This window comes from Benincasa hispida, chromosome 12 (assembly GCF_009727055.1).
Source record: "Benincasa hispida cultivar B227 chromosome 12, ASM972705v1, whole genome shotgun sequence".
NCBI lineage: Eukaryota > Viridiplantae > Streptophyta > Magnoliopsida > Cucurbitales > Cucurbitaceae > Benincasa > Benincasa hispida.
In genome coordinates this window covers 12,396,671-12,468,759 of record NC_052360.1, presented here as the reverse complement: position 1 = coordinate 12,468,759, position 72,089 = coordinate 12,396,671, and the positions used below count along the sequence as shown (strand labels likewise).

The 72,089-nt window shown below is 33.6% G+C and overlaps 1 protein-coding gene across 3 annotated transcripts; it reads right to left on the bottom strand.

Annotated features, from left to right (window-relative positions):
• Positions 1–34,195: 34,195 nt before the first annotated feature.
• LOC120067030 (primary amine oxidase-like) lies at positions 34,196–40,106 on the bottom strand. 3 transcript variants are annotated; one of them, XM_039018401.1, is made up of 6 exons: positions 39,797–40,106; positions 37,718–39,096; positions 36,571–36,693; positions 35,815–36,258; positions 34,703–34,800; positions 34,196–34,608 (listed from the first exon to the last, which is right to left on the bottom strand). In XM_039018401.1, the coding sequence occupies exons 2-6, from the start codon at positions 38,960–38,962 to the stop codon at positions 34,392–34,394; spliced, it is 2,127 nt and encodes a 708-aa protein (XP_038874329.1). In that variant the 5' UTR covers positions 38,963–39,096; positions 39,797–40,106; the 3' UTR covers positions 34,196–34,391. The 3 variants fall into 3 exon arrangements, with proteins under 3 accessions (XP_038874329.1, XP_038874330.1, XP_038874331.1); XM_039018402.1 differs by lacking the exon at positions 39,797–40,106 and having other exon boundaries at positions 37,718–39,110; XM_039018403.1 differs by lacking the exons at positions 37,718–39,096; positions 39,797–40,106 and adding an exon at positions 36,778–36,844.
• Positions 40,107–72,089: the final 31,983 nt, after the last annotated feature.

The window sequence follows — 72,089 nt, the reverse complement described above, 5'->3', positions numbered from 1 at the left end:
AAATTATGGATTAATCCACTCAAAATCCAATTTTGGGATAAATCCACTTTGAAAAATTAAAACTCTTTTTAAATTCTCATTTATCATTTTGAAATCAAATTTAATTTAAAACTAAATTAAATCTAATTTAAATTCAATTTCTAAAATTGAATGTCTTCTTTTTTAAAAATGAAATTAATTTAATTAATTAAACAAATTTAATTGAATAATAATATTTTAATATCAAATATTAAAATAATAAAACACCTAATTTAAACATGAAACCTATTCATGTAATCAATATTTAAGTATTTTGAACTTTCCAATTATGTTTAATTACATCAAAATTAAACGTTAATTATATCGAATATAATTATCCAAACCCTAAATTGAAATTGAACATTTCATATTCAAACCCTAAATATAAATTTGAATACTTCAAATTCACTCAATCTTCTAATCCAAGGTTTAATATTTTACGAGCTAGTAGATGAACCTTATGGACCTACAGATCATGAGCTCCAACGATTAAAGATTAATCGATTAAACTCTTTAATCCAAAATAATCAATATTCATTAAGTACCGAGACATACCACTATAGCTCGATAGTTGCACTTTCCTCACTATAGATATATTTATGTTCACTTCATTTAACCATAATCAGTAAGTCGATCCTTCATTGGTCGTTCATATTTACAACTAGGTCAAAATTATCATTTTACCCCTGTAAATACATCTTGCTCCTTAAGTCACTACTGATCCTCTATTGAATAATTGGTTTATAGTCCAACTAATAAACCATGTCCCTCTCTACCATGAGAGGGCAAGACCTTTTTGTTCAAGACTAGGAACCAGTACTTAAGAGAACAACCTATCTGCTAACCTTAAATTGGGTAAGAGTGAATTCCTTGTTTCAGGACTATGTCCCCAACTATCTTTCCGGTTTTATCCCCAAAATGGGAGGCTTATTGAGCCGTTCTGTTGAACTGCTCTCACCTATGTAGATCAAAGGCTAATCCTGAATGAAAAGAAGTTCATAATTAGCTCAGGATTAAGATCGAGTTACCCTAGGTCATCGAATTTGAAATAGTCAGTTTTAACAGTAAATGGTCTTTATAAAGAAAAATGACTATTTCGTGGTCTGATCTTATGCAAATATCTTTTACATAGGATGCCTCCACTCGCATGTCTCCAAATGAAAAATTTTGGGATCACATGATTCGTATTAGTATATAAAGTGGGTCGCATCCATAGTGTCCTAGGATGAGGTATCCAATCTCGTCCATATACTTATAGACCTTTTAGGCCATATACTATAACGTGATCCTCTTTTATGTATCTACATGAAGTTAAAGTATTTATACTATAGCCATGGGTTCATTTATTGGATTCTATAACATAATGCATGAAAAATAGAATATGTTTCATATATTACGAATTGCGAGTTTTAGGACATTCCTAACACCCCTACCATGCGTCTGACAACACCCCTGACCATTGAACCCCTAGCCACCATCTTTCCTATCGAGGCAGTCTCTCCTTCTACCGCATCCACTTCAACTTTGCCACATACACCCTCTGATCCTCACCCTGTTACACCGACATCACCAGCTGATCCACTAAGGCCCAACAGTTCTACATTTGCACTTGCTGGGCGTCCTAAAGAGTTTTAGCCTTGTCCTAGTGAATTGGCTTGAAGAGACTAGCAAGAGGTTTTTGGAAACATTTTAGCCAGCCTCGATCAGAGACAAGAGTTTCAAAATGTGGATCAGCCGGTGCGTTAAGATGTTGAAGTTGCATCGGTTGCAAAATGAGAAAGTAGGCGAAAGGAATGGAGGAGCGTCAGCCCTAGTAGAGGAAGAATTAGATGATGTTGATCGTTATGCGCTTGAGTTGGAAGCAGAGATGGCTCCTGAAGATAATGAAGAAGTGTCGTAAGGGTCTAACCCTATAGTAGTTGACCCTGATGCATCCCTATCACGACAATCAGATGCGAATGAGGGGTCTATAGCGCAGCCTTTAAAGAGAATAAGAATACTGATAGAAGAAGAAGAAGAAAAAGAAGAAGAAAAGATGGATGAAGAAATTGCAACTGGTCCTGTGGTTGTAACGCATAAAGAAAGCTCGATTGATTCAAGTGAGTTCCAGCCTAGGCTTAAGGAATATAGGCCTGTGAGACATGGACAGAAAAATTGAGCCCTCTAGAGAGAGTTAGAGAAGAAGGAGAGAACGTTGGCTCGAGAGGTTGAAAGATACAAAAAGAAGAAGGAAAAGAAGCAAAAAAATAAAGGAAAAAGGGTGGCACGTGTGTCATCAAAGCAAACAAGGAAAGGAAACGTTAGTTTATTGACATCCTTGTAGAGAAGGGATTCTTCCCAGAGCGCAGTCCCTTGCCAGAATATATCATAGACATCATTGACGTAATAGGTTGGCGTCAGTTATGTGTTAACCCATCAAGAATTTTGCCCCACCTCGTCCCTACGTTTTACAACAGTAAATTTGATGAAGTAAGGAATGTGGCGTTGGTGGAATACTGCCTCATATGTTTCTCTGCCAAAATTATTAATGAAATGCTTGACGCATGGGACAACCCTGAAGCTAAGAGTAACTGCATCATTGAGCAGCCAACTACAAGTCAATTGGAAGATATGGTAAGAGTAGTGGCCAAGCTCGAGAGTAAATGACAAACTACGCTCATGACCATGTCACCCAGAAATCTTTCACTCGATGCAAACTTGTGGTTATACCTGATCAAGAATTGTATCATGCCCACCACGCATGATGATCAAGGGAGAGAGTTTGGGCCACCTATTGTATCGTGCAAAGCATACCTCTTGATATGGGCTAACTCATTGTTGATCAGATCAAGAGTGTTAAAGGGAAGCCATGCGGGCAACTGTATTTTTTGTGGCTTATTTGTGTGTTGTGTGAGCGCGCTGGCATCCTAATGGATTTCAAGGAAGTTGATGGGCTGATGGATATTAATCTCATCAGGCATTTACTAAGAGGATTGCCCAATCAACCCAACCTACCTCCCAAGCCAATAATGTCTAGGCCCCAGCCATCACAGTGTAGAAAGAAGCGAGCACACGTCGACACTTCTAAAGATGAGCCAAGTAATGAAGCCTCGCCTAATGAACACGAGTCTAAGGCTAAGATTTCATTATTAGACTAAGTGGACTCCAATTTTATGGACCTCAACTACCTCTTTTTCTTTCAAGCCCCTCAATCCAACTAGTCTAAAGCATCATGATGAAATGCACACAGACCCGATTGATGAAAGAGAGCCCTAGGCGTTCTCTTCACCACTATCCCTTGCCTCCTATCTTTGACCTTCCAACATTCATCTATAAAGCAACTGGATTAGGAACAAGCAACGCTCACATGTCTAACAATCCAGCTGGTGAGATGCTTGAACCACAACAGCTTTTCCTTGGCTCCCAATCCAAAGCACCCATACCTTTTGCCACACCTGTTAACATGGATGAGCTCAAATAGTTCATCTAAGCCCAGTTCTAACCCCTGGTTGCATCCATGGAAGCTCTTCATTTGCAACAGGCAACTCTACAATGCCAAAATGTTATCTTGAGGGATTATCTACGTCAACAAACATAAAGAAATCATAACCAATTTGACTTCATGATGCAATATATTAATCAAGTCTTGATAGGAATGTTTGCCCTGCCTCAACTGCTGTAGCACTTGATAGAATCCCTCAGATTCATGGACGAAGACCCTGCTCCTGAACACAGGGACGATGTGTCGACCTCATGATTAAATATAAGGGAGTTGGCTTCTTGATTGTATTATTTTGTTAATTTTTGTATGCGTTTATCCAGTTCAAATTTCACGTACTTATCTTCATCATGAATATAATATACATCATTTTTTTCCTTGTGTTTGTCTTAAATATTCCCTCCATTTTGCCTTAATTCATTTGTCCTACGTCGTGTTTTGATACCTCGATGTTCAAATGTTTGATAACTCAAAAAGTATTTAGGATAGGCGTTAGAAATCTAAGTTTAAAAACTTCACTAAATGAAACATATCTTTGATTTCCCATGCTTGTAAGCCTCACCTTAAACCTCCTTTTGAGATTTTCTAAGGCATTCTTGTAGTTCTTTTTCACCAATGAGAACCTTGTTGGCCTCCAAAATTTGTTGGGGAGGGGGAGAGTTCGAGTTAATGCATTCTCTCTTTTATAAAAACCTTCACAATTTTCACTCATTTCAAACACACAAAAAAAAGAGAGAGAATTTTCTAAAATAATAAAAAACTCCACTGTCAATGCAAAGGAAACCTCAACCTAATATGAGTTTAGTTGGAAATGGATTTTACTCGTAGTTGGATGTTGGCATGACACCCTTAAAAACTTGGTGAAGGAAATATAATTCTTGTGATATGATTTAGTATGCGACGATGGTCATACACTGATCATACGTAGATAAGAAGAATATGTGGTAATGGTATATGCGATGATCACACGATTATCTAAAGGATATGTTGTATGCGTTAATCGCTTATGCAATGACCATGCGTTCCTGCCACAAATTTTCTTGCTCTCTGTTGATAATTTTTAAGGAACGACTTTGTTTTATTTTATTTATTAAGGACGAATGGGTTTGTACATGAATTCATTCGTTAGACATGGCTCATGCGTCTGAGGTCATGCGTCAGAATGAAGATGTGCTAATCTAGTATGCAATAACCACGCGTTCCTATCACAAGTTTTCTTACACTCGCGCCAAGTATAACACGCAAATGCAAGTTTCTCAGGTAATCTGAGGTCGAACACAGGGACTTGTCACTCAATAATTCTTGTGAAGCAATGCGTTTGAAGCGATGAAAAGAAAAATAAAAAGAAGTTTAATAGATGTACAAACTATTCCTACTCCTAACTAAACAGATTGAGCAATAGAAGATTTGCAATGAGAATAAGTAGAGATGCAACAACCATTAACGCATAGTAATGTTTATTATCTTAAATTGCCCGAGTAATCCCAGCTCATTGCACTAACGCGTCGCACACCTCTCGGTGGTCAGCCGCATGACTATATCTCTATAGTGCATGGTTGCGTCGAGTATAAGATTGTGCCTATCTCTAGGAACAATGCGAAGTTTGCTTTAGTGCGTTCCATCTCTTACCTTCTCAGGCAGTTAGATGTGGCTATTGAACTTATAGACAAGCAATGCAACATCCCATAGATAGGCATTGCTATAGCCTTTCACCACGCAAAGAGGATTAACTCACTATACTCACACAATGCACACCTCTCGGTGGGTTGCTTCATGCATCCTATCTCTAGGCTACACGATTAAGCATGCTATTGTCTTTGATAAATAACGCTGAAGATAAACTATGATAGAGATGAAGATGATGAAGAATACGGCAATGAAGGAGTTAAGATTTGCATTGATCACAAAATATCTTAATAACTTAAGCTAAAATGTAATACAACACAGAGATTAGAAGAGAAAGGAAGGACTCTGCGTCAAGGCTACTGGTGGTACCATGGTTGAATGGTAGAGATGTCTCTCTCGAGCTCTATCTCCGGCGAATGCTCCGATCGTCACTCGGTCTGGGTTGTGGAGATGAAGAATTCTCACTAAAAATATCTTTCAAGCTCCCATCTGTGATCACAAACTTCTACCTTGAGGCAGAAATTTGGATGTCTTAAAATGAAGGTCCCAAGGGCTATTTATAGAGTTTGGATGCCGACAGCTATAATGATGACAGTATGGCTCACTGCTACTTTTTTCGCAATATGGGCATTGTCACATCGCCGTATCTTGTTGATACTCCCAAGGTATGTGTATGAGCTTAATTTAGCTAAAGTTATCAACGTGTTCTACCCATCTTGCGATCTTCTATTATGGCTATCACTCCGTGGCCGCAATCTCCATTTGGTCACCGCAATTCCTATGTGTTGGACGCATATGATTACCGTAACTTCCATGCGTTGGACGCATGTGATTATCGCAACTTCCATGTGTTGGATGCATATGATTACTGCAACTTCCATGCGTTGGACGCATATGATCACCGCAACTTCCATGTGTTGGACACATACGATCATTGCAACTTCCATGCGTTGGACACATACGATCCAACTTTCAGCGCATGCGTTTGTCTTTGCGATCTCTTGGCTTCAGCGCATGCGTTTAGCTAGGATTTCTTATTTCAATTGCATGCGTTTGATTCCTGCTATAGCTACAAAAATAGTCATTTTGGCATGGAGTAACGTATAATATTGGGGTCAATGAGGATTTAGGTGCTAATTAACACAAAACTCAATTTTTCGCATATTCTAAGTATTATCACCGCATTTTCTACTTATTAGCCCTCATGATTCTAAATAAAAGGCTTATAATAACTGGCATTTCTGCCAGTTATCACTCTCTCGCCAAGTATAACGAGAACGCAAGTTTCTCGAGATGATCTGAGGTTGAACACGAGGACTTACAACTAAGTGATTCTTGTAAAGTAATGTGTTTGAGGCGGTGAATAAAAAAAAAAGAAAAAAAAAGAAAGAAGTTAATTAGCTATGCATTACTCCTAGCTAAATAGACTAAGAAATTGAAGTTTGACTATGAGAATCGGTAGAGATGCAGCAACTTTTAACGCGTAATGGGATGCATGGAGAAGTAGGGTTAGGGGAGAAATTTCACTAAGTCATTAAGTTTGGTCGCAAGGGTAATCCCAGCTCGCAATGCATCACACACCTCTCGGTGGTAAGCCACATGCTTATGTCTCTATAATGCATGGTTGCGTTGAGAATAAGATCATTCCTCTCGGTGGTTTGCTACCTACGTCAAATCTCTATGTTGCATGATTGATTATGCAATAACTCTTGCAATCTTCACTTTACTCATTGTGATGAAAGTAAAAGATGATATAAATTAAAAGATGATGGAAATAGTGTTGAATGAACTAGAGAGATACATTGATTACAAAATGTATTAATGCCTTAAGCCAAAATGTAATACAATATAGAGGTAAGAAGAGGGGTAGAGGGCTAGATGTGGGCAAACTCTTACTTCTTCCACCAAAACATCTGTCGATGTTGCCATGAATGAGTGGTGGAGTAGTCTTTCTCGAGCTCTATCTCTGGCGAAGCTTCGGTCGCCAATCGGAAAGGGTTGAGGGAATGAAGAACTCTCAGAGTCTATTTACTCATGCTCTCGTCTCTGATCACAAGAATCTGCCTAAGGTAGAGACTTGAATGCTTTAAATTTGGGCTCTAAGGCTCTATTTATAAAGCTCAAACGCTGACAACATTAGTAATCCCACTTTGAATCACTGTCATTCTTTTCGCGGTAGTTGAAATGCCATTAGGACCTTATCTCCTTGATACTCCCAAGGTCTGTTCATGATTGTTTCTTCTGAAGCATCCTGCCCATTTTGTGATCATTCTCTATCACTACTATCACTCTATAGTTGCAGCATTCCATACGACGAACTTGTCTTCATGAAAATCAATGCATGCGATTGATTCCTGCGATAACTACAAAAATAGACATTTTGATGCAAGATAACACATGATATAGGGTTAGCGTGAAATTTTAGCATTGATCGACACAAGCTAATTTTTTCACATGAATTCTTATCATTATCAAAGCATATTTTGTTCATCAACCATCATAATTCTAAGTAAAAGGCTACAATAGCTTGTATTTCTATAAGCTATCAACACCTGTAAGGGCAAGCCAAAATGAAGGTAGGTAACAAGGACTGATGCAATGTACAAAAAGCACCCCAACTCCACTATCTATGCCTAAGAAAAAAAGAAAACATAAAGCTTACATAAGAATTTAGTCGTGATGGGTATTTGCTCATAGTTGGATGTTTGCATGACACCCGTGGGGGGCAAGCCAAAACGAAGGTGAGTTACTTGAATCAACACATGGATGATCATTAAGAAGTAATAAGAACTTACACTGAAAAAGAGTTTTTAGAAGGAGCAAATCAATTAGCGCCTTCCTCAGCTTGAAAGGTGAGAATGTTTTGGAAAGCAAAAGGACTTTTAAGGGATGTGCTTGTTGCATAAGAGATCAAGAATATATTTTTCTAGGAAGGGAGCAAACTTACACTTCTAGATGTTAATCTCAGACACTCTTAAGTTAAAAGACATAATGAAAGGTTGAGCTAGTTGGGTTGAGGCTATGTGATGAATTATTTTGGGAATGCTTGAGGACAAGCATTGTTCAAAATTTAGGATGTGATAACTTGTACAAATCAAGTTATGTTCTCTCAAACTTGGAATGGTTAGGATTAAAATGAAGTAAACACATTCATAATAGAAGAAAACCGCATGGAATTGCATATATGTGCTAAACTCATGCAAAAGTACTCTTTTTAGTAGAAATTGCATCACTAATGACATTTAATGTAGGAATCAAGAGAATTTATAAGTGTTGTAGAAAAAGCCAATGTAAGGAGCATGTGTCCAGCTAATTTAACACATGGTAAATACATTAGGCTCATGCAATTAACGTCAAATCAGAACTTGCAAGCATGGGCAACTAACAGGAGCGTCTAAACAAGAAAAAATTGCTGACGGCTAACTTAGAGTATGGAATTTAATGTAGTCATATCATCAGGTGGCTGAGCCGATTACCTATATAAGGAGAAGTTGCTTACAGAAGTGAGAGTTAAACACTTAGAAATTCTAGAGCTTAGAAAATCTATAAACTCTTCATCTTTACTAATTGCAAGAAAGAAAAATGAGGAACGATTTCCACTTCCCACTGCTGGTAACAAAGTGCTACTGGAGAAAAGCTCGAGAGAGATCTCCTTCATCCCTTCTACGTAGTTATCAACAACTAGCATAAAAACGAGCCAAAGGGAACAAGAGATTGAACCCTGCGGCTTAACTCTTCTCCCTTACTTAGCATTTTCATTCATTGTCTTACTTGATTGAACTGGGATTCTATGTAACAAAACATATTTCTTTAGTTCAATCTCTATTTTAACCATTTCCGCATTTCCATCTGTTGAATTACTAAGTTATTTGTGTGTGTCAAGTTTATGAAGGGATGAAATCCCAGTGGAAGCGCGTGATCGCCTTGAAATTTTGCGATTTTACATAAACAAAATACGGTATAAATATAATAACATAATAGATAAACAATCAAGATTATCATGCATGTAAGAGAAGAAAAGAGAGAAGAGCTAAACCTTACCTTTGTAGATTCCCAAATTCTTCATAACTTCCTCTGTGTCTTCTCCGGAACATCTCTTCAATGATCAAGGGACATCACCGTAAGTGAAACCTTGTTATTCTCTAAGATCCCAAGAATTGAATGTGTGGTCTCCAAGACTTGAAAGAGGAAGAAGAAGTAGTAGATAAAAGAAGAGAGATTTTGAGAGTAGTAAGAGACTAGGATTCAGAATTTTCAATTCAACTGTGTCAGAAATATGGGCCATGAAGACCTATTTATAGAGAGAAGGGGTGACCCCCTTCTTCTAGTCTTTCCTATTCTTACTCTAGTTTTAATTTAGTTAAATATTTTTTATTTAATTAATTAGTAATAATTAATAACCATATATATTAAATCCAATTTAATATATATAATTAATTAATAAATAAACATCACATGTTTATTTATCTCTACTTCTAAAAAATAATTAATTAACTATTAATTAATCAATTAAACAACTATATTAAATCATAGTTAATATAGAATTAATTAACACATAATTATCACATATTTATATGTATACATCTCTTTAATATTTGAATCTTACTCAAATATTTTTCTTTCTTAATTATAGATCACATCTATAATTAACCATATTATATTAATCTCATCAATATGCAATTGATTTGAACAATTCAAACCATTCCTCTTATATATCCTTTAGTGAGCAAACAAGGGGACCTTATGGAAAACTATATAAACCATTCCCCTTACAGATTAGAAGCTTCAATGATATATGATTAATTAATTAAACACTTTAATTAAATTAATCAATTTTCATTAACTATCGATTACTCCATTAAAGACCGATAGCTGCACTCTTCGCATTTTAGATTTATTTCTGTGTCAATGGATATAACAAATCAATAGGGAGTCGACCCTTCACAAATTGCTCATAACTATAGCTTGGTCAAGATATCGTTTTACCCCTATAGTTACATCTAACTCCTTAAATACCATTGATATCTCTAATGAACAAATAGTTTATAGTCCAACTATGAACTAACACCTCTCGAGCCAATGAGAGGTTCCATCAATGTTCAAGACCCAACATCAGCTATTAAGGGAGCAGTTTATCTACTTCCCTAAGGTCGGGAAATGAGTGAATTACATCTTGTGTAGTTGTGTTCCAAGCTCCCTTCTCAGACAAGTCCCCAAAATGGTAAGCTTGTTGAGCCGACTAACAAGGTCACTCTCACTCGTACAAATCAAATGATTTCCCTCATAGATAGGAGTTCACAACTCACTTAGGATTAGGTCAAGTCACCTATGGTCATCCTAGTGAAATGTAAGTCTCTTCTAGCAATGGTGTTATATAGAAAGACTATTCATTTCACGGTCCAATCTTATACAAACTCTTCGTATAGAATACCCCCACTCGCATGTCTCCACATGAACGATTAGGATCAGATCATTTGTAGCACTTTACAACAATTGTAACATTTACAAAGCAGGTCATACTCATAGTATCACCAGGATAAGGTACCTAGCCTAATCCATCTACTACAGACCGTTTAGGTTACCACTTAAACATGATCCACCTGTATGTTTCCACATACATGCTTAAGTTTCATAAAATAACCTTAGATCTTATTTCATTGAATTGATTTAATACAGTCTAAACATTAATAAAATACCTCTTATTTTATTAGATATATAATTTTTCTTTACAAATTACAAGATTTACTCGATTTAGGACATTAACTCCAACAATTTACTTGCTTGATATTTGCATAAAGTACATTGCTTGAATCCACCTGATTAATCGATTGAAGTAAAAGCACTTAGTTATTCGAGAGAGTAAGTATTTGTGGAAGTCATCAAGTTGGGGCTTTGAGTAATTTTAGAGATAAAGTTATTCATCTCATTTGTCTGTTGATTTTGATTAGTGCATGTATCTTAGAGATAAGATAAATGTGGCATTTACATCGAGAGGTGTTGAGCATAAACTAAAGAACAAACTCTAAATGCATCACGCACATACACTTACATTATAGCAAGCATCTTTACCATCCCCACCTCATTTTCAACGTCCTTACATAGGCCTGTTGTTATAACTAAGTAATCAATGCATACCATCTAACGCTTGATCCATTCATCCATGTATTCTCTTCTCTTTTATCCGAACTCCTACTACCTTTCGCAAGCATGCTAAGTTAGTTTAGTGTCATAAGCAATACATACATTTAATTAGTAAATCACTGCAAACAAATCAATAGACCATCTTGTGTTAGCCTACACTAGATTGCTTGCGTTCAACCTTAGCGTTACTAGGACACTTAAGTTAGATTTATAGCTGTGTCTAGCTTAAGAAAACTTGTATGCAACAAGCAAAGTGTGATTGAACATTAATTTATTAGTTGTCTAACGTATACCATTATCTTCACACCATGAAATAGATCATTCATTTTTCCACAATCATTTTCTAGATCAATCATCTTCAAAAGCATACACAACATAAACACATGGGAAATATCCACTTGTCAATTAATGATTATTTTGTTTACATAAGATCATTAATATTTGTTCAAAGTCATACATTACGATAACTCTTATCAAACCTTATATTCAAAGATCTAATTGTTTAATTCATTTCTTAAATAAACATATACAATTTTGCAAACTCTTTACAATTGATTTTTGAAATTTGAACTCCATTGTCAGTTTATGTAGACGCATCCATTAAATTATTTCATAAAAGAATCTAAACATTTCATTTTACATATCTCATATGCAATAATGAATTAATGCATAAAGACTCTACTATGAAAATGAGTGAGAAAATTAACGAACGGTCCAATTTCTTTCAGTAGGTTTCACTTTAAGCCACGAGTCTTATTTTGAAGATCTACTTCTCATCTACTCATTGATGTCTCTTTTGTAGATCTATTCATATTCTATGGGTTTTATCCCATCAAGAAAGTCTACAAAACCATACTGAGATGAAGTACATAGACTTTATCTCGAGTTCATGCATATCTCATATGCAATAATGAATTAATGCATAAAGACTCCACTATGGAAATGAAAGAGAAAATTCATGCATGGTTTAATTTCTCTCAATAGGTTTCACCCTTAGCCACGAGTCTTATTGTGAAGATTTTCTTCTTATCTACAAATTAGACTGAGATGAAGTAAAAACTTTATCTCGAGTTCATGACTTTGACCGAAAAATTCTTGCCTGTTGAGATTTGTGCCCTAAAGCCTCGTAATTGATTAGTTTGTTAATTTAATTATTACTTATGCAATATTAATTTACCCATTAACTAGAAAAATCCAAGGTTATCATATGTAGTCTTGATAGTATGTAGTTGACATACATGGTGGATCATGTTCAGGAGATAACCTAAAAGGCCTATAGTATATGGATAAGTTGGGTGTCTTATTCTAGTGACACTATGGATACGACCTACTTTGTAGTAGTTACAAATGATTTGATCCAAACATTTCATGTGGAGACGTGTGAGTGTGGGTATCCTATACAAAGAGTTTGTATAAGATCGGACTGTGAAATATTTAATCTCTATTTGTAAATCCGTTAATTGATGAGATAAATATTTCATAGGATGATCATGTGCGACTACTTAATCTTGGGTGATTTATGAACTTCTGTCTGTGACGTCACTCCTTTGATTTGCATGGGTGAGAACGGTCCAAGTTGTTGACTCAATAAGACTACCATTTTGGAGACTTGACTAAATGGGGAGCTGGGAACATAACTTCACAAGATGGAATTCGCTCTTTCCCCCATAGGGTAAGTAGAAGAGTAGTTCCCTTAAGTGCTGGTTTCAGGTCTTGAACAAGGGGCCCCACCCTCTCATTGGCCTGAGAGGAACTTAGTTTATGGTTGGATCATAAACAAGTTGTTCATTAGAGGAATTAGTGAAACTTAAGGACAAGAGGTAATTATGGGGTAAAACTTACATTTAGCCCATCTGTAATTATGAACAACTCGTGAAGGATCGACTTGTTTATATTTATTATATCCATGGACACAACTTGTCCTATAGTGCATAAGAGTTCAACTATGGGTCTATAGTAGTTTTTCCTAGTTAATGAATGAATGTTAATTTAATTAACTAAACTTGGATCATTGGAGGTTCTATAGCTCCATAGGGTACCCTTGCTAGCTCACCACAAACCAACAAGGATCATATGTTGAAAGAAATTTTCAAATTTTCAAATTTTTTAGGGAAAATATTAATTGTATTTGATACAATTAATTACATAATTTATTATAAACTTTTTTTTAGTGAGATTCAAATTATAACTTTATAATATGGAGATTTGATTTATTTGAATATGATTCAAATAATTAATTATTGGATGAGATCCATATAATTAAGTTATTTAATTTAAATAAGATTTAAATTAAATATCTGGAGAAAAAATGTATTAATTAAATTATTTGGATTCAAATAATTAATTATTTAATTTGATTGGGATTCAAATTTAAAATTATGTATAATAAATATTTAAATATGATTTAAATATTTTAAATCATTTAATATGACATATTTTTTGGGTAGATATTAATTAATATTGGATACTATTAAATATTTAATTTAAAATCTATTGAGAAGGATTATCCTAATAGGATAAGGAATAACCTATAGAGTTCTATAAATAGAACTCAACTATCCTCTTAGAAATTCTCCCAATTTTCTTATAACAGTTCTAAGAAAATTATTCTTCTCTATTCCCTCCATTCTTTCAAGAAGCAATTCCCACAAATCGGATCCTTGCCAAAGGCATAGCAAGTAAGACCTTATGGAATTGAAAGAATTCAAGAAGGAGACAATAAGTTTCAAGAGAGATGTTGCTGCAATTGTGGATTGACAAAGGTATATTGATTAACCATTTTCTTGATTATTTGTATTTTTAATTGTTTCAAGAATCAAAGAACATGATCATGCGCTTCTGCCATGATTCAATTATCTTCAATTGGTATTAGAGCCAATCTTTGATTCTTGATTCAAATTAAAAATAAAAAATGGTGGGTTGCTTTTAAAATATATGCATGAGATGTATGTGGTTTTAGTTGTGATTTGCGAGTTGACTGTTTAGGCTTTACAGTTTTAATTGATGAGATCATTGTAAAACCCAACACTTATGGGTAGCTTTTGTTATAAATTGAGTCTGTAAGTACATGGTAAAAAGTTGATGTGAAAAGAATCCGGGAAAAACAAAGTAAACAAGAAGAAACATGCAATTTGGTTTTTCAGATACAACTTTCACAAATTTGTCAATTGTCGAAGTTATAACCGTCGGATTGTATTGAAATTTGGTTAGTATGTTCGGGACATATAGTATCTTGTTTTGAACGGTTGGATCGTCATTTCGAGCTCTAGTTTATCCGATGACACTGTTGAACAAAAAGCTTTTTTTTTGTTTTTCCCATTTTCTTTTAGAATTTTCTAAAATCTAGGGTTTTAGATTTTATTTAATTTTCTAGGAATACCAATAGTGGGTCTAACATTGTTTAATTTTATTATGTTTAAACTAAAATTTTGAATGTTGTATAAAGTATGCCATTCAGATTAAAATCCTACCATAAATTAAGCATATCATACATTTTATTTAAATATAATTGTTATATTTAAATTATTAGAATAATTCCTGTTTACATGCATGTAGAGATTTTCTTTGTTTCTTAAATATAAATGTTATGTTTAAATTTGGTAGAGATTCATGTAGATATTTTTCTTTAATCAAAATATAATTGTTATATTATATAATTAAAAGAAGGTTTAAGTAAGATTGCATGTTTAAATAAAGATAATTGTTAGTTCAATTTTAAATGATTTAAAATTTAAAATTATCTTTATAATTTTCTAATGAGATTTGGAAAGATTGCATGATTGCCTAATAGAATTAGGATCTTGCTTTAAGATAAAATTAATTTTAGTTTATCTTTATATTTTCTAATAAGATTAGAAGATATTGCATGCCTAATAGGATTAGGTTCTTGTTAAAGATAAAATTATAGTTTATTTTTAGAATTTTTTAATGAGATTACGAAAGATTGCATGATTACCTAATAGAATTAGGATCTTGCTTAAGATAAAATTGATTTTAGTTTATCTTTTTGTTTTCTAATATGATTAGAAGATATAGCATGCCTAATAGCATTAGGATCTTGTCAAAAATAAAAATAATTTTAGTTTATCTTTATATTTTTCTGATGATATAAGAAAATATTGCATGCCTACCTAATAAGATTAGTGTATTACTTGGATAAAGATAAAACTACTTCAAAGTTTTAAATAGTTGACATTTTAATTTATCTTTATTACATTTTGATGCTCTAAATCTCGTGGGTCCTTAGTTTATAATTGTAATGTATAAAAATTTATTTATCTAATAAAATTTGAGGCATTTTATTTGACATTTATGGGCTATTTGGGGCGCTGAGTTGAGATAGGAGGTCTCGAGTTCATATGTCTGGGGTGCAGAGTTGAGTTCATATGTCTGGGTATCTGACGCAGTTTTTTTAACTCTAAATAATATGCTTTTCTATTATTATTTTTGTTTTGAAACTTTTTTATTCAATAATTCTACCAATCTTTGTTTGAATAAAACATGAATTGCAATTTTTTCTTTTAAGTTTTAAAACTTTTCTTTCTTTCTTTGTTTTTTACTTTCTTTCCTTCCCTCTTTCTTTCTTTCTTTTTTGGACAATGAACAACAATTAATCCATTACATTTCTTGTAGAAATATGGTTAAATAAATGAGAAACTAAAGCGAAATCAAAACTTTTGATTCTAGCTAATTTTTCTCCATGAGTTTCATTATCATCTTCTTCTTTTTCTTCTTCCTATTGTTGCTCTATATTTTTACTATGTCATAGTTTTTTTTAATTACATCACCCCATCATCATAATAACCAATGGAATATCAAAACATTTCTTAATAGTTTCACTTTAATTTCCTCTAAATTTGGAGGATTAGAGAACAAATGTCTATTTTTCACTAATTTTTGCCGAAAAATGTTCTAGGAATTTTTTTTTGATTTTATGGTTTTTTTTATTATATGTTACATACTTTTCAACTACATACATACCTTTGGTCTAAATATTATAACACTTGTTTGATATATGAATTTATTACATATAAATATTGCACTTAATGTAGACAAAATAATATTTTTTATATAATCAACAACCCTACAACATACTTTAACAGTCATTGGTCTTACAGTACTTAGAAATGGTTGTCGAGTTGATTATCGAAGATGATTTTTGTTGTTGTTTATAGTCGGAGGTGGTTGTTGGAGCCTGAAGTTGATCAAATAAAGGTGTATTGGAGTTGGTTGTTACCTGATCCTGGTGATACTACGGATACAACCCGCTTTGTAGGGGTTTTCAAGTGTTGTAAACTACTATAGATGGTAGATCCTGACCATTCATGTGGAGACATGCAAGCAGAGGTATCCTATACGAAGAGTTTGTATAAGACCCAAACCACGAGATGACTAGACTCTGTAATCTCATCTAAACGACCATAGGTGACACGACCTCAATCCTGAGTGTTTTGAGAACTTTGATTAGTATGGGTGAGAGTGGCCAGATTGCTAACTCAAAATGCCTACCTTTTTGGGGACTTGTCTGATCTGGGAGTTGGGAACTCAATCCACAATATGGAATTCACTCCTTTCCCGAAGCAGAGATAAGTAGAGAGATTGCTCCCTTAAGGGCTGATTCCGGGACTTGAACATAGTGGCCACAACTTCTTTTTGGAAGAGAGGACTCAGTCATAGTAGGACTATGACATGTTCATTAGAGGGATCAATGGTACTTAAGGAGTTAGATGTAACTACAGGGGCATAACAATTATTGGCCCGGCTGTACTTACAAGCAATCTGTGAAGGGTTGTCGCACTTCTGATTGTTTAAGATGGACACATAATATATCTGTGGTAAAGAGAGTTCAGTTTCGGTCTTTAGTGAAGTGCCTAGCAGTTAACGGATGGTGGATCTCGTGACTAAAGAGTTTAGTCAGTTATTCACGTACTGTTGGAGCTTCGAGCTATAGTAGCTCAATGGATTCAGTTGAGGATCAATTCTTGGTGTTGATTTGAAATGTTCAAATTGACAAGTGGTAATTTGATTATATATGATATAACCGGTATGATATATGAAATACATCTAGTGAAGGATTGATGTAAATGAGATTTACATTAAGTACCATGGAATAGAAAAAGAATTATGGTTTATATGTTTCATGAGATGAAATATTAAAACTATAGGTTATAAATATAGTATGATAAGTTAGTTATCATTTATATTTATAATAATATTAATTATTGGATAATTAAATCTTTTTCTCTAATAACCAATTGAGTGGGAGGTTATTGGTGGTTCATGGTAACCGTGAGATAAAGGAAAAAAAAAATCCTAATTTTGGTATGTTTTTTTATCAAAAATTGTTTTGGAGATTTTTCTCAATCAGAATCTCACAGAAAGGAAGTTTTCAAGTAAATACCGATTTACTAAGCGATAGCTTGCTTTAGTAAACGATCGTACAGTATTTGTAGACGACAGACACGGTACTAAGTGATGAGTTAAACGATCGTTTAGCTTTTGCTAGACGATCGCTTAGCTTTCTCCTTTAGCAAGCTAGATGATCGCTTAGTTTTCTCCTAGCTTTTGCTAGACGATCGCTTAGTTTTCTCCTAGCTTTTACTAGAGGATCGTTTAGCTTTTGTTAGACCGATTAAGCTTGCAAACTTTTTGCACTTGACCTTAGGTTATGAATCCCTTGGACTGCACCATGTAAATGGTCTCCTCAAGATTGCCATTCAGAAAAGCAGTCTTGACATCCATTTGCCAAATCTCATAATCATAATATGAGGTAATGGATAGGAGGATTCTGATAGACTTAAGCATGGTAATAGGTGAGAAAGTCCCCTAATAGTTAACTCCATCTACCTGGGTAAAACCCTTTGCCACCAGTCTAGCCTTGAAGGTTTGTACTTTCCTATCAATACCCTGTTTCCTCTTGTAGATCTATTCACAACCTATGGGTTTAATCCCATCAAGTTGATCTACAAGATCCCATACAAAATTGAAGTACATAGACTCCATTTTGAGATCCCTCGCTTTGATCCATTCATCTTTGTCAATATCCTCCATTGTCTTCTTGTAAGACAATGGATCCTCAACTTCGTCATCAGCTACCATAACCAAGATTTTAGTTAAACCCATATAGCGAATGCATGGGTTTGCAACCCTTCCACTACGTCGAGGTTCCCTTAACACTTGAGATGGATTTGACCTACTAGATGATCCTACTTCAATATTCATAATCTCCTCTAGCTTTTACATTCATCAGACCACAGAGGTCTGAATGTATTAGCTCTAAAGGTTCTTTGGCCCTGTGACATTTTCCAATAAAAGGTCTCTTAGTCATCGTGCCTTCAAGGCATGACTCACACATAAGTAAAGAATTTTCTTACTCGCTTAGAAGTCCATCCTTCACCAACCTCTCAATCCTATCGAGGTTGATTTGTTCTAGTCTTAGGTGCCAAAGTTGGGCATTTTCTTTAGGAGAAATTTTAAGTCTTTTTGTTAAGTTACTGCAGTTTTAAACAACTTAGTGTTATGGAGGGCATTAGTTGCTAACGGTCTTGGAACATAAAGATTATTTTTCAATTTTTCTGAACAAATATCAACACCATTCTTAAAAATAAATGCTCTATTAGAAAGAAAGTTGATATTATAACATTGTTCAAGCAAACACTTTACAGAAATTATGTTTCTTTTTAAATCAGAAACTGTATATACATCTTTTAAAATAAGAAATATGTTCTATAAAGTCAACTGGAGACCTTCCACTGCCACAACCGAGACAACGTGCCCGGTTCCAACCTGCATCATCATCTCACCAGTATCTAGTTATCACCAGGAACTAATTCCCAGAAATGAAAAACAAACATTGTTAGTGGCCCCAGAGTCAATATCCAGGCATAATCATCATTCTCCCCTAAACAGGTTTCCAATACAAGTAAATCATATTTACCTTGTTTGGCCTTCTTCTTTTCTGCCAAATATTTGGGGCAGTTCCTTTTTCAATGACCATCTTGGTTGTAATGAAAACAGTTTTCTTTTTCTACCCCTATGAGCAACAACTACGGGGTTAGCCTTCCCCTTTCCACCCTTATTCTTTTTCCACTTTTTGGTCCTGGAGGAATAAGGTACAGACTTAGTTTCAGAGGTCGAACCTTTATGGAACTTTTTAGAAGATGAAGCAACATTTGCTTCACGCTTTTGCTCCTTGCTTTTCAACGAGAATTGGGGGTCTGTAGCTCAATAGTAGAGTGGTCAGTTGTAGTCAATTCTGTTCAAAACAACATTACTACGGAAATGTAGGGAACTTTCAGGTAAAGATCCAGTATGATGCTAACCTGACTGGCTTCATCGATGCTTGACCCATTCATCTCCGCCATGTTGAAGTGGACCATCATGTTGAGAACATGTTCTGAAACAAATGCCCTTTCTTGCATATGGGCATTGAAGATGTGTTTTAGAGTGTCATGCCTAAGCTGTGCAGACGGTTATTCAAACATTCCTCTCAAGGACTCTATGATCTCACGAGTTGTGAGCATGGCTTATGCTTCTTATCCAAGACTTCATTAAGGTTTACCAAGATATACGCTTGAGCCTTTTCATTTGCCCGTGTCCAACACTCATATGCTTCCCGAACATTTCGAGGAGCATTTGCAGCTGGAATGAGAGGACGATCCTTCATTAGGACAAAGCGAAGATCATCGATGATTAGAATTATGTTGATTTTGTTTTTCCAATTAGTTTAATTCTCGTCTGTTAACTTATCTGCAGCGAATAAACTTAAAGTACCGGTAGCCATTTAAAGAGTTTGCTGAAAAAGAATAAACTATTTTAGTCTACTTTCATTAAACCACTTAAGAAAACCAATCAGGTTTTAGCAAAATAGTCTAGTGTACTCTAAGTTTCATCTATTTTACAATGATGTTTCAGTGAGGCAGGACAAAAGTCACCGTAGGGTGATCAAGTGTCCCTTCACTGAAATGAGACATTCTCAACCATTAGACAACACATTGTCACTGTAATTAACGGTTACCATTGTTCGGTTCATAATTTGTTAACATCCTTGACAATTCTATGTAAGTGAAACCCCTCATTTTAAGTTCTAAAGTTCCGTCCCAATGAGTCAACTATAGGGAAAAATCGATTGAGACATGAAACTAAAGCAACCCTATCCATTTCTAGAGATCGAATAAAACGTCATGCAATACTACCATCCTTTAGGGGGACACCCACGATGCCACGAGGCGATGCATGAAACTTTATTTAACCTAATGAGAGAGATCGAAGGATGTGCTGTCCCATGCCTTGCTCCCACTTAATATAAACACTCTCTCCATTCACTTTGTTATTGACCTACCCAAATGCCACCTCGGGGGACACCCATGGTGCCTCGAGACCGAGTGTAGATCTCACGATGTGAACTTAAAGGAGAAACGTGTAGAGGCTAAAATGAAGTATCATATACCCCATTTTCCTCCCACTGAGTGTTCTATCTAGGGTTAATTAACTTAGGAAAAATCTAGCTATTGATTTTATCAAGTGTTAGTTTAATTTGCTAAAAAACAACTCTTGTCTTTGATGATTAAATAGTTTTGATTGAAGTCTCATTAAACTCTTTAATAGACTTTGATAAAATTTGCATGTATGTAACAAATCTATCTAATTCACCTTTTCAGGTAGGTTCCCAGGTAGGGGTGCGACATTTCCATCAACTTAAGTATCCCAGCTTAGCCAGAACCCGCCTTAGCCAAAAGGTCCCTTATAGATACATTTGTTACACATTTAATCTTTTATTAAGAATCAATTTAATCCTATTAAATCGATTAAAAGACTAAACTTAGATATCTGATCTCATTAGAAATGTGATCTTAGGTCTATCTCAATCATATTTTAAAACAAAGTTAAAAAATGGTTATAGCCTAAGGTTTGCATGCAACTCTTAGTTATTGATTTTAATTCTAATTTCATTTAGTTATAACAATTATAAATAAATGAAACAATTAAAAACAATCATTGCATGCTTGACATACTTTAGTTAATCATAACATTTATAAATTAACCTAAGGTAATGTCATGCTTCATGCAATCTTCATTCCTTACTAATATATAACAATTATATAACTAAGTAATGAAGCATGCTATAGTATACTTTCCATACATTCATTCAACCATATATTATAACAATTTAATATAAATGATGCATAGATATGCTATAATGCATGCATACATATACTATAACATTTATACTATATGATGCATGAGCATGCTATGTAATTTAAATCATGCATATTCATATATTATAACACTTATAATATAAAATGATGCATGAATAAAAATGCATAACCTATGGTGGGTTTTAAAACTATATGACATACATTATGACATATAAAATAAAACATACATTATATGTATATTTACACTAATAGTTGCTGGACCGGGATAGTTCCTCTAAAAGAAAAAAATGAAAGGCTATCTATTACATAATCTTGAGTCATCCGGTTCAAAACTAGGTGAACTAGGCCTTGAACCACTCGAATTAAATCGTCCTTCAACGAACCATCTTCCAGTGATCGTATAGCAATTGATTGTGCGATCTTGTAGCAAATGCTACATAATCGTGTAGCAAAGTCTACATGATCTTGTAGCATTAGCTACACGATCGTTTAGCAAATGCTACACGATCGTGTAGCAAAAGCTACAAAATCGTTTAGCAAGAGCTACATGATCTTGTAGAATTTCTTTGTCTTCTACATCCATCGCTCTGTAACTCTTCTTTGAAGCTTCCTGGGAACTGCACGAGCGACTCAAACTTACGAATTATAGACTCTATAGCATGACTAATTCCTAAAAATGCAGAGGCCTTTACAAACCAAATTTTTAAACAAAGAAAACCTTAAAATAGAGTGTCATATCCCAAAACATCCATCAATAAAACCATATTCACAACCATTCATCGCATGAAACAAAATGAAAATTTCTTAAAACCCACCATTACTGTAAAATCGATTCAATAAAAGAATGGAATTTGGGATCATAAACCTACAACCTGGCTCTAATACTAATTGAAGAAACTCGAAATCCATTTTCATTGAATATAAATTTTATAGTAAACAATAAACAAGATATGCATTTATTTATAAATTACAAACTGCTAATTAAAGGGTTTTAGAAACCTCACCTTTGAAGATCTTTCTTCAAGAATTCCCTCGAACAGCACATGAACCACTTGAAGACTTTCTCCAAGAAAAACCTCGAACAAGTTCAAACATGACCACAATGGTTTCCTAGGGTGAGAACTCAGGAGTGGTGGACTCTTGCTATTTTGGATCTGAGAGGAAAAAGGTATTAAAATTGTTCATCAACAAAATCCAATTCACACACACATAACTCTTCTGTTGTTTTTCTCATAGTGAAATTCGACAACCTTTTGCAAGAAGAAGAAACATTTTCTTTTTCAACATGCCAAAATTAACAACCACCCACGAGAGAAAAGAAATGGAAAGGAGTTGTGACTCCCTCCCTTATTATTAAAATAATAATTAATATAAATATAAAATATGAAAACGAACTTATTATATATATATATTATATATAATTATATGTTATATAAATATAACATTAACCTATAGTTTTTAATATTGTGTCACATACAATATAAATTATAGTTTCTTTTTCTCTCTTATATAGCATTTAATATAAATCACATTTATATTAAATTTAACAACTATGAATCCAATTCATAGAAACTATATTTGAATCTTATTCAAATATTTATTTCCTCTCATTAAGCTATAATGTATCAAATACATTATAATAATTATATCACATATAATTGAAACAACTTAATTATATCATATATAATTAAATCTCTGTATTAATTTGAACAATTCAAATTAATCAAAAAACTGATTCTCAATTAATCCTATTGAACTACCAAGGGAACCTCATGGACCTTTAGCTTGAAGCGGTACATAAATAATTAATTAAACTCTTTATTTAAATTATTCACCATCCGTTAACTGTCAGGCACTCCACTAAAGACTGACAACTACATTCTTTGCACTACAGATATATTTTTGTGTCCATTGGATATAACCAATCAATAGACCTTCATAAATTGCTTGTAAGTATAGCTAGGCCAAATTACCATTTTGCTCCTATAGTTACATCTAACTCCTTAAGTACCACTGATCCCTCTAATGAACAATGGATCATAGTCCAACTATGACTAAACCCCTCTCAGGCCAGAAGAGGGTGTGGCGCCACATTGTTCAAAACCTGGAATCAGCCCTTAAAGAAGCAATTTATCTACTTACCTCTACCTTAAGGAAGGAGTGAATTCCATCTTGTGTAGCTATGTTCCTAACTCCCCAATAAGATGAATCCCCAAAATGGTAGACTTGTTGAGTCGACGATCTGGCCACTCTCATCCATACAAATCAAAGGACCGCCCTCATAGGCAGGAGTTCACAATTCACTCAGGATTTAGGTCATGTTACTTACGGTCATCTTGGTGAAATGTAAGTCTCTATTATGAACGACATTATATAATGAGACTAAACATTTCATGGTCTGGTCTTATACAAACTTCTTTATATAAAAAATCTCTACTCACATGTTTATACATGAATGTTAGGATCAGATCATTTGTAGCACTTTATAACAATTGTAACACCTACAAAGAAGGCCATTCTCGTAGTGTCACCAGGATAAGGTACCCAACCTTATCCATCTACTACAGACCATTTAGGTTATCACTTAAACATGATCCACCCGTATGTCTCTACATACATGTTTAAGTTACACAGATAACCTTGGATGTTAGTTTATTAGTTTGTGGTTAATGCAATTAAAATATCATATATTTTATAGACAATGAATTTGAATAAAATATCACATATTTTATTAAAAACACAATGAGTTTGTTTAATAATGTTTACAAACTATAGGACCCTACGAGATTTAGGGTATCAACCCTAACATCTATATTACATAATTAGTTTTTTCTATCTGGCTCTGGTCTTGGTTTTCGAGATTTTTCTCTGTAGAAAATTCCCTCCAAGGATTCCACCTCCTTCTACCTCACTAGCCCAAGGGGAATACTGGTGAAACCATTTTGGTGGTGTTCACTTGTTTTGCAGTAAAGGAATCAAGATCGTAGATCCAAAAAGTTGGTGAAGCCCTCCAGACTCGTCAATGAGAGAGAGGTTTTCTAGATTTTATTTCCTTTCTTAATTTGTTACTAAAATCTGAAAAATGGTCTGAAATTTTCTACGTTGTGCTTGGGATTTTAACCCCACGTTCATGTTGCTCTACAAGATTGATAGGCCTCCAATTATGTGGCAATATCAAGAAAGAAAGAATAAAGGAGAGGCAGTTGAATTGGTTAAGAATGACTTCCAATTCCATTGGGAGAAATGGAGGTTTAAAAGAAGAAGGAAATAGAAAGAGAGGATAGCAAAATCCGAATATCAGAAGTGAGGAAGGAGAGCTCTCGAGAGTAGGAGTTCGGAAGTCTCTATCAAGAAAAGTCATTGCAGTGTGCCATTCATCATCTACTTCTACTAGGAGATCATGTAGCAGAGCTCAGCGATCGTATAGCATTTGGTAGGCGATCGTATAGCAATTTGTAGGTGATCGTATAGAAACTGGTAAGCGATCGTGTAATAGTTTGTAAGCGATCATGTAGGAGTTTGTGAGCAATCGCGGAGTATTTTGTAAGCGTTCATTTAGTAATACTAAGTGATCATGTAGAACTTATAAACGATCATTTTGTAAATTGGTAAGCGATTGAGTAACTATTGTAAGTGACTGTTTAGTCTTGTTTGACTCTTATCGTTTAATAAATAGTTTGTTCATCGTTTAATTGCTATTCCGAAAGATTGTACCAACTTGTTATGTTAATAAAGAATTTCAAGAATCAGTTTCCTAACAAAGATCCAAGACTGAATTGGAGTACATTGACTCCATTTTAAGGTTCATGGATTTGAGCCATTCATCTTTCTCAATGTCATCCATTACTTGTTTAAAAGTTAATGGATCCTTAGTGTCATCATCCAATATAATAACTTGGGCATCAATTAGACCCACAAAGGGATTGATATAACCCTCCCACTATGTCAAGACATTTTCAGCCCTTGGGAAGGACGAACTTGACTAACAAATATTTTATCACAACTCTTGTTGATGAATTACCAACAACTCTTGTTGGTGTACTATCAACAACTCTTTTCAATGTTTAAGTAGCTTCAACGGAAGTCATTTCATTCAACACAATTTTATTACGAGGTTTATGATCCCTCATATGATCTTTCTTTAAGAAAGTGACATTTGTGGATACAAACACCTTATTCTCTTCAAGATCATAAAAATAATCACCTCTAGTTTCCTTAGGGTAGCCTACAAAAAAGCATACTTTTGAACAGGGTTCCAACTTCTTTGGGTTGGCCTTTAGCACATCTGCTAGACATTCCCAAATTCTAAATTGTTGCAAACTAGCTTTACGACATTTCCATAATTCCAAATGTGTCTCCAAAATATACAATGCAGTCAATACTTCAGGTCCCCAAAACGAATCTGGTAACTGAGCATAGCTCAACATTGCCCGAACCATGTCTAATAGGGTTCTGTTTCTCTGTTCTAACACATCGTTCTGCTACGATGTACCAGGTGTTGAGAGCTGGGACTTGATTCCATTTTCTACAAAATAGTCCTAGAATTTCAAATCCATATACTCCCCACCTTGATCTGATCAAAGTTTTTTAATCTTTTTACCTAATAGATTCTCAACTTTAGCCTTTTATTCATTAAACTTTTCAAGGGTTTCAAATTTATGTTACATTAGGTAAAGCTACCCATATCTTGAATAATCATCTATAGAATAGATGAAGTATTCAAAACTTTCCCTTATTTTAACATTCATTGAACCACAAAGGTCTGAATGTATAAGCTCTAGAGATTCTTTAGCTCTGTGACTTTTTCCAGTAAAAGGTCTCTTGGTTATCTTGCCCTCCAGACAAGATTCACATACTAGTAAGGTGTCCACTTCTAAATCGTTTAGAAGACCACTCTTTACCAACATCTCAATCTTATTGAGTTTTATGTGACTCAACCTTATATGCCAAAGATAGGTATTATTTTTATGAGAAACTTTTTGTCTTTTTGTTCTAGATGTTGTTGTACTAAACGTTTCAGTATTAAAAAGCATTTCACATGCTAACGAGTTTAGCATGTACAAATTATCTTTAATAAAAGGTTGAGAAAATATCTAAGCCATTCTTGGAAATAACAACATTATTCTGAATAAACTTTAAAGAATAACATTGTTCGACTAAACAAGAAACTAAAATTAAATTCCTTTTAAAATAAGGAACCAAAAAAACGTTGTCCAGCAACAAATAACAGCTCTTAAAAGATTATTTAACACTTCCAATAGCAACAACATGACTTCACCAATACTAACTCGCATCATCATTTCTCCAGCCTATAATTGGTCCTAAGAGTCAATTTCCTGAAAAGAATTACAAATGTGCTTAGTGGCTCTCGAATCAATTATCCAGGTAGAGTTATTGATCTCCACTAAACAATTTTTTAAGACAAGTAAATCATATTTATCTTCTTTTAGCTTTTTTTCCTTAGTCAAAAACTTTGGACAGTTCCTTTTCCAATGTCTAACTTCATTGTAATGGAAACATTTCCCTTTTGCATTCTTGTTTTTAGTTTTCATCCTTTTTCGGAAGATGTAGCTTTATTTTTCTTCTCATTTCTCTTCCATTTCTAACCCTTTTGACTAGAGGATGAAGCTCCAGACTTTGTTCCAGAGGTCGAACCTCCGAACTTATTTTTATTCGTAGTGGCAACGTTTGCCTCTCCATTCTGTCCCTTCTTCGAAAATCGAAAAGTCTATAGTTTATTCAATAGAGTTGTGAGATTGTAAGTAATATTTTTCATAACAACATTACTTCTAAATTGTAAGTAACTCTTAGAAAGAGTCTTTTTGGCTGGACTCATCTATGACAACTCCATTTATTTCTGTAATATTAAAGTAAACCATCATATCAAGAACGTATTACCAAACAAATGTTTCCTCCTTCATTCATGCATTATAAATGTACTTAAGAGTATCTTGCTTGATTTGTTTAAGCGGTTGCCCAAACATATCATGCAATGACTTCATCATCTCATGTGCAGTCTGCATGCTTTCAAACTTCTTGGCCATGACATAAGCTATGCTTGCCAAGATATAGACTCGGGTCTTTTCATTTGCTCTTATCCATTTATCATATGTTTCACGAGTATTTCGTATAGCATTTGGAGTCGGTTTCTGAGGACATTCCTCAGTTAGGAAAAATTTTCATCGTCCATACCCATATTGTGTTGATATCGTTTTCCCATATAGTATAATTATCACTAGTCAATTTATCAATGACGAGAAGAGAGATCAGAGTTAGACATTATTGATGAAAAAAAATATTATTTAATCAATTATTTGCATAACTTTAATCTAATTAAATTTAGCATTAGATTTTATAAACCATATAAATCATGTCTAATGCAGTTATACTTTACTAATTTAGAATAAGTGTCGCTATGGGGTAGGTCAAATGTCCCTACACTAGATTGAGACATTCTCAACCAAACGATATACCAAAATAACTTTTATTCCTATAATGTCTATTTACTATATACTTGGTCAGAACATTGTTAACCTTTTAACAAGTTTTTATAAGTGTAACCTATTATTTTAGATTATGCAGTTTTTGTCACAATAAGTGGCGTCATAGGGTAGGTCAAGTATTGGAACCAAAACTTCTATCTATCCTTTTTAGAAGTTAACCAGAATATTGATCAATGCAAACACCATCTATGGGGGACGCTTCCAGGGTGCCTCGAGACCAAACATGAATCCCACATTGTCAACCAATGATGGAGACCATAGGGCATGTTGATACATGTCCTTCTCCCACTTACTATAGTACTTTCTCTAATCCACCAATAGACCCATGCAAACACCTTCCATAGGGAGGACACTTCTAGGGTGCCACAAGGCCAAACATGAATCTCACGATGTGAATCTTTTCAAAGAACATAGAGACAAGATGTATCATATATATCAATTCTCCCACTAAGTATTTTAGAATAGGGGTTTCATTACTTATACAAACTTAGCCTAAATTAGTTATCCAAGTTTTAATTTTGTTTGCCCAAACATAACTCTTCTGATTGGATATTTGACATAATGTGAAATATCGAAGTTCATTAAACTCTTTAATAAACTAAACACATTATGTTATAATAAAAGTTTGATTAATTCAACTCCCAAGCCAGTTCCCGGGTAAGGGTGTTTCTTGCTATCAGCTTAAATACTTCAATCCTAGATAAATCTTAGATAGAACCTTCCTTAGACAGAGTTCCCTTATAGGCAACCTTTTATTATTTAAATCTTTCAATTTAACAATTTTAAACCATTTAAAAATAAATCAAAAGATCTATATTAATCTAATTCCATTAGATAATTTTTAAAGATAATTTTAAATTTTAAACTATTTAAACAAAAATATCTTTAACATGGCATAAACCTAATCCTATTAGGCAATCATGCAATTTTTTCTAATCTCATTAAAAAATATAAAGATAAACTAAATTCAACTAATTATGTCTTTATCTTTTAGCAAGATCCTAATCCTATTAGGCAACCATACATTTTTCTAATCTCATTAGAAAAAAGGTAAAGATAAACTAAAATTAAATTATTCTATACTTATCTGAACATGCAACCTGTTGGAATGTTTCAGTAAGTAGCGAAAACAACAAGGATCAATAAGCACTCTAATTTATTAATTTTGGCAGTAACTAAAACATGTTCAGCTAACATAAGAGGGTTTGAAGTCATACCTTTGTAGAACTCTTCATCTTAATTCTCAGCTGCAAACTTCTCCAAATCTTATTGTAGACCACCTCAAGATCTTCCCTACGATTCTCTTGGAGCTTTGGATTGAGTTGTTGGACTCAAAATAAACTTGAATGAAGGAAAATTGGAGAAGAGCTCACTGTTACCACCACTTGAAGAACAACTTCTTCAACACGATTTTCCAACAAAATTCTATATTTGCATGTCTCAATTCCACAACAATCTTCTCAATATATTGCAGACTATCATGCAAAAAAGAGCTGCATGAGATGTAGCTCATACTTGGAGTTATTGAGGACAAAGAGAGTGGATTTCATGTGAGCAAGTTGAAGGTTTAATGGAAAAAACATTTTTCTATTTTGTGTTTTTCTAACTCTTTCAATTTTTTTCAATTGATTTCTAAAATTGAAAATATTATTAATTTTGCAAATTAAATTTCATAAATAAAATTTCTTAATAAATAATTATTTAAACAATTTAAATAATTTGAATTAATTTAATATCAAATATTAAATTAATTTTACACAAATCCACATTCATATATTTAAATCATATTTAATATTTATTCTCCTTTTCCGTTTAAATCTTAAAATTTAACGTATAATTATATCCCATATAATTACTTATTCCCTTAATTCTAATTTGAATGTTTCAAATTAATTTATCACACAATTCTAAAACTAATCCATTTATGAGCTAGTAGGGGACCTTGCGGATCTACAAATCATGGGTTCCAACAATCCGAGATTAATTGGCTAAACTCAATACACCGAATTCACCCCATTCGTTAACTAATGGGTCACTCCACTAAATCCCATAGTTGAACTCACAATATATTATGTTCACATGATTTATTATGTCGACCCCTTACAGATTGTTCGTAATAACGATTGGGTCAAATGTCTGTTTTACCTCCAAGATTACATCTTGTTCCTTAAGTTCCTACTAATCCTCTAATAAACAATTGGTTTGTGATCTGCCCAGTGAGAAGGTGGGCCCCTTGTTCAAGACCTAGATTTAGTACTTGAGAGAACACCTTTCTCCTATCTATAAATCGAGTAGGCATGAATTCCATCTTACACCCTATGTCCCCAACTATCTATTCGGTGCTGTTGAGCCAACCCTCATCTATGCAAATCTAAAGATAATCCCGAATAAACAAGAGTTCATAGTTAGCTCAGGATTAAGATCAAGTTACCTAGGTCATCTAAATGAAATCGTCAATCTTATATAGTAAACAACATTATAAAGAAAGAGTGACTTATTTCTTGGTCCAATCTTATGTAAACTCATTGCATAGGATGTCCCCACTCCTCTTATCATAACATGTACGAATTAGGATCACTTCGTTTGTAGCACTTTACAACTCTTTGTAACAATTACAGAGTAGGCCGCATCTCATAGTGTTACAAGAATAAGGCATCCGACCTTATTCATATACTATAGATCATTTTGACTATTTACTCAAACCACTTTTATGTCTCCACATAAAATTCAAGTACTCATGTAATAGTCATGAGTCTTAGTTTATTGGATTTAGACATTTATATATACAATTTTTAAAATCAATAATAAGTTTATTAACTATAGAAAATGTTTATCTTTTTACAAATTGTAAGTTTTAGGACATAAAACCCAACACAACATTACTAAGCTCTTTAATTAATCATACAATATAACAAATATATTTTAATTAAAGAGGAATCCCTGCATGCATCTATTAAATATAGCATTGGTATTTAAAAAATACAAATCTCATCATGCTTTTAATTAAATATAATGCTTATATTTAAATTATGCATGATATTCTTAACCTATGGAAGGATTTTAAACTAAATGGCATACTATATGCAACATTCAAGATTTAATTTAAATTATACATCTCATATATAATAAAATTATAATTTAAATTAAAAATAACAAAGTTGATCGGCATTGGCATTACAAGAAAATCAAATAAAATCTTCAAAAATTTAGATTTTTAGAAAAAGAAACTTAAAAGAAAACGAAAAAAAACACTTCTTGTTGGAATCATCGGAGCGCCATGTCGTTGATATTCCTCAAGACTCTGCTTCGCATCAGATCACCATGACGCACTGGGGGAGCGTTGCGACACTGTCCCTTTTGATCGTCACGGTCACCTCGGAGTTTCGCAGCGCTGTTCACAAAACAACAATGTTTTACTTTGAGTTTTCAATTTCACCTTGTTTTCTGAGTTCTCTTCACAGCAACTCTTTGCCACGAACGACACAGACTTACAGACTCGTTCTACAGGGAAAAAAAAAACTACTCATAAACATTAGATTTTATATTGATCTCATCAATTAAAATTGTAAATCTAAATGTAAAAAGTCTAAACAACCACCACAAACCGCAATTAAAGAAACATACATTTCATGCATTGATTTAAAAGCTACTCATCATTCTTGGTTTTTAACTTAAACAAGAATTAACGATTGGCTCTGATACCAATTGAAGGGAATTGAATCTTGACAGAAGCGTGTGATTGCTTTCTTTGATTTCTTGAAAATATTTAAAAACAAGTAAACAAAAAAAAAAAGGTTAAGAACCATACCATTGCCAATACGTGATCACAACGAAATCACCTCTTGAAACTGATAGTCTCATTCTTAGATTCTTCAAATTTTACAAGGTCTTCCTTGCTATGACTCAGTCAAGGATCTGACTTGTAAGAACCGCTTCTTGAAAGAATAGAGGGAGTAGGGAAGAAGAATTTTCTTAGAACTTTTCTTAAGAAAATTGAGAGAATTTCTAGAGGGAGAGTTTCAGAGTGTGGAGATTATTTTTATAGCGAGTATATATGCTCCCAAGAGCCCTATTTATAGAACTCTACGTGTTACTCTTAATCCTATTGGGATAACCTTTTTGTGGAGATTTTAAATTAAATATTTAATAATATCCAATATTAATAAATATCTACCCAAATAATATCTCATATTAAATGGTTTAAAATATTTAAATCATATTTAAATATTTATCCTCTGCAAAATCTTTAATTTGAATTTCATTCAAATTAAATAATCAATCATTTGAATCCAATTAAAATAAATTAATTAATTCTCCCTCTATTTAATTCAATTAAATAACCTATTTATATGAATCTCATCCAAATAAATAAATAATTCTCCACATTCTAAAGTTACTAATTGAATCTCACTCAAATAAACTATAGAATAAATTATATATTAATCATATTAATACAATTAATATTTTTCCTAAAACATTTGAACATTTCAAATTTTCTTTTAATCATAATTGATCTTTGTTGGTCAGTGGTAAGCTAGTAAGGGGACTCTATGAACCTACAGATTATAAACTTCAATGATCCAATATTAATTAATTAATCTCTTTAATTAAATTAGCCTTCATTCACCAACTACAGGGCAAACCACTATAGACCTACAGTTAAACTCTTATGAATTGTAGGACAAGTTGTGTTCATGGATATAATCAATATAACCAAGTCGATCATTCACGAGTTGTTCATAATTACAACTAGGTCAAAATGCCCATTTCACCCTGTAATTACATATTTTTCTTAAGTCCTACTGATTCCTCTAATGAACAATTTGTTTATGGTCCAACTAATTCTCTCTCAAGCCAATGAGAGGGTGGGATCCCTTTATTCAAGACCCAAAATCAACACTTAAGGGAACTACTCATCTACTTACCTTATATAGGAAGGAGTGAGTTTCATCTTGTGAAGTCATGTTCCTAGCTCCCTGTTTAGTCAAGTCCCAAAATGATAAGTCTATTGATTTGACAACTTGGGTCACTCTCACTCATGCAAATTAAATGACCCACCTCACAGACAAGAGTTCAAAAATCACTTAGGATTAAGATCGAGTTGTACACGATCATCCTATGAAATATTAATCTCATCAATTGACAGATTTATAAAGAGAAATTAAATATTTCACGATCTAGTCTTATACAAACTTTTTGTATAGGATACTCCCACTCACATGTCTCCACATAAATGGTTTAAATCAAACTATTTGTAACTAAAAGCGGATTGTATCAATATTATCATCAGGATACGGCACCCAACCTTATCCATGTACTATAGACTTTTAGGTTATTTCTTGAACATGATCCTCTTGTATGTCAACTACATAAGTGTTCAAGATTTCATACAATAACAGTGGATTTTCTAGTTTATTGAATAATGTTATGCAAAACATAAAATAACATATTATTTTATCGATAAATATTTTATTTACAAAGCTACGAGCTTTAGGGCATAAATCCAAAAAAATCCTACTAATCAACGTCCACCATAGGTTACTATTTCTATACTTAAATGATTCTCTCATTTATTGACGAAACAAGTATTGTTTCACATTCTAGTACAAAATTTGAATATCGTGCAGTTGCCTATGCTACTTCTAAGTTAGTATGGCTTTGTTAGCTTCTTGTTGATATGAGTGTTCCCCAATAGGTTGCTACTATACTTTAGTGCGACAATCATAGTGTCATCCAAATTTCTCATAATGATGTATGTACCAAGTATATTGAAAATGATTGTCACTTTGTTCATCACCATCTCCTAAGCAACAATATCCACTTATAAATCCATCTCCAACCAAAATATGTTAGACCAAAGTCTTTATCATCCTGTCAATTAGCTTCACTCCATTACAAAAAAACTCAAGTTAGTTGTCAATCTACCACCTTGAACATCGTAAATTACATATATTCAAATTATGTATGAGTTGTACATTTTCCTAATTAACACTTTTCTTTCTTATATTTCCTGACTTGTATCATTTGTTTGATGTATTTAATTTCTCGTATTCACTTTTGTAAAAAATACAGATTATTCAATACAAATATTACTAAAATAACAATATACTAATACAATTTAAAAGGGGGTCTTTTAAATATAAAATATATTTAAAAATATTTACATTTTATAGAAAAAAATTTCAAGTCTTTTTTTTTTCTATAAAATGTAAATATTTTTGGAATTTTTTATTTATAAGAATTTCCCCATTTTTTATAATCCAGCTAAACCCTTATTCAGTAATATATTTTATTTCCATTGTTCTAGGTACACCAATCTAAATAGGCTTTTATAAAACCTTTTTATTTAGTACAATAATTATAGGGATAGGTGATCCAACCTCTCATTAAAAAAAAGAAAAAAAAAAAGAGGGGGGAAGCTAAATTCACTCAATACAACATATATCCATTTGGACTCGAGTATCAAACCTATATGTTTATAGAAGATCGAACACTACAGACGGGCAGGTCATCAAAGGAAGCGGGGGCTGCCCGAAGAATGGGATTTCTGTCGAAGAAATTGACGGGCTTTAGATCAAAGCTGGAGGACACAGTCGGCATTACGGGGAAATCTTCTTGGCATGGCACGTGATGAAACCCTAAAGTATACCACACTACTATGTCTGTATTCTCGATCGGACGGTTTCTGTTTCATAACCAATGTTCAATAAAATCACAACCGTTATAAATTTTTTAGTAAGCTATATAGTTATAAAAAAAATAGATATTTGTGAAATTACCTTTTAGACCAGCTCGCTAGTGTGTCATCTCCCCTGCTCTGGTACGTCAAAAGCCCACCGGCCCATTGCTCATTTTTGTTGTATGGAGTCACCCAAATCTGTTTGATAAATTTTATTAATCAAACTATAACTCAAATTGGAATTTCAATTTACAATTTTACTACTGGTTTCCAAGAACATGTTTTTCGCCTTTTCAAAGTTTTGCCAAAAACATGTCTCTCCATTGTATTATTTAGTGTAACAAAACTATCCACTTTTTAATCTAAACTTAGCACCAAAATGAGCCTAACTAATAGCTTCACAAACATAAATCATATTATCAAAGTGTAATCATTTCATTTTTCTTTTAATGCTATGGAAGTTTTCAAAGCATTAAAATTACGCTACTGAAAAATAGATCTTTTATAACTTTATATTGCATTAAAACGTGATGTGAAAAACTGTCAACTTTCAATACTTTCATTTTGACAGCGTTTCAAAAAGGCAATATAAAATTCAGAAATAACTTTTTTTTTTATGCTATTGTAAGTGATATTTATTATAGCAACTCTTGATAAAAAGAAATGAGGTTTAAATCTTCCAATTCCATGTTGAACTTGAATAATATCAATAATAATAAGATTAAAATATCATTTTGATCATTTTATTTTAGAATTTGTTCAATTTTAGTTCATGTATTTTCAAATACCCAATTTTAGTCCTTATACTTCAAATAAATCTTAAATGTAGTCTTTCGAAGTTAATTATTCTCAAATTTGGTTAAATAATAATAATAATTAGGTAAAAAAATAAAATATATGAATATGTTTCCAAAATTTATAGTGAAAATTATGTTAATAGAAAAAAATTTAAAAAAAAAAAAAAAAAAAAAAAAAAAAAAAAAAACTATCCGTAAGATTAAACTTAAAATTTCTTGAAAATATATAGACTAAAATTAAACAAAATCCAAAATCCAAAATATAAGAATCAAAATGATATTTTAACTTGAACGATAAAAATCTAAACAGGGGCACAATAGCCATGGAAAAATTATTTGTAGTTAAAACTTAAAATCATGCATCCATACTTGTAATTAACTCAAAATTAGTGGTGGGAAATGTGTAATTAAGTACCTGGTTATTGGTGAAAGCACTTCTGATTTGTGGTGGATCATGCAAATCAAGCAAACTAGCAGCTGTGGCTGTAGGGACAAGCTTGTACCCCGATGGGTTTCCCAATCTCGACAATTTGCTTGGATTCACCACATGAAATTCCGAGGGATTATAAAGGCTAAGCTTAACTTTCGCATCATCTTCCTTTTTAGCCACTTTTCTATATGGTTTGTAGATGCTCTTCCTTGGTGATTTTAGAGATTTAACTTCTTCTTTAATAAGATCAATGTTTACAAATGAATTATTCACACCATCCACATCCATGTCAAGATAAAATGTAATGTAGTGGTCATGAACCACTCCAATCGCATTTTCTGAAACCAACGGCTCAAACGTTTCATCGTCTTTGACGTGTACAAAGTCTTGCGGGGTGGCTTTTATCATTAGCATGCCTGAAAGCCCAACCTGCATGTGTATTGAAATTATTTTTTAGGATAAGTACAATTGATAACAGTTTTAGAATTAATAATTAAGTGTATAGCACAATTTTTAAAGAATGGCAAATATAGTCAAATCTATCTGTACTTTATCATTGACAATCTCCAAGAGATGAATTTAAACTTTGTTATGCAAATCTTTTACGTGGTGCTATATTTGCTAATACTTTGAGTTGATTGCTATATTTGCAACAATTTCTATTTTTTAATTAGTTATTTATGTTATTTTGGATTTTAATTGAGAGATTGAAAATATATTAACGAGTAGGGTAAGTCTCACCTCCACACGAATTAAGCCATCTGTTTGAAACTCCCAATCAATAATGTAGTCATAATTTCCCACGGTTGATGTCATGCGAGCCACAAGTGTTACTTTTTGTCTTGATTCTCGAGGTGCTTCTCCCTAACAATTTCAAACTTATAAACATTATGATACGATTAATCAAAATATAGAGATTTTTGTTGAGAATATAAGATAGATAATTACTCCTCTCATTGCCAATTAGTTTTGAGATGAAGCCCCATACTCTCTAATATGGTATCAAAGCCTATAAAGCCCAAAAGAGTGATGTCGATCCAATAAGAAGAAATTGTGATCCGATCAAGATTGATGAACCCAAAAGAGGCACCATCTTGAGGGGCATGTTGAGAATATAAGATAGATGGGTTATTACCAATTGGTTTTGAGATAGAGTCTCATACTCTCTAATAATTTTGACTGTTTTATATCACTGTCATCAAAACAAAGTGTAATTAAATGGTTCATAATATGTAGACACGATACAAAAAAAAGCTTCATTTGGTCCTTAGATCATAAAATGTTGTGCTTTATGTTCTTAAGTTTTAAATTTGATATCAATTTAGTTCTTAAGTTTAAAAAAATGTTCCAATTTTATCTTTAAAGTTTGAGTTTTGTTTCTGTTTGGTCTCAAAGTTTCCAATTTTACACTTTAAACCTTGATTTTTTTGCTAAATACTCACTTTATTTTTTAGTATTAATGTCTATTAATTAATCTAAGATAATTATGAAGTGAAAAATTTAAAATTAATTTTTATAATGATGAAAAAATAATAAAACTTAATTAATTATAATTCTTTTAAATTAATTAATAAACATTAACAATAAAAAAAATGAAAATTTAGTGTTTAGTAAAAAATCGAAACTAAAAATATAAATCTTGAAATCTAGTGTCCAAATTAAAATAAAACTCGATAATATTTTAATATTTTATATCGTAAGAGCCTAAATTGAAAAGAAAACCAAAACTTATAGATTGAAAAGGTAACATTTTCTTTTAAAACTTAGTAACTAAATAAAAACTAAACATACCAATATCTCGAATTCCTTAGACTCCATCTTCTATGATCTTTTTAATTAAAACAAATACATAACTCTGGTGTTTTTATGAATCGCAAAGTTGACTTACATTTGGGAGAAGGCTATCAGAATGGCGCCAACTGATATCTCCAGCATATCTCTCAAAAACGCATATTATATTTTCTTGAACATACGGCTTCCCATCTCCATCCACAAACACAGCATCCATATAATACGAGTTCCTTGGACAATCATTCAACGGCACCAGCGGCATCGACAACAATCCTAATCCATACTCTCCAGCATCCATAAATGTCTTGAAATACCAATGTTCATCAAAATCCATGTACGGCACAAAAAGCTCTGATGAAAACCCTTTATACATCACATTTCGGAGCTCCCCTGTTTCTGAATCTCTCACCATAGCCTTTGAAATTACCATTCCTGCTCGTTGGTCTGGCTTTATATGCAATTCCCAGTTAGCCCATTTGACTATATGTCCATTTTCCACTGTAAAGCTTGGACCTTTTGGTTGCTCTATTGATATGGGGTTAATTGGCTTGATTTCTGGTGGCTCTGTTTCGCCATTGTATTGATACTCTGTGTTTTTGCTTCTTGGGATTGGGAGTCCTTTACCAGTGTCTGAGATTTTGATTACCTCTTTTATGTTGAGGTCTACTGTTATTGTGAGTCCTTCAATTGGCCTCATGTAGAAATTTGATGTGCCTTCAAGAGAGTAGAATTGTAATTTCACAATCCTCTTCCCTTCTTCCTCTGCTCCAAACCATCCTGGTGAAGGTGTAAGGAATTTTGCATCCTTCAGTTTCACCCCACGTGCGAGTAAGCTCTTTTGAACCTCACTATTTGCCAATGCTACTTCCATTGCACTTGTTATCTCCTCCATTGTGACCATTGGGTATCCCCTCGTCGGGTTCACCGTGTGTCGAGTGACTCGATGTAGATCGAGATCTATTGAAAGTACATGGACTAGGTCGTGGAGAGTTGCAATCACGGCTGCTCGTCGTGGCGGACGAGGGTTGCCAACCCTCCAGTTCAATACTAATGATTTATCTGGTTCTTCCATTGCTAGAGAGTGAATTGTTGGAAAAGAATTTGAAAATGGCTCATAAATTGATAGGATTTCTCTAACTTTGTTGATTTCTTGGATAGTGAGTGGATCGAGTGGGTGGTGAGGGGCTTTGGACATGAGAATAGTGTGTTTTTCAAAGCTTTGTTTTTCATAATTTAAGTTTTCTGGTGGTAGGTTTCCAAAAATGGGAAAGCAGAAACGAGAGACTACAAGGACAGTGACGATCGAGACGACGAGGAAGCAAAAGTATGAATGTTTGTCCATCGATATCAATTCGCACTCGGCTTCAAGCTTCTATAAATGGATGTCTTATTGGGAGGAATCCATACCGAATTATTATTTACTACAAAAATATGGTAGTTCCCTCTATCAGGAACCTCAAAGTTCTTGGCAACTACCTACAAAATTGAAACTAGCATTGCTTGTAAAAAATTAACTATATGATATAGTAATCAAATGAAAGTAAACATCAAATTAGAAGTCACACGAAATGAAAGATAATAAAGATGAAATAGACATGAGAATTACATTAAAGAATTTACAGCAAAATAGCAAGAGACAAAAATTACTGTCTTCTACAGTGAAAGACCATGGTGGACAAAATACTTGTCTTTCAATGTATGAGATGGTTGCAAGGCAACTCAAAATAATAGAAGAAAACAAAAGATTTCATTTGTGAAGACCAACACTGAAATACACTTCCATTCATCTATGAATAACCCCAATTATTTCTACTGGTACAAGGTCTTTTAGATGAACGAACCTGACCTAAGATTTGTAATGTAGAGATAGAGATATGTTTTTGTTATGTGAATTTTACTCATAACTTGAAACAAAACTTATCAAAAGTAGGACAAATAAAGATTTCACGGAACATCAACTGCGCTTGTACAAACTAAAACCAAAACGAACCACCCAGAAAGTCAAAAGTTCCAGCAAAATAGAACTAGGCAAGAAAAAATCAGACCAAAAAAGGGAGGAAAATGGAACTTAATTAAAATACTGAGAGAAGGGTTAAGGGCAATCAGCAAAGGTAAGTAGGAAGAAGAAGAAGCAAGTAGAAATTAATTTAATGAAGCATGAGAGGGACAAACAAACCTTAGCCCAGCGGCTAATTTGTGAGGGCTTTGGGCGTCGAATTGGCTTGTTGGTGGGCACTCGAGGTTGATGATTTTGGGTGTTCAGTCGTTTTGGTTGCCCGAGTTGGCGAATCTGTGAAGAGGTGAAGGAAAGAGAAAAAAGTAGGGATCTTGGGAAGTGGAGAAGAGAGCGTATAAAAGGGAGGGAAAAGGGTGCATATATCAACTATCCGTAGCTCATAACTATGCATCAGAAATTTATAATTTGAGCAATAAAGTTGTGTCCCCAAATTTTTGTACCTCTTTGTTAATTTATTGATAATAATATTAGATCTACTTTACTCAATTAGTGATTTGATTTGGTATGAGTATGAAGTCTTGTATTCAAATTCTCACAATATTATTTTATCCTTAATTAATATTGATTTCTACTCATTGAATGTAACAGTATTGACATAATATTCAATGCACCTTTATCAATTATAATTTTCTAAAAAAATTAAGAAAAATTTACCATGTTGTAGTTTATTATTGGATAATTTGCTCACTAGGAAACCAAAAAGTTTAAAGGTGAGCAAAGTCTGCAAAATCTTAGGAGTAACTAGTTATTGAGTCATTAAATAATTTTTTTGGGGGGAAATACTTCTTTAGTTTCTAAATTTTGAAGAATAGATGTATTTGATTTTTGATGTTTTAAATTAATCATTTTAGTATCTAAGTTTTTAAGCATAGGTTTAAAAGTCCTAATAAAAAAATTGACTAGATAGATTGATGTCGCAACATGGCAAAAAAATTATACATTTTTTATTTTTTCCCTCATTTCTCTTCTCTCTCTCTTGTTCCCTCCTCTTTCTCTGCTCCTAAATCCCCGAGATAAACTACAACAAAAATCCAAATTATATTGAAAAAAAAAATCTAAATTAGTTAAATAGAAATGTTGTTGTTCTCCCTTCTCATTCTCCATAGTTCTGAACCTGGTTAATCAATTATATTTTTGTTTTTTATTCTCAGAATAGAAGAAAATGGTAATGGGTTTCTTCGTATTTTCTTCAATTTTGCAATTAATCAAATCACAATATCATCCATGGACTCCGAATCGGCAGATGGAAATGGCGGCAACCATGGCGCAGCGATGGTGAGAATGTGGAGGAAGATGGGGGAAAAGACATAGGGAGAGGTTGAGTAAGATGAAATTGGAAGCGGCGCAAAAGGATGCAGTCTTGTGAGTGTGGTAGTGGATCGACTCTTTGAGCTTGACGCCCATGGGATTGGAGTTTTGGAGACCCATCGTCTTTCTTTCTGAGTTTGATGGTTTTCACAACTTGATGGGTTTTTGTTTTTGTGATTGTCGGGAAAAAACTTGGTAATGGATGCAGAACAAAGAGAACACTTGGTGTCCTTACCTTCGAAATGTTTTGGTCATTTTTATAAAGTTCAAAGATTAAAATAAACCAAAACTTGAAAGTACAATAAAGGAATAGAGATCAAAATGGACAAAAATTGAAAATATAGGGACCAAAATTTAAAAGTAAACAAAATGAACCAAAGTCAAAAAAATGCGAGAACCAAATAGTATTTAATTCTTTTAAATAGTTGGAATATTTTGGAGCTTCTTGGACCGAAAGAGTAAATTGTTAACTCTACTCTTTGTTTGACCGAAGAAATTATCCTCAGTAGTTGGTCCCACGACTAAAAAATTTTCAAAAAATACTTGAGTTTTGGCATGAGGCTGTTTAGGTATACCAAAAGTAAAACTATGAGGGTTTATGTCTAAAGTGGACAATATCGACTTGGTAGTCTCGGCCTCATTGGAAAATAAGAGATGATCATTGTTGGTTTATAAGAGGGACAACTATCTCCATTGGCATGAGGCCATTTGGGAAGGTTGTTGTCCCTATCAATAGTCATTAAAATATATACATTACCTAAATAATGAAGTATCATTTATCTAAGAAAATTAGGAACATTTTTTTAATTACTTAACGATATCAATTTCTACGTCAGCTATTCAACACTAATTAGAAATACTAAAAACATATTAAGAAAAAAAAAATTAGATCAACTGACGTCAGTATATGTTAAGAACCAAGAGATCTATGATTTAAATTCTCCCACTCCCTTTGTATTAAAAAATACTAAAATCATAGAACACGAACTCATTGTTCAATTATTTTCTTTTTTAAAATTTTTGTTTTTAAAGCTGTTTTTAGACTTTGTAGTACATAGAAAATTTTGTAGATAATAATTTTATGTTTTCAAATTTTAAATAAAAAGGTTTTTAAAGTAGAATTGCACTAAGAAGATGTATAGTATAACATGTTGTAAATTATATAATATTCTAAAATAAAAATGATATAAAACTTATACCGTAAAACATACTCATAATTAATTCAAACAATAATTGAGGTTCAATTAAAATTTAATAAGTAAGTCAAGTTATTTTTATTATTTATAAATATAGTACTGAACATAATTTAAACCATTTTTAAGTTGATGTTGGATTTTCTATCTCTACTATCAAATCAAATACATATTAAAAACACCGATATCATAGAACTTAACTATGTTTTTTCAAAGAATTTATTGTTTTCGATTGTTTGTGTCCAACATGTCCATAAAATTTACAAAACATATTATAATCTTCAAATTATTAATTTTGTGTCTTAGAAATCTTTCAAATAAAAAAAAGTGTAACATATCTAATAGACATTTTATATACAAAACTGGTAGTTTTTATTGTATATTGGATCTAAATGAATGGTTAGAGTGACTTCTTAGATATTTTTAAAATCTTCAAGCATTCGTGAGACTATTTTTAAAGTGAGCAGATATCTATTACAATCATATTTGAAAGTTTGAGTATCAAATTTGTAATTTCTCAAATTATTTAATTAAACCTCCATTTGAATCCAATTATAGTTTTGAAGAGTAGATTCTTAATAAAAGCAACAATTTATAGATATTTAGATATTAATAAACGCCTGAAATTAATTAATGATAATTGATAAATAACAAGTAGATAGATATTAATTGATTTTGTATGGTGTTTTCTTATTTATTTATTTTTTTTAATTGATTTAGTTATATTTTAGTTTGAGAACCAACTTTATTAATTAAATTCACTAAGTTGGCTATCAATGATAGATTTTTATAAGTGGCTATTAACTATGAAAATAATCAAAGATTAAGCTATCAGTGATAGAAAATATTACTAGCTATTACTGATAGACTTTCATTTGCTATTTATATTTATTATTTGTTATAATAATCAAACTTGATGATTGACTTGTTGGTGTTAAGTTACTTATGAATTAAGTACTTTCAAGTCTTGGGTATAAAACTCAACCTCATAATTTTTGGAAAAAAAAGGGGAAGAAGAAAAAAATCAAATAAAGGAAAGAAAAATTTTAAAAATAAGAGAAAGAGAAGAAGCAAAAATTGAAGAAAAGAAAGAAAATTAAATAGAAAAAAAAAAAAGGAAAGAAGCAAAAATCGGAGAAATGAAAGAAAAAGTAAAAAAGTAAAAAAAGAAGAAGCAGAAAATCGAAGAAAGAAAATAAAATAAAACAAAAAAAAGCAAAAAAAGCAAAAATCGAAGAAGGAAATGAAAGGAAATAAAAAAAATAAACAAAATAAACAAAAATCGTATGGGAAAGTTTTATAAGTGTCAGGTATATCTTTTACTCAACATTGAAAAAACGTCACGTAATTCAATTGCTACCTAAATCATTAAAAAAAAAATTAAATTAATTCACATATATGGAAATTTAAGATCAAGACTAATACCATTATTGGTTTGAAATTATATTTAATTTAAGTTCGAAAGAAAAGATATAAATAATTGATATTTTCCCTAAATAAAAAAAATCAAAAGGCTATAAGTTTCCCAACACTCATTATGAGTGATTGACTAGTTAAGCTAGTATGTGGTGGTTATGAAAGCATTGGAAGAATATTTTCTTTTCCTTCTTCTAATAATTATATATCTTTTTGAGAGAGATATTTGTCCTCATGTGTGGTATTGTGGTGATGTAAGATTTCCTTTCTGATTGAAATGGAATTTTCTATATGATGTGTGGTAAGGAAAGGGACATTGTTCATTTAGAAGGGGTCACCAATATTGAAATAATGTGGATGATGACGTTTTCAATTAATTTCCATTATTAACCTTCCTCCATTATCTTAATTTGTATTTTTTTTTTTTTCATTTTTACAACTAAATAATTATTTGGTTTTGATTTTTGTTTTTGAAATTCTGCTGGTTAATTTTTTCAATTTTTTTGTTACATAAACATTTAAATTTATAGCTATTTTTTCTTTAAGAAAAAAACAAGTTCTAAAACTTCATTTCAAAACATGGCTTAAAATAGACTAAAGTATATAATACAAAAATAAAGACATTCACATTGAAAAATTGGAAAAAAAAATAAAAAGAATACTCGCGTAATTCTAAAAATAAATTATTTATAAATACTGAATCAATCAAAGCTTTCAAAACTATGAAGTTGGTTTATAAAAACTTTTTTTTAAAAAAAAAAAAAAAACTCAAATTTTCAGAACTTTACTCGTTCCACACCAGAACTCTCGTAAGTGAGAGTTATGTTAGTGAGAAAATTAATATAGAGCATTTACTCCTGACATAATGAGAGGAAAGTCCCAAATACTTCCCCAAATTAATTATTTGCTTCACCAACCTAGAGCTCAATAAAAATAAAATTCTACGTATCATAGACATGTGTTCCTCTTTACAATAATTATAAATTTACCATTTTTTTTTTGTTGACAACATGTGGGATGAGGAAATTGTATCTTATATTTCGATGTTGATAATACAAATACTATAAGTCTATTTGGATTGACTTGAAAAAAAAAAGGTGTTTTTCAAAAAACTCATTTTTATTTAAACAGTTTTTATAAAAATTGTTGAAAATACACTTCAAAAGTTATTTTAAGTGGTTGCCAAATATTCTAATTTTTTTAAAATGATTTATCTTTTAAATTAAATACTTAAAAATGCATTCCAAACACATCCTATATTAGTTGAGTAATGTTCATTTTAACATAACTTTATGCTAATTATTCACTTGACCAGAATATTCGCACTTGTCTTAAGAATCCTTTTAATAGTAAAATAATCTTTCCTTGTAAGCTCTAACAAAATTCAGGCTATTATCAAGTCAACATTAATTAGAAGACTATATATATATTAGAGGTGTTTAAAAAATCTAATGACCCGAAAAAAATCGATCAATCCAATCCAATCCATGCGATTTGGGTTGGGTTCAAATAAATGAAAATTTTATGGGTTGGGTTGTCATGGGTTCACCTAATATAACCCAAACCAACCTGAACCAACCCAAATTTATTATGAATTTTAAAATATATTTTTTTTTTATTATTTATATCACAATTATTTATGCATATATTGATTTTAATTTATTTAGTTCCAATATTTTTAAAATAATTTATTCTTCAACAGAAGTAGTTTCTTTGCACTTTAGAAAGAAAATTTTCACTACATAAATTGAAATTGAGTAGTTAATTTTAATCTAATATATGAAAACAATTAAATTAGATTTTTATATATTTATGTTTGGTTTCTTTTTAGAACAAAATTTTAAATAAAGGACTCGATTAACCCAAACCAACCCAACCCAAATATTTCAAGGTTGGGTTGGGTTGGGTTCATTTATTAATAAGGGTTATTTGTGTTGAAGAAATTTACAACCCGAATAATTGGGTTGGGTATAAAAAGTCTTTCAACCCTTAACCCAACCCAATCTAACCCATGAACACCCTTAATATATATATTTTGTAATTTGAAGTTCCCAAAATTATGAGCAACTAAGGATCCATTTCTAAGAAAAATCAGAAGGCTTTACAATATTTATAAGATATATAAGCTATTTCTCTTATTGTAAATTAGTTTTGGGTTCGATCCTCATATTATTTGATATGGTGTCATAATTTATTAAGCCCAAATAAGCATTTTGTCCAAAAACAAACATTGAAACATGATTCGAGAGTGGTGAACCAGAAAAATAACATCTTCAGGAATATGTTGAGGATCTCACATTGAAAAAATCAAGCGATATTATAATGTTTATAAGATATATGAGTCACCCATCTTATTGTTAATTGATTTTAAGATGAAATATCACATTGTCTTGTCTAATATCAACATCTCATTATGCAATAGAAAAACATTTAGCACAAATAATAAATAGATATGGGATAGAAGGATTTCCTTATCAAAATCTACCAAACATTTCAGGCACTGAAATTTTAAATTGATATAGTTATTAGTTTAATATTTTATATATTTTATACAGATATAAATTGATATTGAAACACTTGAAAAATCCAAGGGTTATAAGTTTCCTACCATTCGTTATATGTGAATGACGACTAGCTAAAAGCTAGTATGTGGTGATGAAGAGTATTTTCTTTTCTTTTTTCTAATAATTTTATATCTTTTTCAAAGACATTTTTCCTCGAGTGTGGTGGTCATAATGTGAAATTTCCATTTTGAGCTAATGGAATTCATATGAAGGTGACAAAGAAAGAAAGTGTACTGAAGAAAATAAAAGTAAAGAAATAGACGTTACCGATTCAAAAGGGATCTAACCAATATTATTGAACTAAAGTGGATGAGGATATTTCAAATAATTTCCATTATTATATTCCTTCCTTATCTTAATTTGTATTTGTTTTTTTTTTTCAAAATTTTTACATAAAATTTTATCTTTCATTGAAAAGATTTAAACTTTTTGCTAAATTTCAAAATAATAATGATAATAATATTGTTTTCATTTTAAAATTTGATTTGAATTTTAAAAACATATCTAGAAAGTAGCAACACAGAAGAAACTAATAGGTAAGTAGGTTTTATAAGTTTAATTGTTAAAATCCAACAATAAAAAACCTAAAAATTATTAAAATGAACCTTAATTATAATTGAATCATTAGTAATAGACTTGTGATTATTTTTTCTTTTAGTTTAATAATTTCAAGTGGTGAAATTTTGGAAGATGGTTGTAAGTACTTGTCTCACACAATGTTCTGATACATTCACAGACAACAACAATACACCAAGTTTGTTAACCTAGTTCGATGATAAACCACCTACGTCTGAGGGGCAGTATGGCCGAGAAAGATAATTCACTAATGTAAGAAAGTCATGTGATTACAACAATGTACTTATCTGTAAGATAACAATGTTACAGTGACCCCCATTCAACCCAACTCTGTTGAACACCTAGGCTCCCCCTAGATTTGAGACTCCCTCTCTTGAACTTAGGCTCCCTCTAAGTATATGAACATTAGTGATGAAACACTTAGGCTCCCCCTAAGTGAATGAGACTTCCTCTCATGCAATAATATCTTTCCTTCTATTTGTGAACTCCCTTCACAAGAAAACTTAGGCCCCCCCTAAGTCTTGAGAAATCTCTAAGTCTTGAGAAATCTTTCTCAATGATCAGAGTCTTAGATTATCATACCCCGCTCCAGATTACCCTCTTAACATAGATGGAGTAGTGACTACAGTAGTTACCAACCCTCTTGCTGGCACTTAATGCCTATCTAACCTGTTAAATTTGCTCAAACCCTAAATATGTACATTTCTTTATTATACTAAACTAATTAACTCAGAAGTTAACACATTTACATTACAGGGTTTCATAGCACTGTTTTACATGAATATTACAACTTAATGAGTCTCATCTAGAATACTAGTCCATATCTGACAGATACATGTGTACTAACTAATACAGGTCTTCAATTAAGCTTCCTTCAACCTGACTCTTTGAGTGGCAGAGTAGCAACAGAGAAGTCTTTTGGGAACTGACCGCTTCTTGAAAGGAAAACATTTGAAAACATGAGCTAGAAGCCCAGTGAGTGGCTAGCATTTAAAGCATAACGTTCATACATAAATTTGACATTAAAACTGAAAACTTTAACTGAAAATATAAACTTGGCAACTATTATTCATGTCATCATCAACATCATATAGCACTATTTTATGCTTTGCTGGACTATGCCTTAGTCTATCAGTCTAGAGTGGCCCTCTTGCTCACTCTTTATCATCCTTTACTGCATTACTACCTAACTAGGAAGGAACCTTTTTGTTCTCTTCCTAAAAACATAATTTGCAACCTTAGCTGAGAGAGAACCTTTACTCAATTCCTCCACGTCAATCTATAGTTAGTGTGGAGTGATCTCTACACTACCAATAACAATTTTTCTTACATTCATCTGATTCTAGTTTAAGTACCGTCATACCTTACGTATTATTGCTCAGATACCTTCTCCGTGTACTTCAGTATCGAGCTGCTCGGATACCTTCTACATGTCTTTTAGTATCGAGCTATTCAAATTCTAGGACAAAGCTTCAGTACCTTCTCATCTAGTCCTTCAGTACTGAGCTATTCAACCCTACGACTAAGCTTAAGTACCTTATCATCTAGTCCTTCAGTACCGAGCTATTCAAATCTAAGACTGAACGTCAGTACCTTCTAATCTAGTCCTTCAGTACTGAGCTACTCACATTGAACTTGCTTGTTCTTATCTCTTAATGACTTAGTTGCCCAAAAGCTTTCTACACTAATGCATCCAAATGGCACCGATCTCACTTAATTTGCTCAAGTCGTTTGCGAAAACCTAGCTTCTAAAGTTCCTCTTCTTTTTATACTTCTTGTTGCCTCCCCTGTTCAACGGTCAAACCGCCACCTTATTCAGCACTTAGTGCTTCTGGCCCAATTCCAATTAGAGAGTTTCTTTAGTTAATTTATTTTTCCTTCCCTTCCTTCATAACCCACATTAGGCCTTCGCCTCATAATATAAATTTAGCGTGCATCGAGTTTCAATGCATTGCGTACATCACATACTCCATCGTCTAACGCTCAGAACCTATCGTCTAGTGCCCAATGTCTATCGTCTAGCACCCAACGTCCATCGTCTAGTGCCTAATGTCTATCGTCTAGCACCCAACGTCCATCGTCTAGGTGCCAAATCTCTATCGTCTAGGACCCAAAATCCATCGTCTAGTGCCCAACGTCTATCGTCTAGTGCCCAACGTCTATCATCTAGCACCCGACGTCCCTCGTCTAGTGCTCAACATCTATCGTCTAGCACCCAACGTCCATCGTCTAGTGCCCAACGTCTATCGTCTAACACCCAATGTCCATTCTTTCTAGTGCCCAATGTCTATCGTCTAGCGCCAACGTTTCCATCATCTAGTGGCCCAACGTCTATCGTCTTCCAGTACCCAACGTCTATCGTTTAGCACCCAACGTCCATCGTCTAGTACCCAACGTCTATCGTTTAGCACCCAACGTCCATCGTCTAGTGCCTAATATCTATTGTTTAGCACTTGTCGTGCAGCTCATCGCCTGACACATCATTTAGCTCCACGCAATTACTACATGATTGCCCAGCGCCCGCGTACACGATCGCCTACCTCATCGTGTAGTGTCATTCACTTACTAGACGATCGCATACCCAATCGCATAGTGCCACTCATCTGCTACACAATCATCCAGCGCCTTTGCTCACACACACTTGAGGCTGCCACAAGCCTTATCAACACATCATGCCTTTCAACCCATGCGTCCATCCTTAGTACCAACGCATAGTTTATCCTTGCCTTCAACATTTAACCTCAACAAGCCTTGGTTGCTACACATGCAACCCTATGCATCCACACTTCTCCATCAACGCATGCCAACACTTTGCTTCCATACTTAGCCAATTTTCACTTGTTATATTATCTAAAACTCACCCTTGACTAAGTATTTCTAATACTTAGAATTTTCTTCCTCCATCTGCCTACTTTCTTTACCTTATTTCATAATTTTACTTAACACGCTTGTTACTCACTTATGTAGGAAAAATGGAGTATGGGGTTGACATAGACTCCCTTCAAGACCAACCAATCTTCATGAATAGTGATGAGAATTAATGAAAAACACACCCCACAAATGAAACACAGAGAACTTCATCTTCACCGCACAAGAAAACTCTTATTGAGTATAGGTCACACAAAATATGTTCAAACGATGAATGAAGCGGAAACCCTAGCAAACGATCTTCTTGAACATAAATAACACAATGGAAACAAGGAAAATAATCCCATAGAAAATCATCAACCCATCAGAAAGGAGAATATTCTATAAGAAATATTCTATAGAATATGATAAATAAGGAAGAAATATTCTGCAGAATCAATAACTAAAAAGACAACTTCTGAGACGAGGTTCATCTGGGACAAGAGAAGACAACTCCAGAAAGCTCAAGAAAATAAGATCAGGGAATTTAAACAAACATATTTAGCCAATATCATATTTCTAACAAACTCCCCCTTTGGCTAAGATATATTTTATTTAAGACAGAACAAAGTCAACACCACAACCCATAACATCCATTTACAAGTGAAGGCCTAAAAATTTAATTCAAATCTGATAATCCTTTAAAGAAAATAAAGTTCAAAAGAACAAGTCTAATATCAAGAAAAATAATAGATCAGCCTAACAAAACAAATCAAGAAACCAGAGAAGATCAACAACCGAAAACACAAACCAACTCCCCCTCTTTCTTAAAGAAAATATATCAAGAAGAAGGCCCAACCTGATTCGAATCAATAGCAGGCCGTTGCATCCTAGACAACAAAGTAGTAAGCTTGTGCTTGTGATTTGAAGCACGATTAATAACATTATTAAGCATCGTAAGCTTTGTTGAAAAAGAATGCATAAGAAGGAGATCAAAGGAAGACTTGACAAAATCAACATTGGGAGCTTCTTCTATAGTACTAGGAGAAGATGAAGCAATATCTGGAACATGATGGCCTTGAAACAGTTTATAGTTGGAATTCAACAGACGTGGATTAACACCAAGAGGCTCATCAACAGAAATGAGATTTGGATTTTGGGATAGAAGTTCCACAAATCAGACCAGGATATGGGATCGGCAAATGTAGAACTTGAGAACCAAGGTGTCTTTGAAGCTGATCAATGAGAAACGCCCCATAATTAAAGATAGCCCCTTTCATAATCTGATACAACAAAGTAACCAACGCAAAGACACACCAGAATGATGAGAAGTCGAGCACATGGTAGCAATATCAATCCAGAACAACATAACATATTTTGCACTCAATTTAGTTGAAGCAAGTCGTCCATCCTTGGGCCATGCATTCTTCATCCCACCAGTCAATTCACAAACCAAATCTTTCAAGGAAGGACGCAGTTCAATCGTATTAGGAGGAACATTACAATCAAGAAACTTATTTAAACCTCTATGGTAAACACAAAATTGTGGCCCCTGACATGAACTTTGCAAAAATCAGGTAAGCTAGCATCATCAAACCAAGGTGAAAGATTCACTATAAATTCTCCCACAAACTTCGGATAGAAAGGTCCAAGATTCAACATTGTTTTTATCATATATGCCTTGACTAGAAGCTCCATGATGTCAATGCACTCTTGGGCCCATTCAGACAACTATTTTTAAGCAAAAATTGTCTTTTTGACCACATAATTCCAAAATGTTGCATTTTCCTCCGAATGAAAGGAAACACCATCTAGAGGAATAGAAGTAACAACAGTAGAAGAGACCTTTTTCTTTTGGCCCTAAGCAGAGGCACGAGTGACAAGCCCTTGAATCACTTTAGTGTCATCATCTGAACTACTTATTAAGCCCTACTCTCTAGAGGGTTCAGTAGCAACATCAACATCCTCTTCATCAGAAATTTCTTGAGATGACTCAGACCTAGTCTTTGTGTCTTCAGCAACATCTTTCATCTTGGAAAAAATTTGACTAAGGGGGATATCATCCTCCCTGGAGGGATTGGACACATGAGATTTATCAAAACGCTTGGCAGAACACCTTTCTCAACTTAACCATGCTCAATAGTAGTATGTTTCAGGGTTTTCACCCTCAACGTGCAATTAACCAGTATGCTCACTAGTAGACAACAAAATATTGGACTTTACAGCCATTTGACTATCTAAAGTAGCATCATTAGTGGACACAACAACATTTTCAGAAGCAGCTACAACACCTTATTCAATCACATCTTGAACTTCAATCGTAGGCGATAACACATCAGTAGAACTAGACACAACAGTAGACACATTCTTTTCACCAATAACATCAAAACTAACCATAGAATCATGAACAACGTGATCAATCTGAGCAGAAGGACTAGTATCAACCATAAGAATATCATAACTAGACTTAGTGACAGCTACATTCGTAGTAACAGGGCTAGATATAACAGAAACATTAACATTCATTTTCTAAGTAACAGAGGAAACAGAAATCCTAACCTTTTTGCTTTATGCAAGATCAGGTGACATATTTTAATCAGAAGTACGACTTACAACTCGATAATCTGGATTAGACTCAGAAGCACTATTTGAAGAAGAACCTCGAGACGCAGACAAAATTGTCTTATTAGAACTAACAAAGTCAGTAATAGTCAAGGCAGTGATGGACAACAGATCTCTTCCTTTTAGCAGATGTTGCTGAACCCACATTAGACCTCTTTCGCTTTGCAAAACGAGACACAACAAACTTGTCATTAGATGGTGAATGAAACCCTCACATGCACCATAAGCATTCATCATAATGGAAGGAGCATCGACTTCAACAACCTTCTTGTGATTAGCTTTCTCCTTAAATCACACCATCTTTTTATATGGAATGCAAGATTTCTTCCTAATATTCACCATCATGCAAGAGCAATACACAAAGCAAAACACAAGGGTAGTTAGAGTAATGTAGGAAAGAAGATGAACAACCACGTTGGAAGGAATTAGCGCCTCAATTAATAACTGCCACTTACTAAAATTCAAATTAAAATTAATCCCATCATTAATCAAACCATGGGTTACCACAATAGAGCAATAAATGGGCTTAATGAGAACACCGACCCACACCTTCCAAATAAAACAGTTAATAGTTAATTGCTATAAATTAAGTTTACAAAGGCCCAAACTCGCCCTTATTGCTTCGAACTGAACAACATCCAAGGCCTTAGTAAATATATCTGCTAACTTATTTTTGGTATGAATATGTTTTAGAACAATTTGTTTATTTTCAACAAGTTCACGATTGAAATGAAGTCGTACATCTATGTGCTTGGTACGATTGTGCTGAATAGGATTCTTTGAAATGTTAATAGCACTAAGATTGTCACAGTAAAGTGTCATGACTTCTTGTGGAACATCATATTCCTTTAACAGCTACTTCATCCACATCAATTGTGTACAGCTACTGGCTGTTGCAATGTATTTGGCTTCTGCAGTAGACAGAGAAACAAAGTTATGTTTCTTACTGATCCATGAAATTAGATTGTTTCCAAGAAAGAAACATCTCTTGAAGTGCTTTTTCTGTCCTCAGAATTCCCTGCCCAATCAATATCACAAAAACCAACAAGAGAGAAAGGTGTAAAGTAAACCATAGTCACAAGTTTCATTGATGTACTTGATTATTCTCTTCGCACCAAAAAGATAACTTGGGACAAGATTGATAACAACCATAGACTCCAACAACAAAGGCTATATTAGGTCTACTGGCAGTGAGGTATAGCAGGCTACCAATGATGCTTCTATATAAAATTTCATCAACACAATCACCATTTATATCTTTGGTCAACTTAGTGCTTGTGGGAGTAGGAGTTCGTTTGACGTTTGTCTTTTCAAGCCCAAACTTCTTCACAATACCTCTAGCATACTTGCTTTATGAAATAAATATGTCCTCATCGAATTGTTTAATTTGGAATCTTAGGAAGTAGATCAATTCACTTACCATACTCATTTTAAACTCTTCCTTCATTTGTTTAACAAAATGATCAACCATATTCTGAGGCATTCCACCAAAAACAAGACAATCCACACATATCTGGACAATAATGAAGTCTTTATCAATTTTTTTTTTTTACAAACAAAGTTTTGTCGACTCCTCCTCTACAATAACCATTCTCAACAAGGAACTGAGTCAACCACTCGTACCAGGCCCTAGAAGCCTGTTTAAGGCCATAAAAAGCCTGTTTGAGCTTGTAAACATGATCAGGGTGAGAAGAATCAATACATCCTTTAGGTTGATCAACATACATTTCTTCAGACAAGTACCCATGTAAGAAGGCACTTTTCACACCCATCTGAAACAATTTAAAATTTAACAAGCACGAGATGTCCAAGAGTAACCTAATAGCTTCAAGTCGTGCCACGAGAGCAAAGGTTTCATCAAAGTCAACTCATTCTATCTGAGAATATCTTGAGCAACTAAACAAGCTTGTTTTTTTTTATCACATTTTCACTTTCATCCATCTTATTTTTGAAGATCCACTTTGTCCTTACAATATTCACATAATCATGATGAGGGAAAAGAGACCAAACATCATTTCTCACGAATTGGCCGAACTCCTCTTGTATAACATTCACCTAAAATTCATCAGCAAGAGCTTCCTTGACATTTTTTGGTTTAATTGAAGAGGTAAAATAGATGTTGCTAATCATCTCAAGGTATTTCACTTTGTCTTTTCTTCTGGTCGACACGTCTTCTTCCAAGTTACCAATAATGTAAGAGACATGATGATTTTTATGAACCCTACTGAAGGGTTGTTTCTTATTGACTTGTCAGACAACAATTTTCAATATGATTATCATAACACTTGTTAGATAACTTGTCCTGTACATTAGAGCTAGCAACTGGTAAAACGTCATTTTCCTCTTCCATAGAGACAGATAGAATTTGAACTATTCACAACATCATCAATAACCACATTTATAGACTCCACAACACAACATGTGCATTTTTTGAACACCCGATAGGCCCTACTATTTGTGGAATAACAAAAAAATGCCTTTGTCAGATTTGGGATCACATTTCCTCTTGAAATCTCCTTCATTCAAGATATTGAAGGAACCCTATGAAGGGGCCTTGAGCGGAAGAGATGGATTGTCCAAATTTCCAAAATTTCAAAGAAAATAATTTTATAGAAGAAGATAATAAAATTATGCAATTCATAAAATTACAGCATGCTTTTGATAAAATACCAAGACAAATAAAAGGGTTTGGAACCCTTACCTTTTGAAGAATGATTCTTCACATAAAAAACCTTCGATCTCCAAATTGGGCATCACCACGATGGAATCCATGGTATTCCCTGAATGAGAATCCAGGAGGATGTGGGCCTCTGGCTACTTTGGATTTTGAAGAGGGAATTGAGATTGAGAAAACTTAGAGAAAAAGAGAGGAAGAAAAGCACAGAACCATTCAATGTATTTTTTTCATGAAGAAGAAGAATGAAGACCTTTTCCACTCCTACACATTGTGAAGTGAAATCAAGGGGTCCTAAACCTGATTTTTTTTATTACAATTAATGAAATTAATTTTAATAAAAAACTTTAGTGTGTATATATATATATAATAACCACTTTATCATAAATATGTATTAAGTTATATGTTATATCCAATATAACATATAACCTATAGTTCAATATTGTATCCAATACAATAGAACCTATGGTTTAATTCTCTCAACAACGATATTTAATATAAATCCCATTTATATTAAATTTAATTATATGAATACAATCACATAATTAATATTTGAATCATATGCAAATATTTAATTTCTCTCAATTAAATTACTTACTATTATAATATATCAAATATATTATAGTAATTATATCATATATAATTAATTCCCTTAAATATTTTAAACAATTCAAGTTAGTCCAAAAACTGATTCTCATTAAACCCCATTGAGCTACCGAGGGGACCTCATGGACCTGTAGCTTGAAGCTCCAATCATACATGAATAATTAATTAAGCTCCAATCATACATGAATAATTAATTAAACTCTTTAATTAAACTATTCACCATCTGTTAACTGTCGGGCACTCCACTAAAAACTAACAGTTGCTCTCTTTGCACTACAGATATATTTCTGTATCCATTGGATATAACCTAGCAAGAATATAATGACCCTTCACAAATTGCTCATAAGTACAACTAAGCCAAAATTATCGTTTTGTCTAGTTAGGATACTGATTCTTGAAAATCTTTATTATCGTAACGAGTTGGTACAATCTTTCGGAATAGTAATTAAACGATGAACGACCATTTATAAGTTCTACATGATCGCTCAATATTACTAAACGAACGCTTACAAAATACTTCGTGATCGCTCACAAACTTCTACACGATCACTTACAGACTATTACACGATCGCTTACCAGTTTCTATACGATCGCCTATCAAATGCTAAATGATCACCTACAAATGCTACACGATCGTTGAGCTCTGCTACACGATCGCTTAGATCTGTTACATGATTGCCTAGTAGAAGTAGACGATGAGTGGCACAATACGATGACTTCCCCACAACAGAGACTTCCGAACTCCCACCCTCGAGAGCTCTCTTTCCTCACTTCTGATATTCAGACTTCATTGCCCTCTCTTTCCATTTATTTCTTCTTTTAAACCTTAATTTCTCCCAACAGAATAAGAAGTCGTTTTTAACCGATTCGACCGCCTCTTCTCTATTATTTCTTTCTTGATATTGCCACATAATTGGAGGCCTATCATTACCTCCCCTCTCCACCTTTACCTTGTCCTCAAGGTAAAGTTCTGGTTGTCCAACCCATTTCTTTAGTTACGTCACATGAAACACTAAGCGTATCGACACTGTTGTCTTAAGGTTCAACTTGTAAGCTACTGATCCCACTTTGTCCACCACCTGATATGTTCCATAATACTTGGGAGATAATTTCACATTTCGCTTTTGCCGAACTGAAATTTGGCAATAGAGCCGAAACTTCAGGCATACCCAATCATCAACTTGAAATCCAACATCACGTCGCTTCTTGTCAGCAAACTTCCTCACCTTATCTAGAGCCACCTCAAGTGCTCCCTAAGCACGTGCAATGTAGCATCTCTGTCTCGCATTTATTGACCCAAAGTCGCATTGGCCGTACAATCATTCTCATAGTAAATCAACACTGGAGGTTGTCGTTCATACATAATCTGAAAAGGGGCCAAGCCAGTAGGAGCATTATGCGTAGTGTTATTCCAATATTCCGCCCAATGCCATCAGTTAATCCATTCTTTCGGTAGCTCATCACAGCAGCACCTCCAATTCATTTCCACGCTGTGATTCACCTCCTCTGTTTGACCATCCAACTGGGGATGAGAAACTGAACTGTGATGGAGTTTGGTACCCGACAGTCGGAACAACTCTTGTCAAAAGTGATTCACAAACTCCTTGTCTTGGTCCATGACAATGGACTTCGGCACCCTGTGCAGTTTAATCATTTTTCTACAGATTGATCCCTCTCTTGAAGATCGGAATCAGGCTAACATTCTTTTTTTCAAGTCTTTCCAATCTTTGGATGACTCTCTGTCTACCTTCGACCGATACTAGTCTAATGCGGTGCCGTCAAAACTCCCAACCGCCACCATCATCTTCTTAAATGCAGTCAACTTATGAACTTGAAAATAACGGTCTACTCTATATAACCACGCATCTGGATCGCTTCCGCTAAACATTGGCATTTCGACTTTCTTGAATTTGCTTCGGCCGCAAATCGCATCTTCTCCGGCGGCTTTCACCGAACTAATTGCTTCGCACACATTATGGGTATTTGATCTTTCTACCTCTTCCGTCACTTTTGCCTTTCCCTTGGCCATTTTCGTAACATAGGAAATGAACATTTGTTGATGTTTCTCTGCCTGCAATCCCAAACTCTTAATGCTCTTCACTAAGGACACCAACTTCTCCTCTATGGTTGGCAATTTCTGTATTTCGACTTAGAATCCCACGATCTCTTGTTCTAGTAATTCCAATTTCTCCTCAAAACATTTCTGAACCATGCTTGCCCAAGCAATTGCTCTGATACTAATTTGTTAGGATACTGATTCTTGAAAATCTTTATTATCGTAACGAGTTGGTACAATCTTCCGAAATAGCAATTAAACGATGAACGACTTCTTTATTAAATGATAAGAGTTAAACAAGAAAAAACGGTCGCTTACAGTTGTTACTCGATCGCTTACCAAATGCTAAACGATCGTTTACAAGTTCTACACAATCACTCAGTATTAACTAAATGAACGCTTACAAAATACTCCATGATCGCTCACAAACTCTTACAGGATTGCTTACAAACTATTACACGATCACTTACCAGTTTCGATACGATGGCTTATCAAATGCTAAATGATCACCTACCAAATGCTACACGATCGCTGAACTCTACTACATGATCACCTAGTAGAAGTAGATGATGAGCGGCACAATACGATGACTTCCCCACAACAGAGACTTCCGAACTCCTACTCTCGAGAGCTCTTCTTCCTCACTCTTGATATTCAAACTTCACTGCCCTCTCTTTCCATTTCTTTCTTCTTTTAAACCTCCACTTATCCCAATAGAATTGGAAGTAGCCCTTAACCAATTACCTCGCCTTCCCTCTATTCTTTCTTTCTTGATATTGCCACATAATTGGAAGCTTATCATGCCCCTGTAGTTACATCTAACTTCTTAAATACCACTGATTCCTCCAATGAACAATAAATCATAGTCCAACTATGATTAAACCCCTCTTGAACCAAGATCGGGCGTGACGCCATATTGTTCAAGCCTCAGAATCAACCCTTAAGGGAGTAATTTATCTACTTGCCTCGACATTGGGAAAGGAATGGATTCCTTCTTGTATAGTTGTGTTTCCAGCTCCCTAATCAAACGAATCCCCAAAATGGTAGGCTTGTTGAGTCGGCGATCTGGCCACTCTCATCCATACAAATCAAAGGACCACCTTCATAGGTAGGAGTTCACAACTCACTCAAGATTCAGGTCATGTTACCTATGATCATCCTGGTGAAATTAATGTCTCTATTATGAACATCTTTGTATAATGAGACTAAACATTTCGTGGTCCGATCTTATACAAACTTCTTTGTATAGAATATCCCTGCTCACATGTCTCCACATGAATGATCAGGATCAAATCATTTGTAGCACTTTACATCAATTATAACATCTCTAATGTGGGTCATACTCGTAGTGTCATCAAGATAAGGTATCCAGCCTTATCCATCTCTTACAGACCATTCAGGTTATCACTTAAACATGATCCACCCGTATGTCTCTACATATATATTTAAGCTACAAGATAACCTTGAATGTTAGTTTATTGGTTTGTGGTTAATGCAACTAATTTTGAAATAAAACATCATATATTTTATTACATAAATAAAATGTTTGTACAATACAATTACAAACTATAAGACCCTACAAGATTTAGGACATCAACCCCAACAAATATAACATTGGTTACTGAATATATGAAAATGTTTGACATTGAGTTTCCTCCCCCTCCATATTTCATAATCCATGCTGTAGGAACCTGGACGCAAGGCAACACAGATGTGGATATGACAGGTTGTGCTCAAGTCTTCAGCCCAAATTATAGAGGATGATTTTTAGCATGAACCATGGCTCAGACCATTTCTTGGAGAGTTTGATTCTCCCACTCAACAACCCCACTTTGCTGAGGAGTAATGGGAGCAGAGAACTCATGATAAATACCCATGGTAGAGCAAAAATCATGAAACTAAGAGTTTTCAAACTCACGACCATAATAACTTATGATACGAACAACGTATACTCATGACAATTACCTTGGTATCATCTGTGACAATACATCTGTCCTTTGAAAAATTTGCATTTAGCCCTTGATCACACAACTGACTTATACTGATAAGATTCGCTGTAAGCCCTTCAACCAGCATCACATCATTGAGAGAAGGTAGACCAGGAAAACACAGTTTCCCTTTTCCAACAATTTTTCTAGTAGCTCCATCCCCAAAAGTAACACGTTTGAAACTCACAGGTTTGAGGTCAGAAATGTAGCTCTTTTCTCCAGTCATATGTATAAAGCGTTTACTATCAAAGTACCAATCCTCCTTAGTTGAAGACCTGAGGGAAGTTAAAACAACATTACATTTGTGAGATGCGTCTTTAATCCTCCATACTTGTGCCATTCGAGGAGATCTATATCTACTAGAAGAGAACATAATGGGCATGTTAGATGATCTAAAGGAGATCCATGTAGTTGAAAGTAGAAAGGTCTCTTGTGGCCTTCCACAATAGTGGTAAATCTACACTTGTTTAAACTGACGATTGTGCTGATTGTGCCGACTTGTTGTACTATTTGATGTTGTTTCTTGAACTTCATAAGAATCGGGGAGTTTTTCTTTAACGAACTCAATTTTATATTTTCCTTTGAGCCGGGATGATTGGTTGGTCCTGACTGCTTCTCTTAAAAACCCTAGGCTAGCATTATCACTAAGAGGTTTTCCTTCAACCAAGATTTTGACTAACGTTTCTAATCTTGAATTGAGCATTTTAACAGACTTACACATAGAGTATTTTTCGGCCTTAAGGAGTTTTAGCTCACGTTTTAAATAAGCAACTGTAGACATAAGTATGTGATTGTTAGCCACCAGAGATTCAATCATTTCCTTTTGAATGTCGAGGTTGTCTTGGTACCTGTTAAATAGTACTGGATATGAAGGATCAGATGAGACAAGGTTATTTTTCAATATTTTCACTTCTAGCTGTTGGGGTTGATGCCCTATATCTCGTAGGGTCCTGAGTTTGTAAGCATTTGTATGAACAAACAATTTTGTGATTTATAATATGAGATATTTTATTCACTTCAATCTATGAAATATGAGATATTTTAGTTGCATTAACTATAAACCAATAAATTAAGATCCTTGGTTATCGTTGTAACTTAAGCATGTATGTAAAAACATACAAGTGGATCATGCTTTAAGTGATAACCTAAATAGTCTGTAGTATATGGATAAAGGAGGGAAACCTTATCCTAGTGATGCTACGAGTATGGCCCGCTTTGTAGATGTTACAAATGTTGTGAAGTGCTACAAATGGTCTGATTTTGATCATTCATGTATTAGACATGCGAGCAGGGATTCTATATACAAAGGAGTTTGTATAAGACTGGACCACGAAATGTTTAGTCTCGTTATATAACACTGTTCATGACAGAGACTTTCATTTCACTAGGATGACCATAGGTAACATGACCATAATCCTGAGTGAGTTGGGACCTCTTGCCTATGAGGGCGGTCCTTTGATTTGCATGGGTATGAGTGGCCCAATCGCCGACTCAAACCTACCACTTTGGGGATTCATCTAATCAGGAAGCTGAGAACTCAGCTACACAGACAGAATTCACTCATTCTCCAAAGCAAAGGTAAGTAGATAAATTACTCCCTTAAGAGCTGATTCCAGGGCTTGTGGCGTCACACCTTTTCTTGGCCCGATAAGGGTTTACTTATAATATAACTATGATGAATTGTTCATTAGAGGAATCAGTGGTACTTAAGGAGTTAGATGTAACTACAGGGACAAAATGGCAAATCGGCCCAACTATACTTACGAGCGATTTGTGAAGGGTCATCGTACTATTGATTGGTTATATCTAATGAACACAGAGATATATCTGTAGTGCGAAAAGTGCAATTGTCGATCTTTAGTGGAGTGCCCAACAGTTAACAGATAATGGATATCGTGATTAAAGAGTTTAGTCAGTTATTCATGTATCGTTAGAGCTTCAAGCTATAGGTCCATAAGGTCCCCTTGGTAGCTCAATGGATCATGTTGAGAATCAGTTTTTGGGTTAACAAGAGGGAATTTGATTATATATGATATAATTAAATTAATTCAGTTATATGTGATATAATTGATTTGATTTATTAGATACATTAGTTGGAGGAATTAATATAAATATGATTTATATTAAATGCCATAAAGGAGAAAATAACTATAGTTTATATGTTGCATATGATGTGATATTCAAACTATAAGTTATAAATATAATATGATAAATGAGTTATTATATTTATTTACAAAAATTAATTATGAGATAATTGATTTCGTTTTTTTTCTCCAATAACCACCTTAGTGGGTGGTTTTAGTCAATTTATGGCAAATAGTGGGATAAAGTGAAAATCGTTTTCATTTTGTCTGATAAGAGAAACAATCCACACAAAAAATAGAAAAAGATATACGATAGCTTGGTTGAGAGAGTAAATGATCGATTTGAGTTTACCTATACGAAAGTGACTCACTTGCTAAATGATCGAGTACATAGTCTATACGATAGATTTCTCTTTTCTCCCAGTTATTCGATCGTGTACTCGAACGTCTAGTTCCTCCTTCTTTCTACCAAATCCATACAGAGTCCACACCTCCTGGATTCTCATACCGAGAATACCAAGGTAGCCTCATGGTAGTGTCAAGTTACTATTCGAGGGTCGAGGATCGAGTGTTACTCGATTGCGTTCGAGGTTCTACCAGTTCATGCAGTTTGATGGTTTGTTCACGTTGCGTTCGTGCTGTTGAACGCGTTGCTGAGTTTGATCGAGGGATACGTGAAGAACAGGTTCTTCAAAGGTATCGTCTACTCGATCTCTTGTATTTTCCTTTTGAAGCATGTTGTAATTTACTTGTTATGCATAATTATTATGTTAGAATGTAATGTTCATGTTCTTTCTCAATGGGATTTGGAATGATCTACTTCCGGTCATTGGTTCTCTATTTTTAGAGTTCCTTTACTAGCAAACACATCAAAATTAGGATTCTTATAAGATGAAGTGTCTGAGGAGATGTTGCTAACAAGTGCCCTGACATCCACTTCAGATTCACTACTCCCATCAGAATCATCAACCGACCAGGTTAAGACATAAATTTTATTCCGCCTTTTAAGAAAATTTGGCCATTCAGCTTGGAAGTGGCCAAAACCTTCACTCTCTGCATTTGAATGACTTTTCTCTATTTTGCGCACTGGTGGAGCCAGTCTTGTCTGAATCCCTCCGATAATTTTGAATTTTGTGTTGTGTAAGGGGAAAATTACTTCCTAATCCAGTATTTTGAGAAACTAGATTTCTTGACTTCTTTTCAAAACGTTTGAACAAATGATTAAACTGCTTAGATAATAAAGAAATAGAGTCAGAATTGACTTATTAACCGCCGATTCAAATCATCAAGCTCTTTTTCAACTAAGGAATGGAAAGCCACACATTTAATTTATTTTCTTCGATTTTCCTTCAATTGACATTTCAAATGTGAGAAGAGATCCAAATAACTCATCCACTTTAATCTTAAAGATGTCATGGGCTTCCTCAACGACTGTCACTTTCATGTCAAATTCTTAGGCAAAGACCTAAGAACTTGCCTAACAAGTTTTTCCTCCGAGATTTTCTACCCCAGAGCAATGACTCATTGGCAATATGAAGTAACTCAACATTAAGTTCATCAATCATTTCATCATCCTGCATATTAAGATTCTCAAACTTTGATGTTAAAAGTCGTAATCTTGACAGCTTAACCTTTGTCATTCCTTCATAAGCTGTTAGGATCTACTAGCATGCAACGGAAGCAAACAGAATCAATATGTACTCTACTTACATTTAATTTAAGTTCTAAAAGTATGCTTAAACAGAAACTTCAGAAGAGGGTTTCTAAACTACATACCTTTGATGAATTCTCCCAATTCTAAAGCTGCTCTTCACGTGATTTCAACTCCAATTGAACAGTGAACCACCAAGAGATCTTCTCTACTATTCTTAACCTTGAATTTGAGTGGTGGAACTCAGATTGGAGTGAATTTGTGAAGGGAAAACTGAGTTTTTTAGATGATGAACAAGCTTTCTATAGAAAACTTATTTCCATCAGCCAGCCTCTCATTCCTCATCCTAATTGAAATGTTTTTATCCACTCTTTTCATGCAGACACTGAATGAGACATCTTAAAACCACCTCAATTGCATGTATGAAAATGGGATTTGTGTATATATGAGGGTAACACCTCAATTTTGTGAAAAAGTGGGAAGATCCCGCTCAAATCTAATTTCCAATTTTTGTATATTTAAATTCAAATTTTAATTAATTAAAAAATTAACTAAAATTTGATTTAATTAATTCATAATTAATTAAATTTAAAACATCAAAATTCAATTTCTCAAATTGAATTGAAATTGAAAATTAATTTGATTTTTAATATTTAATTAATTCAATAACACTTTAATATCAAAATATATTAATCACACACTAATTTCAAACATGAATCCTATTCATGTAATTAATATTTAAATCAATATTTAAATATTATAAACTCTTCAATTCTTTAATATCAATAAATTAAACGTTAATTAATTATATCAAATATAATAATACAAACCCTAATTTGAATTTTGAACTATTCAAATTCAAACTCTAGTTTCAATTTGCAATTCAATTTGAACAATTCAAATTGATATCATTCCAAATTCACTCAACTTATTACATCAAGGCATTTATGTTTTACGAGTTAGTAGAGGGACGTTATGGACCTATAGATCATGAGCTCCAACGATTAAAGATTAATTGGCTTAAACTTTTTAGACCAAATTAATCAGTATTGTTAACTATCAAGTCAGACCACTATAGCTCGATAGTTGCACTCTCCTCATTGTAGACATATTTGTGTCCACTTGATTTAACTATAATCAGTAAGTCGACCCTTCACAGGTTGCTCGTAACAACGGCTGGGTCAATATGCTGTTTTACCCCTGATATTGCATCTTGCTCCTTAAGTTCCATTAATCCTCTAATGAACAATTAGTTTGTGATCCAATCACTAAACCAGATCCCTCTCGAGCCAATGAGAGGGTGCGGTACCTTGTTCAAGTCCTGGATTCAATACTTAAGAGAACAACCTTTCTCCTATCCCTAAATCGGGTAGACGTGAATTCTTTATTGCACCCTATGTCCCCAGCTATATACCCGGTCTTACCCTTGAAATGGGAGGCTTATTGAGCCGGCGTTGTTGAGCCATCCTTCCCTATGCAAATCTCGAGATAATCCCGAATAAACAAGATTTCATAGTTAGCTCAGGATTAAGATCGAGTTACTTAAATCACCTAGGCGAAATAGTCAGTCTTAAACAGTAAACAACATTATAAAGTAAGAGTGACTTATTTCTTGGTCTGATCTTAGGCAAACTCATTGCATAGGATGCCCACCCTCATGTCAATACATGAACGAATCAGGATCACTTCGTTCGTAGTACTTTACAACAAATTGTAACAACTACATAGTGGGTCGTATCCAATAGTGTTACTAGAGTAAGGTACCCAACCTTATTCGTATACTATAGATCATTTTGACTATTTACTCAAACCTGATCTACTTTTATGTCTCCACATAAAGTTCAAGTATTCAAATTATAGCCATAGATTTTAGTTTATTAGATTTAGACTTTATAAGTGCAATTGATAGATTCAATAACAAATTTATTGAAGTAATGTCGAATAACATCTTTGTTGATAATAGAATATGTTTAACTTTACAAATTGCGAGTGTTAGGACATACAATCCAACAATACTTACACTTGGACTAAAACTTCAGTGGATAAATATATACAAATATATATAATGTTGAGTACAATGAGAGAATAAAAAGTATAAATACAATAAACTAGGGCATCAGAAACCCATAAATTCTTCCACTTGCTCTAGTTATAAGTATCTTGTAGACCTAGTTCAAGAAGGTGACCCTCAAACACTTAAGCCGATAGGGCCTTTGTAAATGGATTAGCTAAGTTGTCTTCTGAGGCTATCTACATGACGATCACGTCTTTTCTGTGTACAATCTCCCTAATGAGATGGTACTTCTGCTCGATGTACTTTCCACGTTTATGGTTTCGAGGTTTCTTTGAGTTTGCAACTGTTCCACTGTTATCACAATACAAGATGACTAACAGGTGCATATTTTGAGCCACTTCCAAATCAGTTAGGAACTTTCTGAGTCATGCTGCTTCTTTTGCTGCTTCATTTGTAGCTACATACCCAGCTCCCATTGTGGAGTCAACAATATAACTTTGCTTGATACTCCTCCACACTATTGCTCCTCTATTCATAGTGAATACTGACCCCAAAGTTGATTTCCTTTAATCAATATCCGTCTGGAAGCCAAAATCAGTGTATCCAGTAAGGATCAGATCCATTGCACCATACACGAGCATATAATTTCGGCAGTCCAATGATCATATCCTGGATTGGACTGAAATCTGTTGACTATTCCGATTGCATAGCATATGTCGGGACGAGTACACAACATGGCATACATTTTAAGCTCCCTATTATTGATGCATATTGAATTTGATTCATAACCTCAACTCCTTGAGGTGTCTTAGGACTTTGTTCCGTAGACAGATGAATTCCATGTCTGAAAGACAACATTCCTTTCTTGGAATTTTGCATTTGATATCTAGACAACATCTTGTCTATATAAGATGCCTGAGATAATGATAAAGTTCTATTCTTTCGGTTTCGAACTCTTTGGATCCCAAGAACATACTACTCTTCACCCAAATATTTCACTTGGAATTGCGCAGCAAGTCATCTCTTGACGTCAGCTAGAAATTCTACTTTGTTTCCTATGAAAAGAATATCATCAATATATAGAACAAGAAAAGTGACCGTTTTGTTAATGATTTTCTTGTAGACACAAGGTTTGCCAACATTTTGATTAAAGCCATAAGATTTGATCGCAGTGTCAAATCTCATATTCCAGGATCGAGATGCTTGTTTCAATCTATAAATGGATCGATTAAGCTTGCAAACCTTTTTCTCTTGACCCCGTGCAATAAATCCTACTAGTTAAGATATGTAGATACTCTCTTCAAGATAGCCATTTAGGAAGGTTGTCTTGACATCCATTTGTCATATTTCATAATCATAAAATAATACTATGGACAAGAGTATTCTAATAGATTTGATCATGGCAACCAGAAAGACGGTTTCTTCATACTCCATCCCCTCTCTTTGGGTAAACCCTTTTGCCATAAGTCTAGCTTTGTAGATTTGTACCTTTCCAGCTTGGTCTCATTTTCTCTTATAGATCCACTTACAACCGATGGGTTTTACCTCTTCTGGTTGATCTACAAGGTCTCAGGCTGAATTGAAGTACATTGAATCCATTTCAAGATCCATGGCTTTAACCCACTATTCTTTGTCCACATCATCCATTGCTTGTTTGAAAGTTAATGGATCCTCTAAGCCATCATCAAGTATGATGACTTGAGTTTCAGTTAAACCCATGTATCGGTCAGACTATTGCATAACCCTCCCACTACGTCGAGACACTCTCAATTATTGAGAAGGACGTGAAGTATCAGTTTCATCAGCAACTCATTTTGATGGACCTGTGCGATTTACAGCTTTTGTTGATGCATTTGTCGTTTCTCTGGTCATTTCTTCTATTACTAGCCTACTGCAAGGTTGATGATTCTTTATGTGGTTCTCCTTTAGGAAAGTTGTATTTGTCGATAAAAATATCTTATCTTCTTGAGGATCATAGAAAAAACCACCTTTTGTTTCTTTGGGGTAACCTATAAATAGGCATACTTTTGAACGATGTTCCAGTTTCTTAGGATTTTGCACTAACATATGTGCTGGGTATCCCCATATCTTGAAATGATGTAGACTACCTTTACATTATCTCCAGAGCTCGCAAGGTGTCTCAGAAACATTTTTCGAGGGAACTATGTTCAAAATATATACTACAATCTGAATTGCATAACCCCAAAAGGAACTTGGTAACTGGGCATAACTCATCATGGAATGAACCATGTCTATCAAGGTTCTGTTTCTCCTTTCGGCCATACCATTTTGTTGAGGTGTGCCAGGGGCTGTGAGTTAGAACTGGATTCCATTCTCTATCAAATAGTCCTGGAATTCCAAGTCTATATACTCACCACCTCGATCTGATCCAAGTGTTTTAAGCTTTTTACCTAATTGGTTCTCAACATCAGCTTTATATTCTTTGAACTTTTCAAACGTTACAAACTTATGATGCATTAGGTAAATATACCCACACCTCAAATAGCCATCAATAAAGCTGATGAAAAATTCATACCCTCCTTCTCTAGCTCTAACATTCATAAGACCACAAAGGTTCAAATGTACCAGCTCTAAGGGCTCTTTAGCTCTAAAAACCTTTTTCAAAAAAAGATTTTTTAGTCATTTTACTCTCAAGACATGATTCACACGACAGTAATGAACTGTTTTCTAATTGATTTAGATAACAGTTCTTCACCAATCTCTCAATCCTGTTGAGATTTATGTGACCAAGTCACAAGTGCCAAAGATAGGCATTTGGAGAAACTTTCATTTTCTTATTTTGAGTCTTAGCTGTTTTAAACATCTCTATGTTCAAAACAGTTTTTACCTCAGTCGGTTTTAACATGTATAAGTTATTTTTTAATTTTTGTAGGACAAATATTAATATCTTTCGAAGTAATGAACACTTCATTATTTTCAAAAGAAACTTTGTAATTTCGTTCCAGCAAACAAGAGACGAAAATTGAATTCCTTCTCATAAAATGAATATAATAAACATTTTCAAGTAATATATACCTATCTCCTATAAATAACTTCATATCTCCCACTGCTTTAGTTGAAACAACCTCCCCGGTCCCTACCTTAAAGGTTGCTTCACCTTCTGTAAGTTGTCTCCATGAACTAGTTTCCTGAGAGAAAATACAGATGTGATTAGCAACACCAGAATTTATTATCCAGATCTTTTTATCGTTTTCCACTAAGCATGTTTCGATGACTAGTAGATCGCATTTACCATGTCGTTCGAATTTTTCATTCTCATCTATATTGTTCAAAACTTTAGATGAATTGGGAGATAGAGGACAATCCTTTGTTAAAACTTGTTTTGAATCGTCATTTGCTAGTAATTTACATGTTGAATTGTTATCACCGTTAATTAGAGTGGAAGCAAGTATTTTAGAAGAATTCGACATGCTAGAAATTTAAACATATTCTTATTAGCAAATTGCAACTAAATCCAAATCAAGTTTTAGCAAAAAGTAATAATGTACCCATAAACATTATTTATTTGCAACGATACTATAGTGAGTCAGAATAAGTGCTACCGAGGGGCAGTCAAATACTCTTTCACTAAAGTAAGACATTTTTTACTAAATAAGACAGTTTTTACTAAATACTATCTCTAGAATAACTCATATTCCGATAGTCATTTAGCTACTGTTTTTTGTCAAAACTTACTAATACTTTAGTAATTCTGTAAGTGTAACCCTCCATTTTTAGACCTTAGAGGTCGGCCACTATGATGCTACCAAATTAGAAGTCAAGGTTGGAAAACAACCTAAGAAATCCTATCCATTTCTGGAGTTTGAGTTGTTCCTAATCCCATGTTACAATCCTTCGAGGGGATAATTGTCATTAAACGACTAGAAAGGCTGATTAAAAGATGACAAACAGGCATAACATAGGAATCTCATGTTCCAAACAAACGGAAGAGACCACAGGATGTGTTGACACGTATGTTTCACCCACTTACTATGAACTACTTCCTCCATTCACCCCTATCTTGACCCCATGCAAACATTTTCCGAATGGAGCAGTCGAGGTTCATAATCAACACAAAGCGTTGCATGGATCTCACGGTGTGAACTTTCTAGGGACGTGAGTGTTGAAATTTATATATTGTATATTTGATTTTACATTGAACAACTTCCCTTCATTCACCTGATCTTGATTCATGCCAACACTTTTCAAATGGAGCAATTGAGATTCATAATCGACACGAAGAGAAGCATGAATCTCAATGTGAACTCTTAGGACATGAGATTTAAAATCAAAACATCACTTTTGATTTTACTGTGAACACCTTCCCCTATTCACCTGATCTTGATTCATGCAACACTTTTCGAATGGAGCCGTCGAGGTTCATAATCGACACGAAGTGAAACATGAATCTTGATGTGAACTCTTGGGGACGCGAGAGCTAAAAATAATATATCGTATACGTTATTAATCTCTCATTGAAGCATTCTAATAAACTCCTACTAAAGTGTTCTAATAACATATTATGTATGCTATTCAACTCCCACTAAAATGTCCTATTATTTGTTTGGGTATATTTTTACTTAGGTTTGTTTCAACTAATTAAACAACCTAAGTCTAGGTGTTTATCCAAGTATAACGTTTATATTTGGATTTAACCTACGATGTCTAAGTGATAAACTAGTTTTAAAACCTCACATCACTCACATTTTGCTCATAAAACTGGTTAACAATGCACAATTATTTGGCCATAATCCCCAGGTAGGAATGTTCCATAGACCGTCAACTTAAGTACCTCTAGCCTTAGATAGGATTATATACCGGTTGAGTTTGTAATCAAATTTTATAAGATGTTGACCTATTTTAACTATTAAAAAAGATGGTTAATCTACAGGAGCATGCAATTTATCTTTGTTATAGATTTTAAATGTCTAATCCAATTTTATAACTTAAAAAATTTTAGACATGCTAAGCATCCATAACATACATTAAAGACATTCAATATTTAATATAACATTTATATTAAAACATTTGAAACCCTATACATGCATATTATATTTATAACGCTTTATAACATACTTTCAATGCATGTAACATGCTTTCTATGGTGGGATTTTAAATCTACATGTCATACTTTATGCACATACAAGATTTATTTAATTATAATATATATCACATGCATAAATAATTAAACATAGACTAGTATGGTTTTATTTTTGGTATTATCAAGCAAACAAAAACCTAATTATTATAAAATTTAGCAAAAAATGGCTCCAAAACGCTTTTGGATTACTCAACTGCCTTGAACTGGACCCGAACCTCTTGAACCAGACCTCTAATTCTCAAAATTGGGCTGAACCAGGTAAAAACCATCGAGTTCCACCAAGCATCGAGTATTTCACTAAATACCATCGAGTTGCTCATCGAGTACCATCGAGTATGGCATCATGCATCTAGTATTTCACAAAATACCATTAAGTTGCATCGAGTACCATCGAGTATGGCATTGTGCATCGAGTATTTCACAAAATACCATTGAGTTGCATCGAGCACCATCAAGTATGGCATCGTGCATTGAGTATTTCATAAAATACCATCGATTATGAGCATCGAGTACCATCGAGTATGACATTGTGCAATGAGTATTTCATAAAATACCATCGAGTATGAGCATCGAGTAACATCAAGTATAGGGTATTGAGCATTGAGTATTGGGTAGTGGCTGAAAAAAAATTAGTTTCTACTGCTCGACCTTCTTCATTTCTCTCTTCAATTACATCCTAATTGCAACTCTAATTATTCCAATCGAATTATAGACACTTAAACACACATTAAGGCCCATTAAACAAGAGCCAATTACAAGAATTACAACATAATTGAAGAGAAAACAATGTCGAAACACAGAAAAACCATATCAGTTCATCATTTTCATACAACTTATGAAAAACACCCACCAGAACTCAAATTAACACCAATTGAGTACTTAAATCATGCTCTGATACCAATTGTTAATATCTATTAGCATGCAACTGAAGCAAACAGAATCAATAAGCACTCTAATTACATTTAATTTGAGTTCTAAAAGCATGCATAAACAAAAACATCAGAAGAGAGTTTCTAAACTACATACTTTTGATGAAGTTCTCCAAATTTCAAGTTGCTCTTCATGTGATTTCAGCTCCAATTAAACAATGAACCACCAAAATATCTTTTATACTATTCTCAGCCTTGAATTTGAGTGGTGGAACTCAGATTGGAGTGAATTTGTGAAAGAAAAAATGGGTTTTTTAGATGATGAACAACCTTTCCATAGAAAAACTATTTCCAGTAGGCAACCTCTCATTCCTCAGCCAAATTAGGGTGGTTTTATCCATTCATTTCATATAGGCACTGAAGGAGATATCTCAAGGCCACCTCAGTTGCATGTATGAAAATGGGATTTGCGTGTGTATACGAGGGTAACACCAAAATTTTGTGAAAAAGTGGGAAAATCCCACTCAAATCTAATTTTCAATTTTTATATATTTAAATTCAAATTTTAATTAATTAAAAAATTAATTAAATTTAAAACATCAAAATTGAATTTCTCAAATTGAATTGAAATTGAAAATTAATTTGATTTTTAATTAATTAAAAATATTTAATTAATTAAATAACAATTTAATATCAAAATATTAAGTTGATCACACACCTAGTTTTAAACATGAATCCTATTCATGTAATTAATATCTAAATCAATATTTAAATATCATAAACTCTCCAATTCTTTAATTTCAATAAATTAAACATTATTAATTATATCAAATATAATTATACAAACCCTAATTTGAATTTTGAACTATTCAAATTCAAACCC

What these genes read in the sequence shown, in the direction of transcription:
- LOC120067030 (XM_039018401.1), bottom strand. Translation starts at nt 38,962, where the DNA reads ATGGACAAACATTCATACTTTTGCTTCCTCGTCGTCTCGATCGTCACT. An exon ending in CTGATAGCCTTCTCCCAAAT is followed by an intron (nt 36,694 to 37,717) that starts GTAAGTCAACTT and finishes TGAAATTGTTAG; the next exon opens with GGAGAAGCACCTCGAGAATC. An exon ending in GTGCTTTCACCAATAACCAG is followed by an intron (nt 34,801 to 35,814) that starts GTACTTAATTAC and finishes TTTATCAAACAG; the next exon opens with ATTTGGGTGACTCCATACAA.